Raw genomic sequence first — 72,089 nt, 5'->3', positions numbered from 1 at the left:
GGTCACGAAGCTTTGATCACTCTATGTAATCACTTATTTTTCTTAATAAATATATTATTCTCTTCTCAGACCAAAGTTATCTTTCAGAAACCCTTAAAAACAATCACTGATTATCACAATACGAGTTGGCGTAGATAATAATGTGACTTCCACGTAAGGTCTGGTAGGTAAGGTAGTCACATCATGGAAAATCTACAATTGTGGAATAGGTCTATTATCTCAGTAGCAAAGATAAATGCACTTAGTACCAACCTAAACAATAATCCTACATCGGTGAAACGGACCAAAGAAACACACCTTGTTATTAATTCCCCCAATCACTTTAATTTATCGATTGATTTTTACTTATATTAATCCGCTATTCCATTATTCTGCCGATAACTGCTCAAATTTGCCGTTTAATTGTAATATCGACTAGTATTCATTTCACAAGCACTCGATGTTTCACTGTTTCGATCCCTCGATTTAACAAGCGGTCCAAGTCTCTCCTGAGAGTGACTAAGTATTTCCGGCAGGTGACACAGACCTCAATCAAACTAATAAATTAAAAAAACTGAGGACTTACGAAAAGGGCATTTTTCTCTAAAAACCACCTATAATGATGGTGACGATGACAAACAGTTCGGGAAATACAGAAAATTGTTCCCGGAAACGCGTACTTGACGCCAATTCAAGTCTAAAAGGACGGCTCTCGCTGACGATGTTAGAAAATAGAATTCAATCGATGTAAGGCAATGAGAACTGTCTGAAAGCTGGAGGATAAGGAGCAGTTTCAGGCGAGGCTCGTGACAAATCAACAGAGGAACCTAAATGTCCTCTGTCGATTCTCTGAAGACTGTCAATTAACATGTAGCAATTAGCGTGATGGAGCAATAAAAAGAGTCTCATGTCAGCTAAATAGCTAAAAAGGCCTTGCATGGATACTTCAACATGGAAATCAACTAAACATGATGCCTTTAAATACACCCCGCCGCCCTTGAATAGATCGTGATAAGTACAACTCGACTAACTTTTAAGTTGGTTCTGCAAATCTCAGGAAAACTGGGAAGTTACACTCATTAATGAGTACAGTCTTTTTTGTTCAGTCTCAATACGGTTATCGATCCAAATGGTTCGATGCCACGCACACTATTTTGATGCTAGACCTTTCGAGAAGTTAGCCTATGCAGCAGAATTCAAATGACATTAAGGACTTGAGATACATAATAGTGGTCACTACTTACTGATCAACCAATTTAAATGCCTCATTACTATAGGGTCACTCGATACCAAATTACCTCTGTCTTAAGGACCGAAAGTATGAAACTGAGTGGTGAGGGTTTGAATCCAAAAAGGGTACATCACTCCTTTCATGATTTCAGGTACGCCAACTAACATGAAACATAATTTAAGGCTTACGTGCAGACTATCTTAAACCACTCGCCGTCAGGACAAAGGGACTGTAGACTGAGAAGGCATCTTATTGTGATAATATTAACTTCAACTGCATCGGGAAATCTACAAATACTTCATTTACTGCGTGACTTAACTATTTCCACTTTCAGAAAATTCCTGGCAAATCTCAAAAGATTACACCTTTTCAGCCTACTGCAGATACTCCACCGAAAATAGATATGGCACGGGTGACTTCGTCCTACACCGTTATTAAAGCTTCCGATATTCTGGAGGGATATAAGTTCGAAACCTCTAAAAGCCCTCAACTTCGCATGTATCTATTCTCGAACATCAGTTGTATGTTGCAACGCTACCTCCATAAAGTGCGCCAAGTGTGATATTGATATTGACATGTTTCTTATGAAATCCATTTACATTCATATCTTATGAAATATCAACCCAGCTGAGTAATTTTCAACAGTGAAAATTGTAACTTCTTTAACAATTTGATCTTGCCTGTAAACCGGCATGCCTCATGTAACAATCTGTTATTTGAGAATAAATTGTTACTATTATTATTATTATAATATCCTTTCCCCGATTGTCTGGAGAAAATATGTAGAGAAAATGAACAGACGCGGAGTGGTAGTGTTTCATTCATTGTTGTGGAAGATGTTGAAAAAATTAACGATTAACAATTTGAATTTTCCTATCTTTTCAGGTAGACTAGATACAGGAAAAACCTTGAAATCCAGGATTTGAACTAAAGAGATGTTTAGGACCAATTCCAGAGATGTGGTCTCTAGAAACCTAAACTGCATGCTGTATGAACGAATGCAGTCGTAAATGAACTTATGAGAGGACGAAGATCGAACTTAGTAGCTGCCGTGGGAACATGTTAAAACACGTATGAATTTCTTATTATTGGACTTTTGTTCACTCCTCGTCTATGCGATATTAAAAGGCTTTATGGTAGTTGTAGTACGTTTGTTACCAAGAGGGCGAACTCATGGAGAGCGAATGCTTTATTTTAAATGAAATTACCTTATAACACTCAGTATTGGATAATAAGGGATCTAGTGCTCACATAAAATAAGGAAGTAGATAAATAGTTTAACCATGATATTCTGATCCTAATACGAGGTTTTTCGCTTACTCTTATTCACCTAACTTGGGCTGTTATAACGTCACTTCTTATATGGTACTGTTGCATTAGCTCTGACACGGTTTTCAATGTACAAGGAGCAGATATAGCGTTATACATTGACGAAAACTTACGGTCGCAACCAAGTATGTCAAAGACAAGAGATAGTGAGATTAAAAAAAATCTACAAGAAATTGTGGTTATGACCTGGTAATCATCTTGGTAAAACGTAGTGGTTCAAGTTGTATTGAGGATAAATTCTCCGGGTCACACATATACGCGGATTAATGAAGATAATTATCTTATTGTCGAGGATCAAAATGTATCAAACATCAAATCGGTGGGACTACAACTTTAAGTTAATGTTATCACTAATATCCGGGATTAAGCTTACCCTATTCTACAGTATATTACATAATCAACACGTTTATCCCTATAAGACAGACTATTAGATTTGAACCTTATTTTTATCCATGACTGCGATAATGTTACTGAGTCTCAATTCTCACATTCGTTAGCAACTAGAGATCACATCTTTCGTGCTATTGGTCGCCAAAGTAGGTGATCTGTGTCGATGATTTGTGGCTTACTCAAGTTATACGGGAATAACGTGATCACTGCCAGTTTACTTTGAAAGCAAATCTCGCGGGAAGTGCCTCTTTCGTCGTATCCAGGTACTATGGCTACTTTGATGACTGTATAACTAAAACAAAATGTTACGGCAGAAATGCATTGGTGAGAATAGGTACAAGAAGGGGGTGTGACCACTGCTGCATGGGCTAGTTCATAGAGTTCAACTGATTGATGAATGTTGGATTTCCTTGGTCTTAACACGGACCAGTAAAATGGTCGACATTTAGAGACCTGAATGTGAGATGGTTTGGCTAGGGCCCAGTGACATTTCACTCATCTTACCGGTACTAGAAAATACATGACTCTGTGCTGGTCCTCTCTGGTCTACGAACCTACGTAATGCAGCTTGGGATAGTGGTAAGTTTGTAGGTGCGAGGTCCATGGATTTTAACAAATAGTTCAACAAGGTACTTAAAAACAAACTTTCTAAGTTTTGAATAAGAAGGACAACACATTATTGCATCAGAAGATTCATGTGCAGTAGAAGGAAGAGAATAAGAATAAAAGAGCCTCACTCGTAGTTGAAATTCATCAAAATGGTGCTCAACAAGATACCAACTTAGATTCCACACAATTCGTATTCATCTTTAACACAATGAAAAAGCTGTGTAGATTGTTACCATTTTTTACTTATAAGCCATGTAAATGTTTGAAATAAAATACGTGGTGAAATTGAAAGTCTAGGGCTCCAAGCCGAATTTGGAAAAATCTATTGAATGGTTCGAAAATCGGGGTCTGGAAATGACCCCTCTCACCAAAAACATACTATTACGTGGCGGAAATAGAAATATTTGAGAGTTCCTTATCCACAATACACCACTGACAAAAGTTATGGAACAAAAGCCAAATATGTTATGGAAAGTCATGATATAGAAAAAAACTGCATGCCATAAAGTTAAAGCTGCCAAAGTTTCATTTTTATGGCCACTTACTGAAGCCTTTAAATGTTGTGACTGTTAAGCTTTGCAACTTTTCATAAGCTACCAATATCACATCTAAGAGGCTAGTCTATTTCTAATTAATGTTTAGGTCCCGTCAAGATGAGCCAAAAACAGGCGCTAAGTTGTTAATGGGAATTTATAATCTGTTACATGAAATGGTGATTTGTATTTTACTTTTCAGATCATGGTATATCACCTAATATTAACCTAACACACATTCGATAACAATTTAAAAGTCAAGATTGTAGCGGGTTAAACTATCTACTTCCATTCCAAGATAGTCTTCATCTGAGCTTTGTGTTATTTCTAATTGTTGTCGATGGCTTTAAATGTTAAGTGAAAGTGCACTATATGCATTTGCTGGGTCGATGATAGACCGCTTTTTTTCTTTTTTGTTCAAGGCCTCCTCATCACGCTACTCTGTATCCCCCAGTAGTACAGAATGGTCAAAAAGTCATGCCATGCGTTCTTGCTCACATGTTACGAGTTGTTGAGGATTTTGGTTGTCGTCATTTATTAGCCATCAACAGCATTTTTTCCGCAACAAGTCAATTTTCGTAATCTTTGTGATCGTTACTTAGCGTTTATTCCAATCTATTCGTAGTTCGACATATTTGTTGCTCACAACCTGGGTGAGTATTTAGTAGGTCTAGTTTATTTATTTGTAACAATGCAAACTCAAGCAAGTGACATTCATCATTTATCAGGTCAAAAGTAGACCGAAATCAGAGTTTCAAGCAAAAATGAGCTCTGAAATCATTTTTATATAACTCACCTCTCTAATTATGGTCGTGATGACCATGGCTGTTGGTAGTTGTCCATAAAGTGTAGGTTGAGGCAGTTAGGCGTTAAACTTCGTGAATATTATATGACTTTATAATATACAGTCGTAAACGGTGCCATCCATTATAAGTATCATCGTTTTCAACTGATAATGAAGTTTAATAGTTTGTTTCACGATTGATTTGTTGTTTTTCAGAATTGCATGAAGCTGAGAAAGTCCTCATATGTTTTCTGATATGCCATCTATGGCTTCTGTCAACTAATTGAAAAGCTCAAACCTTTCTGATAATCAAGTCTGTGCCGATGAACAACCTGGCGAATTTCTGAATATGGAAGATTATGTGGAGAAACAATTTACAAGTTGACGATAACCGTGTTTTATATTGACTACTGCCACGTTTATTCATTCAATGAACTATCTAAATATAAATATAACAACTGTACAGCTTTTGCATTATAAATTTTGTTAGGATGTATAATTATAGTCTAGTTCAGTGCTAATACTGCTTTGATAATAGACCTAATCCGAGAACGGTAAATTGTCATGTGATTGTCTAATCTGTAAGATCCTACGTGGAAGTCGCATCGCTGTGTACACCGACTCATCATATCGTGACAATTAACAATGATATTTAGTACTTCTGAAGAACACGTTTGTGATGGGATAGAATAATAAAATATATTTTTAATTCAAGGCTGAGCCATGCCATCCGATTGAATGAATGTCTCCACTCCCACCACTGCCGACCTTTTCCAAGTGTTACATGTCGAATACACATATCTTCAGTCATCATATGCTTGACTTCGAAGACCATGCGGTTAGGAAACAATCCCACTACATGTATTATCCGAATATGCTGACACAGTGAAGAAACCTATTCATACAACGCAACATTCTAGCAAAACATCTAAACTGATGCAGTACTACAAGTCTTCGTAAAGAAACGGATATTTATAAAGCAAACACTTAGTAGTTCTTTTTGATTTTCACAAATGGTTACGTTATGATCATCGGTATATCTCCCCTTGAAACTATGAAAACAAAAATAAAGATTGGGGGAAAGTTTATTGATGTATCATTACTACTTATACAGAAACAGAAACATTTGATGCAGAAAAATCAGTTTACAAGTTGGATGTATAGTTAAGTTAAAAATACTACTACAAAGAACTTATAGTAAACAGTTCCTGTGCACGTCTCCACACTTTGTTGTATTCCGATCCACATTTTTTACCGTAAAGTATACTACACAAGGAAATGCGTTAGAGAAACTACAGTCTTACTTACTTATTGATGATTCTTAAGTAAAAATTGGCTTCGTCGAATCTGTGCATACCGTTTGCTTACTCAATGTAGTGAAATTGTTGTTATTATGAAAGGTGAACCATACAGTTTATATTTCGCATTTGGTCGAGCTTGCGTGTAAGAGTTCGTCTTCCTACGTGTGCCAGTAGCATATTCCTTTTTGCGCTATTTAAAAGAGACAGTGGTATTGTTTCTCGTTGAGTTAAATTTGCTGTTTTGATCAGAAATTACGCATCAAAACTACTAATTGCACTTTAATTGGATTTATTTCAGTTAAAGTGATATTGTATTTGTGTGTTTTGATCTTACTTTTGTGTATTTACTGTATCAAAGCATTCTTGGTCGACTTTGGTTTAATTTATTTGATCAAGGTTTGAGTTTTGTCTTATACATCCATTTTTTCTACCATTTTAGTTAATTTTTAAGATGGTCGGCCCTTCTCACAAGTGTGGACAGCCATATTGCTCATTCCCTGTAGAAGAAGGAATGCAATGTGATGAGTGTAAGAAGTGGTTCCATAAAACGTTCGTCCGTTTAAACCCCACTGCCTATAAAAGGTACTCAAAGCCTTGCTTTCATTTGTTCTGTATGTTTTGTTGTTCGAGCGAAACATTACTCATTCAAAAAGCAATTAGCCTTCTGGCATTAGCTAACAAAAAGTTTGACGAGGGCTGTGCCGGTAACATGGGTACTGATAAAGAAGAATGTGTCAATGTCGTAAGTGCTGTCATGGCACGAGCCAGGCACCCGACTGTGCAACACGAAATGGAGGTTTCAACCCCGAAACAATTATTGAGCAATCCGGACTCCCATTCTGCCTGTCAGATTACTCCGCTAAAGCCCGAAAGTAAAACAATATTTAGCCCTATCGTAGATGGGAAAAGTTTGGCCCCATCAAACATTGTTGTTAGTCATTCGCTTGACTCCCACAACACTGTTACAAGGAAAGCTGACGGTAAGATACCAGCAGTTAACAGGTAGGAACTGAAATCACGGTCGAAAGCCGTGAACACGACTTTTAAAGAAGTCAAACACATTCCCAGTTTAATTGTTCGGAATCTAGAAAGGTCGAAAGACAGTGACCCTGCTAAAAGACACCCACACGATCTGCAGTTAGTGGGATCTGTCATCAGGAATGTACTGCCTGAAGAGGTTTTAGGGGTACATACCACGACGTATTTCTCACAAAACACCTTAAATGTGTGCTACATAAATGCATGTAGTCTTCAAAATAAAATGTACGAGCTAAGTTTGATGGTAGATTAATTAATTCCCGACATAATTGTTGTCACAGAAACTTGGCTCACTGTAGATATAGACTGTTCTCGCATCATTGCAGGCCACATCTGTATCATAAATGATAGAGTTATAAGTCGCAAGGGGGAGACATAATGTTATATGTTTTGGATAACTTTCACACACAGCCGATCATATCGCATGTTAGTGGTACATGTGAGATAGCATGTTGTAAATTCGGTCTAGAAACGGGTTAGTGACTGTAGGAGTAATATATCGTAGTCCGTGTTGTCTTGCTGACGACTTCATCATAAGACACATCTGTTTTTGGAGTAAGGCAGAATGGTGTCTCGTCATTGGAGACTTCAACGCACCATATATTAACTGGATAGAGCTCACAAATTCAGATGGGGGTTTTGATAGCGACCTTATATCAACAATTATTCAGTGTGGACCTGTACAAAATATCGTTAAACCAACACATATTGACTCGAAACATGATCCATTATTAATAGACCTTGTCCTCACACACCGCTGTGAAGATCTCGTTGACATTCAACACCTTTCACAACTGGTGAATAGTGATCACGTCGTACTTTCCTTTAAGTTCCGGACACATGGTATAGAATTTGCATCTGCTCCACCCCGTCCCAATATCTGGGGAGCTAATATTCCGATAATCAGAGACTGTGCTATCTCGATTGACTGGTCGATCGATGCTGATGGACTGATCGAAGATAAATGGAATAAGTTTAAGCCTGCATTCGAGTCCGTAACACAACCATTTATCCCATGAGCAACACGCAAGCTATCACATTGCCTTCCATGGATTAATAAGGAAACCTGGAAGTTATCGAAGCGTAGGAAGCACTTCTAGGACTTATTCTTGTCAACAGGACAGGTATCAGTTAAGTGCAAGTATAAAAAATCTGGAATATATGTCACTTACGAACGACAGTTGGCATATGATAGCCGTACCTTCCCGAAGTTATTGTTTTCGTACGCTAAACGGCGAACAAAACGTAGTGATGGTATTCCCCCATTACTGTTACACGAAAATTCGGATTTAATAGCTGAATCACATCTGGCAAAAGCTGAGATTTTTCAAACTATTTTAGTAAAGTGTCTCCTAAGTGTAGTGTTACAAATACTTGTTCCAATCACAGCGAGATACCAACAATAAGATCTGTACTTGTGACTGTGGAGACTGTTCTTCCATTGATAACTAACCTCAAACCCTGTAAGATACCGAGCCTCGACGGGTTACATCCACGTTTGCTGTCATCGCTTGCTGATATTTTTTCAAGACCTCTTGCGACGCTCTTTAACATGTCCCTTTCACTCGCTCAACTTCCTGAATTTTGGAAAGACGCTATAGTCAGTCCTATATTCAAGGATGGTCAGATACGGATCGTATCCAACTACCGGCCTGTCACCCTAACCAGCACAGTCGTTAGGTTACTTGAAAAGATAATTCGGGTTTAGTTACTAAGTAACAGGTTCGTACAATCTGTTAACTCCCGAGCGACATGGGTTTCGTCGCGAGCGTTCATGCTTAACTAACTTACTTGTTGCGAGAGAGGATTGAACAGCAACCCTTGATAACAGCCTGTCTGTCGATGTGATATTGATAGATTTTACCAAAGCGTTTGACAAGGTTTTACACTTGGGTCTTATGCAGAAGCTCTCGAGCTTTGGAATAACAGGTGCTATACAGGAATGAATAAGAAACTTCTTATGCGAAAGCAGGCAGAGAATGAGGGTCAATGGAACGCTATCCGAATGGAGGCTGGTCAAAAGTGGTGTACCACAAGGCACCATCTTAGGCCCTCTACTTTTCCTTCTGTATGTTAATGAATTACCTATATTGCTTAAGTCATCGACATTATTGTTTGTGGACAATGTTGAAATCTGGAGAACAATAAGAAGCGAGGTTGATCGTTTTCATTTTCAAGCTGGCTTAGACGAATTAGTTAAACGGGCGCGTTGTCGGGGCTTGGAAGTTAATTCCAGGAAGAGCGTGATAATGCACATCGTACACGGTAATAGTTACCGTTTATCCATTGATGGTACATCTCTTCCACGCATTCTAAAACATAAAGACTTAGGAGTAATAACAAGTCACGACTTGAAAACAACTACGCACTGCAACGCAACTGCTTTCAAAGGTTACAGTGCGTTATGGTCACTTGGTCGAGTATTCAAATGTTTTGATGATATATTTTGGATTTTATATCCCACCTACGTAAGACCACATTTAGAGTACTGTACCCAAGCAGCCAGCCCATGTCTGATAAAGGATACTAACTCACTTGATTGTGTCCAGCGTGTGGGGACGAAATTAGTGAAGGGTTTTTCTAAACTCTCTTATGACTAGCGTTTAAAACGCCTAAACCTTTCCCCCTTGTCTTATCGTAGGACGCGAGTTGACCTTATACTGGCATTTCGTACCTTTAATTATGATCTAGGTGTCAATATGTCTTATCTTTTTTCTCTCTCCAGAACTGATAACCTTCGAGGTCATAGCAAGAAGTTCCACAAACCGCGATCTAATAAACTTAAAGTGGGGTCCCTTTTTTCTCATCGAGTGACCAATGGCTGGAACCCCTTATCCAAATCAGTGAGAATCTTTAGGAAGCTGGACCTTCACTGGAAGCAATCTGTGAGGATTAACACAGGTTCACCAACCTACCATCCTTATTACTACGGACTGATATGACGGCAAGGGCACAGGCACGTAACAATTTATCCACGATCCGTTTTAAATCTGCTCGTTATTATTTTTGCTTTCGGGACAACAGAACAGGACGCGCTCAACCAAAATTTACCCAGACCGGGCAAAATTTTTTCCCCAAATGAGGAGATTGGAAGTTACGAAGCAACAATCGGTCCAACGTGTTCACCATAAGACAGAGAAAGCTAAATCAAAGTTGTTCGCAATGATTTTGTGGTTTTGCTGCAGCAAAAGACCACTAACATATGAGAAAGTCTTATATTCGTGCAACTGAACAGACACCTTACAGATCATCAGCATTTAAAATACAGAATGACAGCCTCTTGTCAAGCTGTTGAAGGTCGTTGAACGGTACGGCGGGCAGCTTTGAAAGAATCTGTGTAGCGGAATAACCGCCTCGTGTCATTCCGTTCAAGGTCGCAAAAAGGAAACGGCGGGCAGGTTTGAAAACGCACTGACTTATTTACCTTGCCAGCGGAGTACACCCCGCGAGTTTAATTTTTCGACAATAAGAGACTCGTGCATTCCACTCCGTGTTCTCTCTTGGTGTGAAGTTCCTGATTAACATTGCGTGTTGTGGTTTCAGGTCTTCTCCGCCTTCTCATGACTGCTTATATCACGTGTTACATCTGACATTTTTACTGTTCCGTAGAATTGGTAGGTCATTATTAAAAATAGCACTATCGGTCACTGATGATAAATTTGCCTTATTTTACTATCTGCTAACCATGGATAGAGAAAATGAATGTAAATGGTGGTCAAATGTGGAAAAAACTATTTTTTTCTAAAAATAATGTGTAATATTGTCTTGATTAGAAGAGTTTTTTTGATAAAATAATTATTCATCACAATCGATCATAACTTACCGTCAATAGGGTGCTGCATTGCATCCCGAGCTCTCAACTTTGGGGAAGGTTTAACTATTTTTATGGAAATCTAACTTTAAATTTGGTGGAAGTTTTTGAACAAATGAAACAAGGTAATTGGGATTTCCTATCGTCTTCAGTAATGAAGAAAGTAGGTTCTCCGACCTGTTATAATTCTTACGGCTTTTCTTCTAGTGAGGATTCAGCTTGGAAGTATTTTTAATGGGTTTGATACCATCTGTTCGGGTAAGATGTTACTGTCATTGACCACTAAATGAGGAAAATGAAATCCCACTCGGAATTCATTTAATCTCAGTTTCTGAGCCTTCTTGCTATGACCTCGGAGATGATTAGTTCTGAAGATTTTCACTCAAAATTTACACTGCTTTTTTGGAAGTCACCCAAATATGCATTAAATGTCCATAAAAGCTAGGGAATTTCACTAAACTTCACAAATTAAACCTCAAAACTTCCATCCATTTCTCACAGAATCCATAACTCTACAAAATCCGGGAAAAATCGCTTATGTTTCATTTAGGATTCACTGCTTTGTTACGAGAATCTATATAATACCACCTTACACACTTGACATTATACATTCTGTGACATGAATAAATGGTTCTGAATAGATGATATAATGCCTCTGTATCAGAACCGATAATTAAAGTTCACTGTTGTTATCGGAATGGTTTACTTTTTAAAGACATGCGCTCAAGTTATTTATCACCGTATTCAGAAAACTGACGCGTTACAAATAAAAAATAGCAGATTCGTTTGAAAATATGAGGAACATGTTGCGTGAATCCTACTTTGTCTTTAAAGTTTGTAGTTAAATATGGAAATCTGACGATTCCCTAACTTTTGATCAGACTAGTATCTATAATGTTCTGAATAAAATACCGACAACAGTTTAAACGTTAACCGATGATATGAAATTGTTAATATGAGAAACATAAGTTACTATGATGGTATGCATTTAAAATGACTAACCAGGTAGGAAAAGAAGTAAAAAGAAAGATTAAAAGTACTACATAATTGACTGAAACTTCATCGAAATATTGGACTCAAGCTTTGTTGACGGAGTACGTGTATATAGCAAGAGTTGGTGTAAACGTATGAAATGAAATGAGCTACGAAATTTTGCATGGAATGAATAACTTAAAGTGATATTATTTAGTATTTATGAATCCATCTGATTAGTGAAAATACCCAGTGATAGGTGAATTGTACATAAACGTGCGAACTAACTTATGCCTAGATTTTCTTTTACTTCTGACTCACGCTTCTTTACTTTGTTTCTTGCACTGTGCAAGATGGCATGGCTCGCAGGGTCATTTGATGAACCAATTTGATATCTTTCTCAAACAAGGAAGCACTTTGAAATATGGAACACATCACATCTAATCACTAATGTTTGTTATAATTCTGACCTACTGCAAATCATTCTGTAAAATATGTGATTGATAATACTCAGCCCTCTTTTTGTTTCATCTAGAGTTAAAGTAATTGCAAGTTAGTCTGTCGTTATGTAAGCCCAAATTAACTTTGTCGACTTACGAAGATCACTCTCAATGATCGCTGATAATCTTGTATCCTTAATTAACAACAGTTGCAACTTAAATCGATCACGGAATTTTCGATCTCCCAATATAGCTTCCAATGTACCTGGTCCTACAGGTGTCTGAGGTTGAAACTGTAAAAGCCAGGAATCCACGTTTTATATGCTTTTTCCCTTAACTTTAATGGATGAGATTTTAACGTAAGCCGTCAGCTTATTTTTCCGATTAGATAAATCTTCAGTGGCTGGCATTGTTTTGTTAACATTTTGATTCAAGGCCTGAAACCTCCGACCATTAAAACGATACAACTTTCTTGTTTAATATGTCACATAACGTTAATAGTACAAGTGATGACAAAACTTCGGTTTTTGAAAAAACTGATTTGTATGAATCTATTAAATGAATACTTTGCGATTGTGACACGATGCCCAAAGATTAAACCTAATCTTTATGTCTTGATTGGTTGGGTAATGAGTGACCTACACCTCAGATATTTAATCATGTTTATTTTGTATTCGTATTCTGTATCTAAGCACATCATTTTATCACAAACAAAGTCTCGTGAGTAGCCACCACAAGGCCACATCATGTCATTGCATTCATCTATCAATCGAAATTCCATTTATTAATTTTAACAGCCGAAAATTTCGTCCTATCAAATCACCAAACACTTGCGTAATAGATTTATGTAAAGACCCGCCTAAATGTTAATTTATAGGAAGTCTACAAAAGAACATCGAACCTCCGACTCCTCGGAGGTGTACACATCAACATTGTGCTTCCGTTTTGCTTCTCCGACAAAAGTTTTTGTTGTATGCTATCATCATTGTACCTTATAGACTTTATTGAACGATACGACAGCATAACATCTTTGACATTTTAACCGAGGATAGTAGTAAATCCCGCACTTGAATCCACAGCTGACTGGAAGTCATATGAAAAGATATTTTATCACAACTAACCACAACAGTTTAAAACTTTGGATTTTTTTAGAAAGCAGTCAGCATTGGGATTGATCTGACCCGTGATTTCTCCTGACGTCTCATCCTCCTTGTATATAAATAATTGCTCGTTTAACAGTTAGTTGCTTGGCTTTTTGAGCACATCCTTCTTGTAGATGTCGTTGATAATAACATGAAATTTGGATTGATGCTGAAGGAAAATGCAATTGTGTTATAAAACTTAAAACCATTACATACGATAACTCGATAACTTCGTTGATAACTCTAACTTTTAAAAGTGCTGCCATGATCCAAAAGTGTGAACCAATGTGTAGACGTATTCGACTTAGAACTATTTCTAGCAGGAAACTTCTTGGAAAGTAATGCCACTGAATGAACACAAACGTATGTAAGAATGGTATGATAACCTCGTAGTATTACGTTGGCATTAAAATACAGTGTATATCTGTCGTATAAATCCACATTTGTGGTTAACTATTGAACATCTGAAGATACATATACTTCTGGTGATCGAAAACCAGATTTCAATGCGATTCTGATGGATGTTGTGAGTTACAAGCGATGCTGAAAATAGGTCTAAGTGTCTCAAAGTTTCAGATAAATCTTTGTGCTAAGTTGACGACAATAGTTTGTAATAATTGCTTGTTCAAGTATTAAGTTTGTCGTTGAACGTGATGTGGTAGCATGTTGTGACTAGTCTTTAGTTTTAAGTGAACTCCACTCCATCTGCCTCTGTTTGAATACTCGGTTAGTATCATTAGCTCTCACTTAGAGTGTATCTCAAACCTCCAAGTACCTGATGAGTGATTTAATTTAAAAGGTTTGTTTTAGACTCTCATCTCAGTACGCGCATAACGTTTGGAAATAGGAACTCACCATAATCATCGAAAATTTCAAGGAAACCTTCCAGACTAGTAGAAATGATGGTTTTTTTTGTTGCATTGCCCAGATTTTCTAATATAACTCATGCAAAGTTTCCATAAAGTTGGTCGAATCTTTCTCAAAGTTGGGACTTTAGGATAGTGAGATTTTTTCCTCAGATGTTTACCTCTAGAGGAAATATCAAACAATTTACATCTCTGGTTACTTTGAGTAGTCTACTTTTCTCTTAAAGTTTGCTCTCAATATTTCTCCTACTTTTAGATTTAGGCGAAATAGTTTAATTTTCGTACAAGCACTTCCATTGTTCCTCTCTTAGAATCCAACCAATGAGTCGGGAGAATGGTTCATGTATGAAAATTCATTTATTTAAACAAATTTTAATAATTTCAATCGTTGAGATCATGAGTTAATTGAGGCTAGACCACCATGGAAAACCTGGACGTCCGTTTCGTCCTATTCATCCTATTGTGGGACTCCTCAGCAGTGCGAGATTCGAGTCCCACAATAGGACGAAACGACCGTCCAGTGCTTCTAGGTTTTTCATGGTGGTCTAGCTTCAATTGACTGATGATCTCAACTATTGAAATTACTATAATATCCACAATTTTATTTATTTATTATTTATTTAAACACATAAATATTGGTAAAAGAAAGCACCAGATAAATATGCGCCTCACAAATCTCATTCGATTTGTGTGAGGGCTGTGATACTGCCCAGGTGCCCAGACTGAAGCAGGTGGTTTTCTTAGGGGGCCACACCCCGAGCCTTTGACCTGAATGTCTGATCCACAAGGCAGTGGAGCATCGTGAGGAGATGCAGTCCCATGGTAGCCGGTGATCAACGGTTGATTCGTACGCCATTTGTTCCCTCAGGATACTTGAGCCCATGTGCACCACTGGTTTGGAATCAGGGTTTTCCAACTCCCCTAGGTGGACCCTCCGTGTCCACCAACCCGGTTAAAGCGCCGGACATTCGCTTTTCGTCCTCTCACTTTCGTAAACAACACCCCCGCCACGAGAAGGCAGTGAGTAGGACTTCCCTGGTAGAGGCTATATATTCGCTGGCCATATGAGAGCATTTCGAGAGGGAGAGGTGACTCTCCCCACTCTCGGCCGTACCAGGGCATTTGGGGGCAAAACCTCTTCTGAAATTTTAATAAGTTTACAAAAATACTAGAAAAGATAAGGTACTAGTGACATTTCTATTTTGTAACTGAAAATCATAGTTATCGTCGACTGAAATCTAAAACCAAGTAACAGTTAGCCGTATAAAGGTGAACTATTTAACATAAATAGTGATTAAAAATATCTCATGTTTTATACGGACTACTAATGCATTTATACTTTTACCATTTATTCCTCGTTTGTGTGGATGCAACACATCCAATTGAATATGTTTAAGTATGTCTAAAAAGCATTTTATTTGGAAAATTTTAATGATAGTTTATAAAACGTTATAAACATAAACGTCTACATCACATATTGCCATTAAGGAGCATAATTTTCATCATTGAAATTCTGAAGTGAAATAATAACTGTTGGTTATTGAAGGAGGAAGGAATGTTTTTAAACTCTTGACTATAAATGTATAACATCATTTATTGAGACTTACAGTAACTAACAACAAAGTTGGTGCCTGTATCTAGGATACAGAAAGAAAAAGTTATCAGTGCAAGCTATTATTTTCATTTTTTTTTCCGTATGTCATGAAACTGGTTTGGTTTTGCCATGTCGAAAACTGTCTCAAGACCTTTTTTCGCTGACACTGATTGGTCAAAATCTTGATGTTTATCTGCCTAGTGAATAAAGAACCAGTCTTATTTCTTATGTTGTTGCAAAACCTATACCTATAATGGCCCCGTTTGGTAATAGTCCTAAACAAAATAAACTTACTTGCAAGTTCGGGTTTCATGGTGTTGGCGAAAATATTTCGAATGAATGTTTTCGGGGGATTATTTGTTAATAAGTTAACGATTGCCAGCTTAGGTGTTCAAGAATTACTCTAAAAAATTGTTGGTTGATAAATTCATTACTCTAGTCTTCCCATTGAAGGTATATGTCCGACTCTCAGCTCCTCTTCATTTGAGAGGGAATCGCAAATGCAATAATGCTGTATCCATTTTATTGAATATGCTACCAATTGGTAAAGCGTGACCGCGTAAAGTAAAATTAGTCAACATTAGGTAATTATTTAGTATTCATGTTCGTGAATGTTTAATCTACAATGTTAATCTAATTAATAAACATGTTTTATCTTTGTTTTCAGAAATCTAGATTTTGAATGGATCATAACCAGTTTAAATTTGATTTTCCCATAGAACAAGTTTTGGAAGAATGGAAAACATTAGATGAAAATGAAGACATACCTGCTGAAAATCAAGAGAACGATAACGATGAATTGAATATTCTTAGTCAAGAATCTTTTTTTGCTCCTCACTACAAAGATGGTATTGAATATTTTTCCATAAAAAATCCTGAAAAAGTAAAGCAAGAATGGATTGAAGCTAGAAAACTAATTATACCACATATTCAAAACGTTGTAAAGCATTTAGTTCGAGAGAAATTTCAAAAATGACTGAATATATAGGAAATTATCCTGTTACCGCCTTTTTATTTTACTATTCATTGTTAATTATATCGTTTGAGTGGGTTTTGGAAATAGATGCATAAGAAGAAAAGCCCTCTGGATACATTTTTGCTTTTAATCACTTAGTAGTGCTTCATGATTTGATTCCTGACTAGTCCTATTATATATACATTCCATGTTAGCTGTAGATTTTATGCCTATCGTTGTCATCTATAAAATAGTCATGTTTTTATCTCACCTTATAACTTGTTTATGTCCCGTTCAAACAGTCTTTAGTTGTCAAATGGCTTTTTTCTGTCTTGGTGGTTAACTGATTCGCTCTCCAATCAGTCGGTGGTTTATTTAGATTTCTTTCGAACTAATTTGGCTTTATCGACCTGGTTGTTTCATTAAATTTCACACAAAGTGTGCCTTTAAGAACAGTATAAAGACAAGTACCTAGTTTACTTTCCAGAAGTTGTTACTAAATGTGAAACCAAATGCGATTGTTGTGAGATCACTCATACTATTTCAGATCACCGTCGTCAAGTTTTGACATTTAAACAGATTAAACAACGGACAAGTGTTACTGACATTTCAGAAGGTTTCATTGTCGATGTCATGTGTTCTTCAAAGAATTGTGTTCAAAACTCCAACAAAGTACTTTTTAAGGTCCTCACTGTTATGTTCAACCATAATAAGGTCAGGTTTCTTAAAATCTTGGAACACCGTTGAGCAGTTCGGATGCGACCTACAAAAACTAATGAAATAGACTGTCAATCCCTTGCTCAGCCAAGTGGAATAAATGGTATTTCCATTGAATTAAGACATCGTCTCTCTCTTGAACTTGGTTCTACAAGCTGTACAGCTCAATTACTTGCGATTTTACCAGACATATCTCAGAATAATAACTATCAGAGATACTGTTGTATTTCTTGTGAATAGTAAAATGCAACTAAGAGAACTAAATTTATATTGATTAAGTTGTATCTACTGACATCTTCATTTGTTTATGTATCCTTTCTTCTATTTTTCACAAAATTGTTATCTAATTTTATGTAGTTCATACCTTATTGATTATGTCCGAATATTCTTCTGTTTTAAAATTAAAGTGGAATTTCTCGCCTTTATTTTTTTCATTTGAAAAGTTTACGTACGTATTCTATAAAAGTACAGTATAAATATGACCCAAATGAAAAAAAGTACTTTCATATTTATGCTTTAAACTAGTATGTGACATGCCTTACTAACAAACCTATAATGGTTCAAATATATTAGGGGTATAGTATTTGATTTGTAAACTAATGTGATTGGTTATGAAAGACACTGGTTTTAAAGATAGTCGTCAATGTCTGTATATACTAAATCTACAGTACGTTTAAGAGTTGTAGTGTCGGTTGATATGTTAAGCCCATATACCTTATTTTAACTTCTGGACAAGCCAATTTACCTATCCAACTTGAGTCTGTTTTCACCATGTTAATTACTCGCTTATTAACCCTGACTATTTTTCATATGAGCGTATGTGTGCACTTCTTATCCTATTCATCACATGTCTGTAACTTATTCTTCTCTGACTATAAATATTGATTAAAGCGAGTTGGCTTACCCGACATCTCCAATGCGTGTTATTCTTGCTTCGCTCGCTGATATTGCTCATGTGCTTATAACTTTCTAGCCTGCGTTATTTGACAATAAGCTGTAGCTGCCGCTTCTCTTTGCCTTCTGATTTTATGCACCGTTAAGATTTGTATTATAACGGTTATCGGGGTGAATGATTAACAAAGCACGGCAATACAGAGTCACCTTTGTTCAGTAGATAACAGTATTATCCTTAAGAGCATAACGTGGAACGCACAAAGGCAATAACAAAATAGAGTTCGGGTAATTATATTATTATACCAATGATCCGACGTTGGTGATCAAATCTAACTCGAAATACGTACTATCTGCAAATAATTGTTTGAGCTACTCAAAAGGATACATACTCATTTAGATGAATCAAATCGTCTGGATGCTTTAAGTTAACCGAAAAGTTCCTGGTAAGCGATTCATGTTCGCCCCTATCAGTATAGATATGTGGAAATTGAGTAAAATCGATAGTGGTATGTGGTTGTTATTTGTTACTTGCTCTCAGTTGAAACAGTAATTCGCCTTAAATTGTCTTAAGGCTTCATAAATTCGAGTAGACAAACCTAAATAACTTGAAAAAGTAAAACACACTTAACACTTTCACAAGCGTAAGATAAAAGCGTTCTGCTGTTTTACTGCATGCTATGTAACATAAAGTGGTTTTCTTGTCAGCACTTTTGGGGTTCAGATTATCTGTGTTAAATACTGTGAAAATTGCCGAAAACTCTAAGTTAAACACACTGCTGAACCTATTCACCTTGAGGTGTAAGTAGTTCCAATCTTTTCGTACTGGCTGTAATTCAGAGTAACCCTTCATACATATACTAACAGATTCCATCAACCAAAATGAACTGCCTTTGAAAGAACAAACCAAAAATTGACTTTTCGTCATAAACACCCATTTTATCATCTATGATTTCACTGCTTTAGATTTAAATCACTTTTCGTTTTGATGACAACCAAAATAGTCTACCGAGGTTCCGAAATATCCAATTCAGCATCTAGTATACAGTGTCATGAATGACACGGGGATATTACGATTAACATATTCTAGAGACTCATACCTATTCGATTCACTACTTAACGAAAACACTTCAAATGTTATGCATTTGTAGGAGCTGGTACAATGTCAAGCCCACATAGGTTATTCTAAACTCTGGACAGACTGATCTATTCATTCCCCTCAAGCCGCATTTTTACCTTGTCACTTATTTGCTTATTAATCCTGACTTTTTTGTATGATCGTATGTGTATTAATCACTTACCCTATTCATCATGTGTCTGTAATTTATTTTTGCTTGACTATAAACATCGAGTCTTGCTTGATTAAGTTGAGTTAGTTCACTCTCCTCTACTGCGCGTTGCTATATTTCATTTCGTCTTTCTTCGCTCCCTTTCTCTGATTGTCTGTTTAGATCAATAATTGTTTGAAATATACGTATACAAAATCCACTCTCATATTTGACTTATTTAATTCCATCATTCTCTAGCGCGAATTAAGTTGGTAATTTATATACGAGGGTAGCTAGCATGTATATTTCCATGACAATCATCATACGATATAACTGAAGTCAGATATTGCGCCACTAAAAAAATATAATTAACTCGATAGGCGCTATCAATAAATGCTACTATAAACGGACTTTGATCGGCTGTAGTTGAGTTCGTTTTGTTTGTTATTAGATTTGAAACTGACGTATGTAATTTATTCCGTAGAGGTACTAATAAATCTCATTGTTAATAATATTTAGGGGTGGTTTATTGGTTTTTAACTTGGATTTTATCAACTCCATGAATATTTTCGATAATGATAACTGTATTTTACAGAGTTTTCTTCATATCTATAGTTTGACATTCAATTGAAAAATGACTGAGAGAATTAGGTCCCACTTTAGGATTGTACTTCAGACTGTTAGTTGGAGATTCACAAATTCAGGATTTAGAACTTCATTCCTACTTAATAAAAAGTAAAGAGATACCTAGTTGTTTTTTGATGTGAAAGATAAATAGTTTACGTTTGATATGGTAAACAGTTATTGCAGTTTAGAAAGAGATCATGATATGATAGGTAGTATTTTGTATACACTGCACTAGTTCAACATAAATACGATTGCCTAAACTTCACTTTTCTCCTCAAATGAATTCTAAGAATTTGTGACTGCAAAGTATAGTTAAAATAATCAGACGTTTCTCCTGAGGTCTACCTGAAGTGGCAAATCAATAAAAGTGTAAACTGTCATCCCTAATCTTTCAATAAGTTAACGGATTAATCCAGATTCAGCATATAAATTATCAACCCTATTTATAACTGCATTCTAAATACAATGTTTTATCAGTGAATAAATAATTCAGTTATCGAAGTGATAAGTTACGGTCCAACCTCATTTAGATATCATTCTTATGCTTCTCCTGAATTATCGACATAATTAATACAGCTCTATTATAAATCTGTCAAACAGTAGTCATCTTATCATTCAATAAAGCCTACCAGAATTAATCAGCTCATAATTATCTTAATTCATATATATATTGTTTATCGTATAACTATTTATATTCGTGTCCCCCTTATTATAAGCTTTATTTTGACCTAGACTATTATTATACGATTTACCATTCTTGAGTTATCCCTAGTCTATTAATTGCTGCCTCCCACATTTGGCTGAATCTTGTACAAATATTATTTCCTATTTTATTGTTACGATGTGGTCAGTCTGTTTGGTATATAAACTCAGTATGTTTGAAATACAATGATTCATACCGCAGAGACTGTTATTAGTGTTCTGGACTCAACTGGCTGGGCTAGGCAGAAAGCAGGACCGATTAGCACTCTAGACTGCTCGTACGGTTTTCGTGTGTCACTGTTCCAATCGATAAATCGCTGCTCTCTGATTGGCGGTTTTATCACGTCATACATTAACTAGGCATCCACTCGGCCACAAGTTATAACAACAACATACTCATCGAATCCGATGCAAACAAAGAATCCAAATCACTACACATGAATATACTCACAAGTCCAATTATTAAAACTATGTACTGATTACTTTTATCCGTTAATTTTGTAAATCATTATTCATATTGTATTATCTGCAAAAGTCGTAAATTTACTATAAAGATCACAACAATCAAACTACTAAATCTTCGAATCATTATATTTATTTAACCAGTCACACTAGTCATTCATCCATTACATTGTTATTGGCGTCACGATATTCACAAATCACTAGACCATTTCTTTTTAGTGCACGGTCCCGCTTCTTTTCCCGTTTAAAGTGAGTTCGTCCCACTTTTTGTCATGTAATATCGATGTTATACTATACACGCACTTTTTTCTCTTTTCGATTTTATCTCTTAGTAACATGTTAGTGAATGTTTTTGATAAGTCGAGTCTTCATATTGTTCTGAATCGTCCATTGCAGCAATTACTGAGATCGATCATTTATTTTCGTGCCCATCATTATCTCATAATTTCTAAGTATTTATAAGGGTAAACAAATCCTTGAATATCTTCTTCGTCAGCAATCCTGAGCTAATTAATTTTACTAGATTTACCTCTAGCTGAAAGTGTTCGGTCAAACATCTGCACTGGACCACAGTTGAATACACCGTGCTCGCGTCTCTTACGATGGTTAATCAATTTAAATTTTATACACTACAGCACATAAACCTCTAAAAAAGCGTTCACATTTTCTTATTCTTGAACTCCAGATCTATTGGCTTTAGAATCACTGTGTAACAAAAGGTTGAACTCTACTGGTTACGGCTTCTCACTATCAGTCCGAAAATTTGTCAATAATCAGCACATGAGAAGCCGTAACCAGTGCAGTGCACAATATTGTGAACTGATTACAGTTGGAAACATAAATCATTATATCCCACCCTAGCAATCTAAAGATTAATCACCGGCTGCAAAACCTGAAGCTCCTGGGTCCGACAAATGATTGGGTCTTGGATGCACAATGGTGGGGAGTTCCATACTAGAGTGAAACAAATGTCCAGTCTTTTGTGATTTTTAATGATTATCTAACTAAGGACAATCCGTAATGTTAACTAAAAAATTTAACAAATTCTACAAACCCTCTACAGTAAAATAAATAGTCAACTACTTATTGAGTATAAACCATTCTGTATTATAAGTTGTTGGGAAAAATTACTAATACAACTAGTATGAAGAAAACTCCATTTACATACAGAGCATGGGAGATACAAAAAGGAGACAAATTAAAGGTAATGTACTAAGAAACGAAAACGACAATATGTTATAAAATATCTAGGTACATATATTAATAAGCCTAATCCAATCGTCTATAGATATATCACTACATATGTCCAGCATTGATAGAACAATAAGAACCCAATAATACAGTGATCATAACTACAGGTAGATGAAATAATGTTGCTCGAAATAAACGTCTTGCAGCAGCAGAACTTCCATCACCAACATTCGAATTGGATTTAGCAAATTTCCATGCATAATAAATTAAACCTATATTAGCTGGCAATGAGCCAATGCCTAATGCACAACCAGCCCATGGTCCTAAACTTATAGCACTGCAACCAGCACCAGCTAAACAAACTAAACTTGATGCTATTGAATAACGTAAAGCAACTCGTTTACATAAATCCGGATTGATTATAGACGTCATTGCGTAACCAGCTTTGGAATATTCACTACGCATATTCCAGCTGAGTGCCATAAAGTGTGGAAATTGCCATACATACAACAAACATGCTAGGATTATTGAACCTAAAAAAGATAGAAAAACGTGAAAAATATGAATCAATTATAGGATAGGGCAGAAACTACCATAGTTTGTTGTGAAAGGCGAAAGCACGTGCACATCATTATGAAAATACTTGAGGTTAAATAAGTAGGCTTCATATTGCTCGGTTAGTTATGAAAAAAAAATCAGTTTCGGAAGCAGTAAACACGGTGTTTTCATCATAATATCTCAGTTTTTTCCAAACAAATACACAATTTCTGAAACATACAAGGTGAACATGAGTATGTTCATGGTACCAAAGAAAGAAATGTAGGCCCTAAGAATTTTCCTTGTGGAAGATATTGCTTGATTGATCCAGTATACTTCTCTAACCTAAATGACAGTAAACTTCATCAAAAGTCCATATGATAGCACCACTAAACAAAAAGCATGTACAGTCACCATATTTTATTTATTTATATAAACACATAAATATTGGTACAAAGAAGCACCAGATATATATGCGCCGCACAAATCTCATTCGATTTGTGTCAGGGCTGTGATACTGTCCAAGTGCCCAAACTGAAGCAGGTGGTTTTCTTAGGGGACTACACCCGGAGCCTTTGACCTAAAGATGTGATCCACAAGGCAGTGGAGCATCGTGAGGAGATGCAGTCTCATGGTAGCCGGTGACCAACGATTGATTCATACGCCATTTGTTCCTTCAGAATACTGGATCCCATGTGCACCATTGGTTTAGAATGAGGGTTTTCCAACTGCCCTAGGTGGACTTTCCGTGTCCACCAACACGGTTAAAGCACCGGACATTCACCTTTCGTCCTCTCAATTTCGTAAACAACAGTAATGCCACGAGAAGGCAGTGAGTAGGACTTCCCTATCAGAGGCTATATACGCGTAGCCATGTGAGAGCATTTGGAGAGAGAGAGAGAGCGGACTCTCCCCACTCTCGGCTGTACCAGGGCATTTGGGGACACTCACCATATTAAATATCATTTTTATAAAAGTGGTTTGTGTTTGTTTGCACAACTTAAAAGTGGTTTCAACCACCGACTGACTTTGGTTGGGAAATTAGTGAAAACAAGTGGCATTTAGAAAGTTTCGTAGCAGTTCAGAATTCCATACTAAAATGAAATAATTACCCAGTGATGACATCGAATAATAGTATGATGCAGTGGTGGGAACTGAACAAAGTTAGATTATTATTTATTGATTTATTCATTTAAATATATAAACGTTGGTACAGAGGGGGACCAAATATATGTGCCACAAAAAGTATCAACTCTATGTGGGTTGGGATATTGCTCAGGTTCCCAAACCAAAGCAGGTGGTTTTTTTAGGGGACCATTCATCGAGCTTTTCACCTAGAAGTCTAGTCCACAAGGAAGTAGGACAACGTTAGATGCAGTTCCATGGTGCCTAGTGACCAAGAATGGGTTTATGCACCATTCGTTTGGAATCAGGGTTTTTTGACTCCCCTAGGTGGATCCTTCGTACCCACCAACACAATTTAATCTCTGGAAATTCAATCTTCCTTCTCTCAATTTCGTAAACAATAACCCTGCCGCGAAAGAGCATTGAGTAGAACTTCCGCGGTATTATGAATTAAATAATATATTTGTAATATCCCAGACCTGTTTTTTGTTTAATCGCATATAATATTCTTGTGATGTTCCTTTGCACTATTTAAACTTGGGTTAATTTTGATTTGGTTATTTATTCTCTGAAGAAGTGGCTCACACTGAGTCACGAAACTTCAGAAAATCTCATTTTTATACTCATTGGGATATTACAAATATATTAATTTATTTATAACAATCTACCTAATGCTCAGTTCATTTAAAATTATCAAATCAAACCTTGGTAATGTTCCCTGGCATTGGCTATATATGTGTGACCATACGAGCATTTTGAGGAGGATAGCGGACTTTCCTCACTCTCGTCTGTATCAGGGTATTTGAAAGCAACTGACTAGACGAAACAGATTTTTAGAACTCTCTATGTTTCAGTAGCTTTCTAGGTGACATTAATCCGTGGAAAATCCAATAACTAGGTTCTTTCTATACTAGAAACAGTATTAACACTGCGTTTTATCCGTCAAACATTTTCATAACCTACTAACGTTAAGCGAAGCGATGGCTGTGTATTTGAGCCATTCGACTTTTAGCTACTAAGTTTCATGTTGGAATACCAGTAAATCTATTTTCAGCTTGAGAAGTCTCACAGTACCACTAGCACCCCGAAGTCAAGTAGACGAATCTGTAACTGGTAGACAAGTTAATAATTAAGAAAACGTTAACTTGATTGTTATATCTTTTTCACGGTCATTATCAGTGCAGAAAAATAACCTCAGTATGTTCAGTAGTGCAACAGACGACAAGGACTATACAAATGACAGCTATATATATATATATATATATATATATAGAGAGAGAGAGAGAGAGAGAGAGATAACCTCACCACACTGTAATTGTCCAGTAGCTGCAGCCCAACCCATCAATGGAGGTATAGCACCAACCCAAGCTCCAACCCATGTATTAACCTGACTAATCTGTTTCAATGGTGTATATATACATGTATACAATAACATATTTACAGCAGCCAATGAAGTAACAAGAGGATTTACACCGAAATAAAGCAGTGATAGTCCAGAACCAGTACAAGCCATTGCAAAAAGAGCTGCTCTGCCGGGTCTAAAAGTTTTGAGAAGAATTCAGGAACAAAAAGTTGTAGAAAATTTTAAATTGCATTCATGTTGTTTACTAAGATGACCTAGTAAAGTATGGTACTTATTATAAGGACTGAAACTGATTGGTTTTTATTGAGGTATGGGCATCCTGAGCGTATTTCCACTTAACCATAAGCTTTTATGAAAGTTGGATAGCGTCTAGTAGTGGGATCTAGGACTGGAAAATGCAATCCCTTACAAATAAAATGCAAGTTAGTGACCATCTGGACTCAGTGAGTAACACATTGAGTGTCCGAAGCGAAAGGTACTGGGTTTCAATAACGGTATGAACATCAAAAATGGGATGCAGGCACATTCAGCTGACGAGCCCTGAATGGGAGCAAGCGTACGTTCTAGATTCGTTTGATGGCCAGAGTCCATCTACTCTACAAAACATGTGACGAAATGTAACGTCGAGCCAGGACGTACATATGCGAATACAAACTCTTACAGATAAATGTCCTAACTAAGAAATTGCTTGGTTTCCCAACAATTAAACATCAAAACATAATGTAATAGTGGGTCATTTAGAATGCTGCTCTTATTGTAACTTGATTGATAAAACACAGTTAACATCAAAAGGCTAAACAAATATGACACCTGGTTACTAAAAAGCGGTTAATCAGTGTAAATATCTCACCATTATCGTTTAGTCACAACTGGAACAGCCTCATGGTAACTTCTCTGATGGTGATAGTGGGTAAAGAAATTTTGGATTCAGTAGGGGGGCACATCGTTTCCTTAAAAACAGTAGGCATATCCTTTTACCAAGTGATAACTAACAAAAAATCTAGATCAAACAGGGGCTCCTAAAGATTGCCTGCGATCACTTACTAATCTGATTTGTCCACGGTCATCACAAAAGCCCTTTGGATAAACCTGGCTGAGCAATGGAGATCAGTATGCTAGAATGATACCTTCTATCCCTATAACTCAGTTAGTATTTCGGTTAAATTAATATATAATTTCTGATCACCATCCCTCACGTATTTTGGAATCGTGCCACTATGTTCCATTAAATTCTCTTATCTTAAGCTTTGTACAGTCTTTACCACTTAGTTAAGATTTAAAAGAATAGTCTCCGCGACCTACTTAGATTATAGGTAAATAATGAACAACGGAAACAGGATTGCGGACTAAATTAGCTTTTTTAGGTATTGATTTCGACGTAGCACATGTCTGTTCTGATATGCAATCTATTAAGCAGTCATCTGCAGTAACAACCATACTATCTATAGGTGTAAATGACGGGTGATCAACTAACATCTTTATGTCTATAGTTAGCGTAGGACTGGCAATGAATGAGGTTGTCAGTACGAAATAATAACTGATTGCCATTATCGACCGATTACCACAGGATTATGAGGATATAACCTCGAGATGTTTTTATTCTTTTACTATTTATGGACCAAAGTTTTTCATATAATACGATTATATTTGTATGTGTTCTATCTATTAGAAAAAAGTATATACCTTTTAACAGTTATATGTACTAATGGTGTTGAGGAGGAAATCCATTTTAAACATTGAAAGGCATTTATCAAACGACATGTGATACAGTTTGGAAAAATATGGAGAAATCAACTCACGTAGTTAAACCACGAACGAGTACACGGTTTCGTGTACGAGTCATTTGGCTGTCGTAAGGAATTTCGATAATCTGGGGGACGAGAAATGGATCCAATTGAAAAACGTATTTTAATTATTAAAAAAAACAGCAGTATTTACCGATAAATCCCAAAATTATCACTGAGTGGTCTAATACGATTATATGATTGTGTGTGTCATAGTTTTTACCAAGAACCCTAGATCTACTACCCACTATGAAACTGGACGACACAGATTCAAATCTCATGGGAGCATTAGATCCCTCACTAATACAGGTATACCTTCCCAATGAGTGTCAACTAACACGAATCTTAGGTGTGTCAGGGTTTCCTTCCGACCACATCCAACCACCTGACAACTCGATGGTTATCAGCACTGCTAACTGACAATTGAGAGGTGTCAAGATTATTTAATCCTATTTTGAGAGAAAACATCAACCGACTCTATCTGGAAACTGGGAAATTTCCACCGACTGTAAAGGTAAAAATTTGTCTTCTATGACTAACTCTGTAACTAATAGTAGACAAAATGAAAAGTAACGCGAATGAATCAACTAGTGAACCGATACATATGTGGTGTGCGTTACGTATGTCGACAGTCATAAGTAGTATGTAACACTGGTCAGAAGTGGAATGACTGTCAAAACATTGAGAAGGATGAAGTGAAGAAAACAGAAAGGAGTTGAGAATTGGAAGATTGGTAAATGAAGCATTTGATGTACGGTCTTCACATTTTACCAAAAAACTCTGTAATCTTCCATTAAACAATAAATTGGTTGTCCTTATCTGAGTATTCTCACTCACTTCAAATATACCTGAATGAAATCCAGTCACTGTTGTAGAGATAGAATTTAGGTAGGACCGGCTTTGAGGGAACTGGTTAGATTTGTAGGTTGTAATCGTTGCAGGTTGGCCTCAGTTAGGCTACTATTGAAAACTACAAAGTACTAGAGAGCAGTTTCGCTCCAATATGTGTACACTCCCCACCTAATCAGCGGTCGGATCAAAGGCCATGAGATCTCATACAAAGGCTTAACCACGTTGATTGGCTTAGTTAAGAACTAATTTGATGATTTTTGCTATGTTTTACAGTGTCCGATTTTGATACTGATATACAATCTTCTTATACACGAGCCAAACCGACTACTCGAGTGAAAAGAGTGAAAGAGGAAAAGGAAGTTTACTGAATAACCGAATCGATATGTATACCCATTCATGCATGTTTCTCCTTTAGAAAACCAACGCACTGATGGTGTACCTCTCATTTCTTAGAAATGGAAACCATTTCTTGGCTAATCACGTGCACTTATTATTTGGATGATTTTTGATTGGCTCAATGTATCTTCTTTCCCTTCAGAAAATAGATTTGGTTCCCAGGATTTAGCTGATGTTGGGTAAGGCGATGCTTTCTTGACGATCTTTTCACGACCTGATTGCTGTTTCTGCTGTTCCGAATTTGTTGGTTCTGACTAGCTGTAACAATAAGGTAACCCAATAATAGGTTGGGTACGTGTGGCTCCTTAATTGATGTATGCTCTGCAGGTCGTACGTGGTTCATGTGTCAGACATTTCCTTTGGACATTAGCTTCACAAATAACGTCACCAACCATTCTTCATACGACACTAGCTACCCAGACAGATCCCACAGTCGAAAGTTTCTTGAATATACTGGTGACCTGTTTGGCAGTTCATGCTTAGTGCTCTTAGCCTTAGGTTTACCATCCCACTCTACTTTCTGTGGGTACATGGAACTTAATTGTCACTTTGGGATGATTCGATACTAGTGCGTCCATTTTTTAGATACCTTTCCGATGAAGTTAAGAGGATAATTACTTCGATTTCCCTTGTTTCTCTAATTCCATCATGTAAAAATCTGAATCGATTTGCTCGAACGGGGCAAACTTGACATCAGTGTATCTTACAAATTTAATACTAAGATTCAAGCACTTAAAAACATAAAACAAAATTTTGATCTTTTACTAAGAACGCAAAAGAATTTAACTAAATAAATCTTACTTGATTGATTGTATTTGCAGCAGAACTGGTTAGTGTAGTTCCAAGAGCTAAACAAATTACAGTCGAATAACAATTTTCCAGGAATTCAGGTGATACCATACTAGTAGATGCTGCTAAGCCACAACCGACTAAAGCAGTTGAAACAACTAAACCTGTAAGACGAGCCTTTGAAAGACCTGCAGCAATTGATGCGTAATGTTTGAAAAGTAGGACAGCAGGTGGTTGAGTTAAAACCAGATCTATTGTAGTTGGACATGATGTTGATGACGATGTTACTAGAGGATTAGGAGCCCATTTATTAACTGAAGTACTTCCAAATAAGTGGGATTTTTCAGATGTGTAAGAGTGATTTTCACATTCTATATCAACAGCACTTGTATCTGCCGGTAAACAAATATACATTACCAAAAACATTGGTGTTTCTTTTAATATAAAACAAACCTTGAACAATTATAATTTTGATTAGACACACAAATCATCAGCCAATACTAATACTACTAATAATACCACTATTTATGTGTTTAAATAAATAAATAAATACTAAGATTGAGCTCCAGGAAAGACAGACACAATATAAAACATGGTATAATAGTGTGTGCTGAACCAATCTAAAATACTTCGACTTTGGGGGAGTTACTGTGGGAGACAACAGATGAAATTGCCCCCAAATGCCCTGGTACGACCGAGAGTGGGGAGAGTCCGCTCTCCCTCTCCAAATGCTCTCACATGGCTACGCGTATATAGCCTCTGATAGGGAAGTCCTACTCACTGCCTTCTCGTGGCATTACTGTTGTTTACGAAATTGAGAGGACGAAAGGTGAATGTCCGGTGCTTTAACCGTGTTGGTGGACACGGAAAGTCCACCTAGGGCAGTTGGAAAACCCTCATTCTAAACCAATGGTGCACATGGGCTTCAGCATCCTGATGGAACAAATGGCGTGTGAATCAATTGTCAGTCACCGGCTACCATGGGAGTGTGTCTCCTCACGATGCCCACTGCCCTGTGGATCAGACCTTTCGGTTGAAGGCTCCGGGTGTGGCCCCCTAAGAAAACCACCTGCTTCGGTGTGAGCACCCGGCCAGTATCACAGTCCTCACACAAATCAAATGAGATTTGTATGGCGCATATATATCTGGTGCCCCTTTGTACCAACATTTGTGTTTAAATTAATAAATATTTAACTTCGACATTGCAGGTATAGAGGTACCAAAAAACAGGAAAGAAATTGCATAAATACCAATAGTATTTATGGCAGTAAGCAAAAGTTGAGGTGAAAATGGGAAACAGACAGATACAGAATGAGAAACAGCTTACAATGCTATTGTAAATGTATTTGAAACAATCATGTTTAATTAGATTTAAAAATTATCAATGTCTGAACGAACGCCAAGATTGTAAGAAGCTAGTTGTTTCAGCAGATAAATTATGACTATATATGTTGTATAGTCTTATATAATCTAGAAAGTCTGCATTTTCTGTTTTACGCTCAGGGAGTGTTGGAACGAGTCATATCAGAGGGCGCAGATCTGTTGGTTAGGGTTCACGAGATAGTTGTAAGGTTTTTTGCATTATTTCATGTTATTCGCTAGCATATTTTATCAGTTTCTCTTAAACGTTTAATTCTTTTTTACTTTTACTGATAGTACTATTCTTTCAACTTATTTGATTTACCTTGATGTAATAATGTGTAGTACGACTTTAAATGACAGACGCTACGGGTTCAATCTCCGATTCACCTTGATGTGTTAAGCTGAATATCACAAGGTACCACATGAATCGTGGTCGAAGCGGAGGATGTAGGCCTGTAATTGACACATGAGTTATATTTCTCCTAGATCCTACGCCTTGACTAGTTTCGTTATAAGCGAGGAACATAATAAAATCGACGATCACTAAAATTTCCTTGATATGTAATCCGTTAAACGTCATTAAGTGATCGATGGAGTGCTAAAATAGACATGAATTAAGCGGATTTAAAATTTTCAAATCGTATTCTTTCGGTACCACTTACTTTGGTCGGCTGATGAACCAGGTAACTGATATGGCGGTGGTTCAGACTGTGAATTCAGATCGAGTTTATCACTCTAGAATAATGGAGATACATGAAAGCATAGTGGTAATTAATAATTTAAAAGCAAACTGATGACATAAGAACTAGGAAGATTTGTTCAGTAGTTATGTGACATTCACAAACTATGCTTAGTGTAAAACAAGATGCTTTATGGTTATAAAAATCACAAGATTTCCAGCATATTATTGATTTAATAAATGGTATTTCAACACTATAATAGACATACTATAGTATACATATTGATGTACCTCAATCATTATCAACGTGGGAATTGTGGCATGAATACATGTAGGTTCGATTTGCCACACCACATAAAAAAGCTAGCGATTGAAAGCAAAAGAGAGTTAATCCCAATATGAACGGTCGAAGAATGACACTAAATTCTGAATTTCGAGGAAGACACATAATAAATGCAACTGAGGCCTTGTTCAGACTACGTTATCCAACATCATTGGCCACGAGTATTGTAGAGGCCCTAAACAAGGATTTTGCACCTAATGATATATCTCAAACCAGTAGTCAATGGTTCTATGGGTTGATTTTATGTCGTAATCTGATTACCTCTAGATTTCTTTCAACCTACTTCTATCCCAGAAAACATCGAGAGTATAGGTAGATGGTAGTTGTGTATACGTTACACACTTTTCTCAGCCACTTAAATCAATAAAGATTTACAGCCTTACTAATCGATTTATCATCTTTACTTAATATCCTACTTCCAACCTCAGCATTGTTCACTCCATTTTTTTGCGATAGGTAAAAAATATTTCACGGACAACTATGACAAAATACTTGCCGTATACGTTTGTCTTCTTCTAAAAACCACTTTTCGTGGCTGTAGATTAGTACATAGAAAACCGCTGTGCAATATACTCATCCCTTAGTTGATAGACAGACATCTCATTAATGCTGGATCAACTTCGTTTTTCTCTTCAAACTATTCAAATATACATTGAAATTCTTTTGAATAATTAGTATAGATAAAAATACTGGGAACAAAACGTAATGTTAGGCTGAACAAAGTTTAAAAGTTGTTATAGTTATCAGTGCAAATCATGTGATTATTGATGTTAGGATTGATCTATATTGGTAACGATCTCCTGACAGATTCCTTATAATTTCCGAGACAGCTCTGCTAACTGTCGATGAATGGATCATAATAGTGTGGAACGTAAAATTAATTTCTGTATGTTATCATCGCATTTTCAAACACATAGAAGAAGAAATCCAAACTTAATCCATTAACTACATGAGGTCGAGTGAACGGTCAAATTTAGATTTTGTGTGAGTGTTTTAGAAACAAGATATACATTTATGGAACAGAATTCTGACTAGTGAGACCTGTTGTTTAACTTGATCTGTGGTTGGAACACTGAAGGATTGAACAGCCAGTTAGGAACAGGTTAAGAAAACCAAAGAATTTCACATAATTCTGATAAACTTCGTCTTCTTATTGCATTATCAAAATTTATCAAAGGGACTAATTGTTTTAAAAACCAAAGAAACCATTTTTGAGAGCTCCATTTGTAAACAACAGCTTCATAAGGGGGGAGATGGTCCCAGAAAAAAGAAGTCGATAACACAAAACATGGGATATGACTAGAATTCATAGTGAGAGAAATAGGCACAAGTCCTGATGAAAGTACATGAGCAATCGACGCTTTTCCATTGCCGATACTCTGAAAGGTTGTTTCTTTTTAAGAAAACCTGAAATGAATTAGAATTAGTATTAAAAACTTTGACTTGAGAACCTAACAACAGAGCCTAACGGGTACTTGCTCAAAGCCAACCACAAAATGAATTACAATGAGCAAGTTCCCACTTCAGTAATGTAGTAGCTACGGACGGGACTCGTCATTTATTTGAAGAGGAATTACTCCCAACGTTCACATCCAGTAGGTTGTAGTTAGCCAATAAGTCAAACTTTACCAGGTGATATTTTTAATTTTAAACGATTTATAATACAGTCTGATACCACCTTGAACATTGTATGCTATTACCAGTACAAAACAGCTTGAGAAGCGATTATTCGGGAGAACGAATGAGATCTCCCATTGTCTATTTTCGAGATTTTTTCTGAAGCATAGGGTCACAATCAGTGTTTTTTCAAGATAACCCAAAAGATTAGGTGTAGACATCGATTCTTGAAAAAACTCATCCACCTTACAAACTAAACTCTGATAAAACTTCGAACTTTCGACTACACATCATTGTAATAATAGCTTAATTTTCTGAAAGTCGATGAAGCCAAAGTTATTGAGATATACTTAAAATAAGACAGCGTTGCAGCTATTGAGTGAAACTCAGTCAAGATTCAATGCCCAATATCTGGGTTTTAGATCACATATCCTAAAGATTAATAAGTATGAAAAACCTGATTGAATTTGATATTTTAAAAAGTTACCATCAGATACATGTAAAACAAGATAACTTTAACTGATATATATATATATATATATATATATATATATATATATATGTTACTGACTAAAGTTACCTTAGGTTGAGAACAAGTCGATAGTAATTTCTCATTTGAATTCCTCTTGCGGATTTCTGGTAAAACAGCTAAGGGCAGCTGACAATAAGAATGCACTAAAAATGTTGTAGGTGAACATAGAGATAGGGATTGATGAGAATTAAGAAATAATGTGATTTGTGAGCATCGAAATTTCTTTAAGAAGAACATTTGGATGAAACGTTTTCGTGAGAAAAACTGCAATTACAACAGTCTTCCAGTAGTATTTGGGATAAAATCGGAATACGAGGATCAATGTCTGTCTGCCGATTACGTGACTCACAATACTGACGGGCTATTTGGATTATAGCAGGAAATCTCGAACCCAAAGAAATGAAATCTTCTGAATTCGGACAACGAGTAAACAAGTGTACGATAATAGTCAGTGAATGTACAACAACTGTGGAGTCTGGAGATGTAGCACAAGCCACAATACACGGTAAGTGTATGTGATTGAGAATTTCTTGACGACTTAGAGGCGATGAAGCTGAAAGATTAGATAAACCTCCAAGGGCAAATTCAGCTAGACGAGCTTCGCCTACATCAACTTTCAAATTTGATCCGGATTGAAAGGCTGAAATACAAAAATATGGCAGTATAAATAAAACGAATTCTATTTGAATTATTTGAATGCTACTGTTCCTTCAAAATGAGAATACTCAAGTTCTAGAGTAATGTATGTTTATTACTAGTGAATGTTAGCTAAATGATAAGAACCATCTGACGTTCACATGTGCAAAGATTACTACAATACATTTCTAGTAATACAGATTATTTCTCCTATTCAGTTGAACACTATGGACCTACTGAATGGATAGTCCTTTATGGAAAGTTGGTCAGTCATAAGCAACATTTTTATTTTTATTATTAAAACACATACATATTGGTACAAAAGGGCACCAGATGCATATGCGCCACACAAAATAATGAAGATAGGAAGAGAAAGGATGAAAAGATAAGGGGACTGAAATGTACAACCGGAAGACTCTTTCAGTTAAGAAAGTTAGAACCACTCTTTATGAAGAAAGTAAAAGAAGGTTACAGCAGGATCGCCACTGGCTTCTATTCTGAGCCATATTTAATAACGTCTTTAGCCACTGTGTTGCACCATCTTCAGGACCCCAACCAGGAAGTCGTGAAGGACCAACAGAAGCCAGTCTTGTACAGCTTTCATACCACGACACCATGTCATACACTGACCACCTCTCCGCTTTTTCCAACCAGTCCCAGAGTCGGCAAATAATGCACGACGAGGAGTTCCCTGGGACGACATTCGTAGAACATGTCCAAGCCACCGAAGTCGGTGTTTTAAGATGGTGACACCAATTGAATTATCGTCTCTGCGCCCGAACACACGATGCCGAACCTCTGCATTACTAACATGGTAATGCCACTGTATGTCAGCAATCCTTCGAAGACAGCGATGATCGAACACAGAGAGACATCTAACATCCTCAACTCGGAGAGGCCAGGTTTCACAAGCATAGAGAAAACTGCTCTCACCGACGCGTTGTAGATCCGACCTTTTACGGCCAGACTAACATCACGAAGGCACCAAAGATGGCCCAGATTGGCATAAGCCGTTCCGGCTTTCATTATACGTGCATCGATCTCATCACTCACGCCACCACCAGCACTTATATAGCTACCTAGATACACGAACTTCTCAACTACTTCAATCTTCTCACCACCCAAGGAATAGAATCCTGTCAGTCTTGTAAGAGGACTTCTCACTTTGAAGGTGCAAAGCATATACCGTACTTGCGGACACTGATTGCCAACTGTTTTGGTTCGGCCGCCCCCAACTTCCTTCCAACCATCCCTAACACTAGTCATCATTGGGCGTCGTGGTAATTGGTGTTCAAGCATATGTAACACGTCTCCCAACCATTTCACAGTCGATGAAGATTTACAACCTCATCAACTGGTTTACCATCATTCCCTAATATCCTGCGTCTAACCTCACTATTACTTACCCAGTGATCTTAGTAGATGTGAGCAATATTTCTATGACAGCTGGGATCAAATACTGGTAACTTACGAGTATCTTCTACTCTTAATGGCCATGTTTCACAGCCGTAGAGTAGAACAGAACGAACTACTGCACAGTATACCCATCCTTTTATTTATATATGGATATCTCGCCTTTGCTATAGGTGACGTAAGGTGGCAAAAGCCAAACGAGCTTTCTGAATCCGTGCTGAGATTTCGTCAGACACCGACCCATTAGGACTGATCAGACTTCCAAGATAAGTGAAGTTGTCAATGCGTTCGACTACTTCACTCCCTATCCTTAGTTCAGGTGTTGATGCAGGCCAGTCCTGGAGCAACAACCTGTATTTAGAGGGGAAGAAATGCATCTCAAACATCCTAGTATTGTTGCTCAGTGCTACCAAAACACTGCATTTTATCAGCGTCATTTGACCTCCCTGAAGGAGATCGATTCCTGAATATCCAGTCAACAATAACGTCATTTCCAGCACTAGGTCTATAATGAAATTAAACAGAAATGAAGATAGTGGTCAGCCTTGTTGGACACCACCTAAAGGTTTCAGAATCAGATGACAATTTGCCATAAGCTCTGACTCGACTGATAGTATTCGAGTAGACAGCCTTTACAAGGTTTATGTACTTCCGAGGTACACCTTTCAATGACAGACACTGCCACAGAACCTCTCGGTCTACAGAGTCCAATACCACTTTTAAGTCAAGAGAAACTATCATTGTGGGACGCAGATAAGCATGCCTGTGTTCTAAAACCTGACAAATGGTGGATATGTGGTCGATGCAGCCACGACCAGGCCTGAAGCCAGCCTATTTTTCTTGTGTTCGTAGTTCACGAGTCTTTGTTATACGTCCGATAGTTATTGAGGCTAGTATTTTAGACGCTATATTGGTCAAACTAATCCCTCTATGGTTACCACAAGGTAATTTTGATCGTTTTGGCTTTTTCGTCACTGAGTTCAGTTATAGTGGGTCTACTTAATGTGGTTTTTCTGCATCCAGTGAGACGCAAGCAAATGCGTGCTCGTATTAGAGCATGATCAGAGTCTAAACATGTACTCCAGAATGAGCGGCGGTCTTCTATCCAGCCTCTCCAACGATGACTGATAGGAATATGCTCTATTTGAGTGTATCGTTGGTTTGGTCCAGGGGATCTCCATGTTAGACGATGTCTCTCCTTATGCTTAAAATTAGTGCTTGCTGAAAATAAACGATTGTCTGAACGCAGTTGCAGCAGACGATCACCATTATGTGTTCGCTGAGTTGGAATACTAAAATACCCACCTAAATGTCTTTTTGTTTGATTTAAGCTACCTACTTGGGCATTAAAGTCACCTGTACTATGTCTGAGCGTTTAACTATGTGAAGTTCAGAAAGCTTTCTGTAAAAGTCATCTACTTTATCCGGGTCGCGTTCAGTGGAAGTGTAGGCAGAAATGACGAAAAGACGACGACGTGTGTCCCTATTCTTCCGAGTTCTTACGGACCCGTTTAGCCGAACAGCATATAGGCGACTGTCAACAGGTATCCATTCTAATAGTTATTGTTTTGCCCTCGTACTTAGTGCTATACCTACACCCTCCAGTCCACAAGAACTAGCCATCGGGTCGCTATATACACGGAGGGTATATCTTTTCGGCTCTCCGTTTTAGCGAGGTAAGGTCAAGTGAACGACCAAACTAAGATATTGTATGTGTGTTTCGGAGATGTAGCATACATCAATGATACGAAATTCTAGGGTTTTAGTCATGGAGGCCTGCTGGCCGACTGACATAGGGTGCAAACGTTGAAGGCTCCAATGTGTAGTTTGGAGAGAGGTTTCAGTAGACTAGAATCGTTGGCTATGGTGACACGAGGAAGAAGCCAAAAGAGGAAGTTTAGGGTTTAAAGCTGAGGTATGAGGAATAATAGAAATTGAAGAGGGAGATTGATTATGAATACAGTGATCTTGAGTGCTGTTAGAGGTATAAGGGTGGCTACCATTTCCTGGTTGCCCACACCGTGGAAGGTTTCGTCTAGAGGTACCCGAAAAGGAAATTGAGTTAAAGGTGGTCTTAGTGACCTGAGAGCGTGACTACAGTGCCCAAGGGACAAGTGCTTGAGGTCGGTCACACACGACCATTTTTGTGAGTTTTCGTGTTAGCTCGGAACTTGTTGGAACCTTACCGCCAGAGACGGGAATCCGTGGGATAAGGTGAGGTGTGCATTCTCAGGGTCGACCTTTTCTATCCTCACCCTTCCTTGTGGGAAGGCGGTATCGCTGTTATTCTGGTTGCCTGAAGGAAACATCTTAATGCCGTCACACCTCTGTACAGTCAGCAGTACGACTTCGCCCTCAGACCTTAGGTTTGCTGCTTTTAGTCTTACGGCTCTTCAATCAACCTGTCTGGCACGGCAGAACATTGAGGAACGACTGTTCCGGCCAGTATAGCTCGATTGGTTCATTACGATAGGCCAATAGCTAATGACTTTGCAGACTGATGCTGTGCTAGGTTTAAACGCTCCAAGCTTTTACCCAACCTACCCCTACGCCAACAAACATTCCGGGTCGAGATAGACGGTGGTTGGGCATACGTAACAGATGTCCAAATAGCCACATTCAGCGAAGATTTACAATCTTAAAAACCGGTTTGTCATACATACCTAGCATCCTGCATCTAACCTTAACATGGCTAACTTCATGGTCCCACTATATGCAATACAACGCTCTAAGAACTTTCATGAAGAAAATACCAGTAGTTTATAAATGTCTTCTATTTTCAAAAGCTGTTACAGAGCAACATAATAATAATAGTGGACTGCTGAGCTGTGTGTCCAACTTTTGGCTGTTAGACGCACATTTTATTTATGCTACGAATGATATAGGTTCCCGGGGCCAAATAAGCTTTCTGAATTGGTGCTGATATTTCACCAAGCATTAATTCATTAGGGCTAGTGAGTATTCTCAGGTAAGTAGACGATGCGGTCAATTGCCTCCTAACATTTGTTTAACATTGACCCGGACCAACCCAAAATACGAGCTTTCTGAATCTGTATAGAGATTTCATCAGAAAAAGTTGGGCGCTTTTTCACCAATATATGCCACTTTAAAGTGGAATATTCCTTCAATTTGGCTTATATTAAGACATTTGATATATCACATTTTAAAGCAGCAAGTCCATGATAAGTCGAAAGACGGAATAGGAGGGCTAAAAATGATGCAAGGAGTAACAAGTGTTTTGAACATGATATTGCAATTCACGCTAGCTAACAGGTATGACCAGAATAGGCAATAGCGATAAAAGGAAAAGTCACATTGTCAGAAATTTGAACAGGACTTTTGTGACAAATTAGTCAAACGTGAATGTGTAGGAAGATGAGAATTAATTTCAAAATGTAGCGCTAAAGACTGCATACAAAAATAGTGATGCGACCGAATGTGTGTTTTATAAGGCCATTGGCATATTTTTGTTATGAAATATATGATAACAAAAATAGAACCATACCCTGGCTACCTCATCTTGGGTTGACACGAAGTAGTACTTGACTATGTAATTAACAAATAAAAATACACATATGCTTGGTTTAGCTTATCCTGCATACCTTTGTTCATCCATAATATTAGTAACATCAACAAAAACACGGCAAGACTGTAATTCATAGATGAACCAAGAAGATAAGATAACATGTGTTGATTTTGGCGTGCAATCCATCCATTTATTTGGCCAAATAGCGTTTTGGAACTTTAGCTGATGTCAGTTCATCATGAAAACCCTAAATCCAGCTGCTCATTGATTAATAACCATTATTTAGTCCTAGATAGTAAGTGTACATGCTTAAAGTCACTTACGCGTCGTTCAAAGGTCGTAAATTATAGTCTCAACGGAAACACTAAAAGACCCGAGTTACTACCAGAAAAATAAAGGTAAAGAATGGATTGGGTAAAAATAATGTAAAGGCGAACCCAGAAAAAGGATGTATACCATTAAAGGCCTATATATATATATATATATATATATTTAATTCAACCTACCAGCTTTGAACCACGCACTTGATGGTTCTAAGATGCAGTCAAAAAAGAGATCAATGATACGCAGTTGACGAAGCTGTGGGCCGTTTCGAGAGTCGTAGCAGAAATTAGCGAGATTGGCTAAAATCTGAGCAATAAAAACGAACAGGTACAAACCTGTTCCTTGTGTTCGGCTACTGAAGTTTGCTGATATTCGCCAATCAAATTCTGTAAGTACTGAAGACGGCCGAAGCTCCCAGGAAGAGATCGATTAGTACTTTTACGTTGATTTATGCTCGATAATTTATTGTTTTTCCTGAAAACCATGTGACCTTAAGACGTGTGGCGGGTCTCTCATACATGGCGCTTATGGTAACACATTAACCTACAGTCGAACAGAATAACTAATAATTTTAATGTATCCTTAGGATTTATATGATTTAGATCATAACCAACGCCATTAGGAATATACCTAAGGAATCTTCCACAACGTTCTCTCGCGGAAGAAATATCGCTGTGCGAAGCGTCTCAGAAAACATGGACCCTGATTATTCGGAATATGATATTCTAGAGTGGAAATTCGTAAAGTCATCGTTGGAGCTTATTAGCGTAGTGACTGGATAAGTGATTCAATTAGCCGAAAACGACGGGGATCCTAGACCCCGGCTAGTGAAAATATCTTTACTAGCATCCACATGGCGGCTGCCATCCTCGAAGCATCTAGACAGGCCTCTTGATTTTACATGAAACAGTCAGACGCCGTCACGCTTAGGTTTCACATTCACGTAGTAGCCCATGCATTTATTGACAAGATGCTGAACGTCTCAACTACTAAGGGGACTGTTCCAGATAATTTGAAAAGGTTGTCTCCCAAGATACATATTTGTGAGCTAACACTCACTCAGATGAACTATGTATCCAATCTGAACTCTACGAAGACTATCGAGTGTATGATTTCGAAGCTCCCACCAAACTTACAAAGAGAATGGGTTAAAGTGGCATGTATAATCCTCAAGACGTGTAGAAAGCCTTCACTTAATGACCTTTACGAATTTGTGAAGAAGCAATCAGACATTGCTAATAACAGATATGGGTTAATTGTCAGTGGAGATCCTTCTAATCGCAATCAAAACAGTCGATTGTTGTTCCTAAAGGACACCTTAATCCGGACTATAAGGCAAGAGTGTTGTTCACCAGCATGAGTGAGCGCGATGCCCCTTCAAACGTAAGACCAAGGACTTTTGGGTTGTCATGTTTATAATGTACCGAAAACCATCCCTTAGACCAATGTGGAAGGTTTAGAGATAAGGATATGAATACAAAGATAGAGTTTGTATTAAAGAAGTTGTGTAATGTTTGTCTCAAGGCGAACCATAAGGCGAGAAATTGTCTAGCACCGAGGTCACGTACCGTCTTAGGATGTGGCTGGAGACATAACACCTTTTTACATAGGAAGCGGGAAGAGCAGAGAGACAGTACTAGTAATACCTACATCAATACCCAACTATCCACTGAGGAAAGTGCTGAGCATGTACAGAGAAAAGTATCAGAAAATAAAACTGTCCACTCTAAACCCAAGTTTGCTTAGCCAAAAACTGTAACACCATCTGATAATGATCCCAAATCAAATCTAAGAAAGATTTGGAAAATGAAGGTCATCAAACCGAAAAAACCAAAGGCCTCTGTAACTAAGAAGCCGTAGAAACAGGCAGCACATATTCACCGTAGTATCGTACATAGTGTTGAGAAAGGTGCATTTGTACGAGTCGGGAATAAGAGTAAGGGTGCATCTGGCAGCTTTAAAGATGTTAATGATGGTCTTAGACAGATAATGTGCAGTTGGGACCAGAATAAGATAGCAAATTCCCTTTTAGAGAGAGGTTGTGAATGGCACTTTAACCTTCCTAGAGCTAGTCATCGAGGCAGTGTATGGGGACGCATCATAAAGTCAGTAAGAAGAATTCTACAATCTCTACTGCTTCAGAAGGTACTGACGGATCAGTCTTTGGAGACATTTTAAAAAGAGGTTGAAGGAATACTAAACAATCAACCACTCGTAAAGCTAGTCAATGACCGTGATAATCTGGATTTACTTACGCCAAATAAGGTATTGTCAATTCATATCATTCGATGAAGCACAGATGAATAAAGCGTGCTTATATAACAGGAGATGGAAGGAAGCACAACAACTACCTAACCTACTCTGAAACAGATGACTGCGGGGGTACCTATCAAACCTTCAGGCGAGATCCAAGTGGTTAGACACGGGAAGAAATTTACAACCGGGAGATTTAATGTTAGTAGACAATGCTGGCTCACTGAGAAATCTGTGGCCAAAAGCTATAGTTAGACAGGTCAATCATGGTCCAGATGGACGAATCTGCACAGTTCGACTGAAAACAGCAACCGAAGAGACTAGCCGGGGTATATGGAACCTGTGACAATTGGAGATCAGTTATTTGGGCGCGACAGTAGAGAAGCCTGGATATGGTGCTCGCATGGGAGGGAATGTTAGTTATGTCTATAAATAACCAATCAAACCGTTGTTAAAGCGCACATCACATCAATCTGGTCTGGTGTGTCTGTAAACTATCCCTGTTGCATGTGACCTACCAATTGAAGGACATTGTTATCCTATTATATCATTTTGATTCATAATTTTTGTTCATTTCAATAAGACACACAATACTGGTCTGTATGTTTGTGCGTTTCACTTAACGATTGTAATTATTGTAAATATTGTACTAATATAACTTTTTATGTTTGGAAGCAGATAAATTTCAGAGGCATATTGTCCTTGTTATGACTATAACTTTCACATAGACTCTGGGATCGTCAGTGTCGCGTTTACAGTTCTAGTGTTATATCTGTAAGACAAATTAAATCCTACACTATCACATGTGCTACAAAACAGTCTGTCATAAGTTCGGTCTCCAAATATTACAAGCAACGTACAGTTATCACGAATCACAATCTTCAAATGCCAAGACGCAGAAGGCACTACTGAGTGGAACATAAACGAACTAGTACCAATAGCACATACAGGTAGGTCAGAAAAGTAAGGAGCCAATGCACAAAGGCAATAAGAGATGACAGGCTTCAGTACTAGATAAAGTAAAACCGCTCAATGTAATGTTCTCACATTCGCTAAGCCGAGGTACGGTTACAGAGAATCGGGAGCTTACTCACCCTACACCAATAATCAGTGGAGACCGACGCAATGTAATTATAAGCTACCGGCCGGTAACACTTCCTTCAATACCGTCTTAAAATATGAAGTCCTTGACTTACGGCGATCTACATGACTGCTTATTATCCGTAAACTTCTTTTCACCCCAACATCAGGGTTTCAGGAATGGTCATCCTCGTATAACCAGACCTCTGACCACGGTGGTCAGATGGACAACCAACCTTGATCGCAAGGGAAAGGTTGACTAGTCAAAAACTTTTGATAGGGTCACTCATATATTTCTTATCAATAAGACCAAACAGATAGGTATCAAGTCACCGTTAATTGGTTGGCTTGCCTCCTATCTAAACAATCAACTTTTTAAAGTTAGGGTAGACTTCACTTTTTCTCAGGCTCCAGAACGTCTTAGTAAGGTTCTTCAGGGCTCAGTACTAACCCCTCTTCTGTTCTTGATTTATATAAACGATCTTCCTCAAGAGGTATCTTCAAATTTTTCACTTTCCGCTGATGATGTGAAACTCTGAAGAGAAGCGCGCAACCAACATGATAGATTGCCACTTTAGGAGGATCTGACTGATCTTCAAAGTTGGGGGGAAAACAACGGATTTGCCTTTAGCACTGCAAATTGTACGGTAGTTAATTTGAGACTTGTTATAGATTACGAATGCAACTTAGGTAGCTCCCCTATAGAGGTATCCGAAGTTGAGAAAGACCTGGGAGTGTTGGTAAACTACTAACTAAAGTCCTACGTTAACTACTCCGTGGAAGTATTCAAACGCTATCGTTCTCTGTTGGCTGAACTAGTCCAAGTGACTTCCTGGGAGTCCTCCAAGAGAAAATTCGACAAATTCTTGTGAGCTAAGGGCAGTATCTTACTATAATTTACCAAAACTTTTCCCCTTTTGATCGTTAAATATACCTAGGTTCTTACCAGGAGGGATATTACTTACGTACTTACGCCTGTTACCCCCAATGGAGCATAGTTTGGTAAAAGCGGTGTTCATCGGTTGGGGATCGAACCCGAACCTCCCAAAATGGCAGGTGTGCATTATTTCATTGAACAACCGACGCCCTACCTGGAGGCATCGGTGATCCACTATTTCTAGATACGGGAACCCGTTAAGCAGAAGCTCATTCTATTCCATCCATAGCCATTTGCAACCAATTGAGACTAGCTGAGTCTCTTTCATGTCTGGTAATTCACCACGTTTATTATTGCTGCACACCAGGACTAGTGTCTATCTCTCCTATCATCTCTATTCTCATATTTTAATTTCATCTCACATATTGTCGCTTAGATAAGTAATTTATTTATTCTTGAAACCATCGTCTTCTATTAGCACTCGAATTATTACTTTATTGCTTTTAAATTACACCCAACCAGCCTCCTGCCTGATTATGATAGTTACTGATGTCTGGAATCCCTAATGCCCTGAGACAAACATACTCATATTACACGATATACAAATCTACAAATCACAACCTACCAGTCGAGTAGCTGGACTATCACTTATCGAACTGTAAAAAACACCAGGAACCGTACCAAAACAACAAGAGGGGAGAGCAAACAAATCAATTTGTTTATATAAGCTACTGACAATGGGATTGGATATCGAGCATTTTGAAGGAGGGTAGTTAAACGAATCTTTAATCACCTGGTTTATGTTGCTTAAGTCCACTGAAGTTCCGTAGTCTTCAAAATGGGGGATGAATCTATTGAATGCCTGTCTAACGACTCGGGAGATTCATGGGATATCCTGAGTAATTCTGAGTCTGAGATGGAGCACGATCCTTCAAGTCAACCACAATCAAACCGTCTCATCGTCTGTGCTAGTTGTGGCGATTTATTGTCTGATGAGTTCCTTCAGTGCTTGTAAGTTGGTTCATATAAATCGTCGTTTATTCTGATAGGTTATGCAAGAGTTGCTACGTTTGTATCAAGTGTAAATCGAAATCTCCTTTGGCTACAAAGTGCACAGAAGTTGGGGAACATTCGTTTATACCAGCACTCAGGTTGTTATCATCTAAAGATGTGTCTAATTTAGAAGTAAGCCAGTATTTCACTTCTGATGTAGTTTTAGCAAAGAATTTCGGTATCGATAGCGTTTTTACATCTATTCACTTCACAATAATTTGTCATAGTTCATCTACCATTAATAAGTATGTTTTTTGTGTGATGCTCCTAGTAGTTGCCCATACAACACAGATTGTCAGGCATATAATAAACTTCAGTTATTTTCCATATGCTGAATTGTTGTTAAGAATTGTACTAGGTAGTCATTTGAAAAAAAAGTTGTATAAACTGAAGAATATACTGTCTCTTGTTGTTTCATTAGCAATTATAACCTTCATCAACTACTGGCTAAACTCAAAGACAAGTTCAAAAGTACAGAGGTGATAAAAATGACTTTGTATCGACAGTATCATTGTTTAGTCACCTTTGGCAAGAAAACTGAAGTATCCTTACACTTTTCTGAGGGATTTCCAGGTCGCTTTTTTCTGAGCTCTAGTAAATAAGGTCGCTCAACTCGAAAATTCCTAAATGTTCTACTTCGTGAAAAAATGTAATATAGATTTGAAAAAGGTCGTTTAGTAACATCTTTTAAAAGGTTGATTAATGTATGTGATTAAATGAATAATACATGTATTGTGAAATAAGTTCCAAGAATACACATACGTTTGTTTGCATTTGGTTCTTGGTTTATCTTCAATGCAGAAATGATGATTGCTAATGAAAATTGTAAGGATTATATCTCTTGGCTATATAATGCATAGATTTGTCATAGATATTGATATAGTTGACCAAAGATTATGGCAAGTCATCTTTTTATTTGACATTTCCCGGAAGGAAAAACTAATATTACTTGCAAGGTAGGCAATGATTTATCACATTTCAGTTTTTTTTATGTTCAATCCTGCGTATATGTAGTAGCCCACACAATATGAAAAGTAGGAACTCATTCTGCTGTTTACTTAACGTTAGTTTCGACCATTTGGCACATTTAATATAAAATGTCTCTGCAGCTAGTGTAACAATGATGGTTTGTTTTTATAGTGACCAGTCAAAAAGATTAGAAATGTGAGAGTTAATGTAGTGAGAAATATCCATATTGGTTTAAAGTCTCTTGGTGCATCATAATTCTGTAAGTGGAGTCTCAACAGTTATGAAGCTGCCATCCGGGATGCTTCTAGTTGTTTCAAGTGCAACCTTTATAAAACTATGCTTGGAGAATGAGTATATTCCCAAAGGAAGTGTTGCACAGTATAAAATTTCAAGATAATCAGTTGAGTTTACAGATAAGTGTCTAAAAACCTGGTATCTTAGAGATATATGTATGTATACAATTATTTATAAACATTTATATGACGATATATGAAGGTTCATATGCTTAGACTTTTTTTCCTTGCTATTGTTCATTGATCGTGTCACACATTGTGAACTTATGTGTTACAATCATCGACTACTAGTTTTTAGTTGGTATAATGTGTTAATTGTTCCAGTTTTGAAGGTCTATAATGTTGATTATGTTAATGACTGATTGATACCACTAAAGGTATATTATTTAATCTAGGCACTTGAATTATTGATCCCATTTTAAGTATAAATACTCTTCATTTATATTCCTGTTTGTAGGTTGCAATTATTTTTCCATACACTTCAGTATTAACTACTGCGTACATGGTTTTTGAGTAGCAGTACTTATCAAGTATTAGTATAAATCTGCTGCATTGTTTCTACAATCGCTATTTTCCACTTATTTATTTATTTATTTGAACACATAAATATTAGTACAAGGGGGCACTAGATACATTCCGCCACACAATAATGGTGAGAATGGGGAGAGGTAAATGGTGTAAGGTGCGTACAAAACAAAAAAGAACAATAACGACCACAAGTTAGTGTATGGTAGTGAAAAAATAATCGTAATGGGGGAAATAGAAAGATACGATCAGAAAGAATTCTTTCAGTCAAAGAAGTTACGGGCACTTTTATGAGGAAAGTAAAAGAAGGTTACAGCAGGATCGCCACTGGCTTCTATTCTGAGCCATATTTAATAACGTCTTTAGCCACTGTGTTGCACCATCTTCAGGACCCCAACCAGGAAGTCGTGAAGGACCAACAGAAGCCAGTCTTGTACAGCTTTCATACCACGACACCATGTCATACACTGACCACCTCTCCGCTTTTTCCAACCAGTCCCAGAGTCGGCAAATAATGCACGACGAGGAGTTCCCTGGGACGACATTCGTAGAACATGTCCAAGCCACCGAAGTCGGTGTTTTAAGATGGTGACACCAATTGAATTATCGTCTCTGCGCCCGAACACACGATGCCGAACCTCTGCATTACTAACATGGTAATGCCACTGTATGTCAGCAATCCTTCGAAGACAGCGATGATCGAACACAGAGAGACATCTAACATCCTCAACTCGGAGAGGCCAGGTTTCACAAGCATAGAGAAAACTGCTCTCACCGACGCGTTGTAGATCCGACCTTTTACGGCCAGACTAACATCACGAAGGCACCAAAGATGGCCCAGATTGGCATAAGCCGTTCCGGCTTTCATTATACGTGCATCGATCTCATCACTCACGCCACCACCAGCACTTATATAGCTACCTAGATACACGAACTTCTCAACTACTTCAATCTTCTCACCACCCAAGGAATAGAATCCTGTCAGTCTTGTAAGAGGACTTCTCACTTTGAAGGTGCAAAGCATATACCGTACTTGCGGACACTGATTGCTAACTGATTAAGTGCGGATTGCATGGCTTGGGCACAGTAAGGCAATATCATCCGCATGCTCAAGGTCGAGAAGTCTTTCTCCAGGCAACAAATCCACACTGCCATTACTTACATCTATCAGAGCTGTTTCCAGAATGCCATCGATGGCAAAGTTGAAGAGGAATGGTGATATTGGGAAACGTTGTCTAACCCCACTGCCTGAATGGAATAGTGGAGAGAGGTGGTTGCATGCCCTCACACTGCCTGAGGTGTTTGTATATAGGGCTTTTAGGATGTTAATAAACTTCTCAGGCACACCCTTCTTCAATAGATAATCCTAAAGAGCAGTCCTGTTCAACGTATCGATGGCAGCCCTGATGTCAAGAAACTACGATTGTTGGTCTGTGATAAGTATCACGGTGTTCTAACGTTTGGCGGGGCAGAATATTTGATCAATACATCCTCGATCAGGACGAAATCCAGCCTGCTCCTTGCAAGTCAATCTTTCTCGGGTTTTGAACAACCTACGAAGTATGATAGGAGCCAATAGTTTGAACGTAATCCACTTGTATAGTGATGAGATAATACGACTAATGGCTTATCTTAAAATTAAGAATGAAACTAGTTTTCATATAAATTACTATAGTGTAACTCATATACTACATGCAAGTGTATATACTCTGCTTTAAACTACTCTTTTGTATTAGGAATAATAGTATTAGCTGGTTAGTCAGGGCAAATAAAGCAGAACCAGGTCCGAACTTCTTGTCAATTAGTTGAATATTGAGTGCTTAATTCATTAGGTTATCTGTTTAAAATGTCATACAGGCCGCTTAAACATGTGTTTAAATAGTATCGAATTTTCACATCACTTATTTCGTTGCGATTTAATGACCTAAATAGTTGCATTTTATCTTTATTTAGAACTGTGAATCAGATATTCTTAGTTTACCGGAAACTGATAGCACTCCATCAGTTCATGAAGATTTCACTGATATAGACAACTGGATGAAAAGCAGTTCAAATACACATTCGCTTACATTATCAGATTTCAGTTCCAATAAAGGTGAGGTTTAACAAATATATTTCGTCGCTTCTGAATATAATGTAATCTCATGTATTTGCACTATGTTCAAAACACTTATAAATAAATTGGGTTGTCGACATATTATTGGTTGGTTAAACCAACCTTTTTGACATCCATAACTATTGGATATTATGTTTTCGTCCCTGTTTCAATGATATAGCGAGTTAAACTATATGTTTCAAAAAAACTTGTTTGGCTTTTGCCACCTTACGTCACCTATGGCAAAGGCGAGATATCCATATATAGATAAAAGGATGGGTATACTGTGCAGTAGTTCGTTCTGTTCTATTTTACGGCTGTGAAACATGGCCATTAAGAGTAGAAGATACTCGTAAGTTACCAGTATTTGATCCCAGCTGTCATAGAAATATTGCTTACATCTACTAAGATCACTGGGTAAGTAATAGTGAGGTTAGATGCAGAGTATTAGGGAATGATGGTAAATCAGTTGATGAGGTTGTAAATCTTCATCGACTGTGATATGGTCGGGAGACGTGTTACATATGCTTGAACACCAATTACCACGACGCGCAATGTTGACTAGTGTTAGGGATGGTTGGAAAGAAGTTAGTGGCGGCCAAACCAAAACATGGCATCAGCGCTTGAAGTCACTAACTTCTAGCCTTAGCCATGTTGGTAGATGCAGACTACTTGTTTGGGGTCCGCGTGACTATCGTAACCAATGGTTGGAGACTTGAGTGACATGGTTCAGAATCGATCACAATGGCGTCGGTGTATACACTCTTTGTCTTTCCTTAAACCATGAGATTAAGGTTACTTTATACCTTTCTTCCTACGAACTGATTCTTTCTCCCTGTATTATATCCTTATGCACAATCTTTCTATTACATATTACTGCCATTGAAGTAACTACTTCTATGAATTTGGTATTCATCTTGTTGTGCTAATGAGATGTGGCAGCTTGGGCTGATGCATATATGTGCCTGGTCATACGTTGTAGCTGAATGGCTGAGACTATATGTTGTTATTGTTTTTTGTTAACATAGTTATACATTATATCCGAGTTACTTTTCGTCCTTTTCCCATTGCAATCGGCTATTTGGGATTTCCGGTCTATTCGTTCTAGAATGGTTAGTTAATATACACCTTATTCTTTTTTGCCATAGATATTTGTATAAAGTCTTCAGTTAACTGACTGATTAAAACACATAAGGACGGATCTGTAATAATGGCATATTAATTCAAGTTTTTTTTCACTTCAACGAGCTACAATGTGTAATAAAAAGTCAGTAGACGGTTAACATTCATAAATATAAACGTTATCAATAAACCATGAAGAAACAGTCTTTAAATACGATATCAAAAGGTTTAGTTTCGCTAGTTTCAATTAATTTGACAAAACAATAGTACATATATCAAAAGTTGTTATTATACGAAAGGATAAGAAAAAAGGTAAATGACATTCGTGAATGCCTATTGGAAAAGGTTCTACTGTAAGACTTTCTAGCTGTCATACTAGTATTGCTGTTGTTTTTTTACATATAATTATAAAGGTAACTATACACTAGTTTGTATCGCATCTTATATTTACGCAATCGGTTGTTATTATTTTAATGCCAAAATGTCTCCTATAATTTTGTTCTTCTAATAAAAACTATGTAATTTCCTAATCACAGTTTATTCTTTTCTGTCCTGTTACAATATGTTCTACATTGTACCTTGCTTACTTTGTCGTTTTTAGGTAATTTAAAGGACATTAGTTTATGTTTATCTATTGAAGTCCTTCAGTACTTTGACACACACACATTATTATTCTCTTCTGGAACATTACTTTTTGGAACTAAAACTAACTAAAAAAAGCATGTGCTACGATATGAAGTCTTCTGGGTTTGCTAGCACTTAGTAATACACTGTCATTATTTGATTGAACTGTTCGAGAGATCGTTAGGTTGAATATCTTGTTTTATTAATCGTAGTTATATAACTTACTAATCGTGGTAATGTGGTATATGCTACTTGAGCTGACAGATATAAGTAGTATGTAGTAGCAGGTGACATGCCTGCCAGCATGAGATTGAATTAAAGAGAACAGAAAGGGAAACAGAGAGAAATTGGAGTAACAACAGAATTGAAAGAATCACATATTGTCTTGTGAGTCATATGTGGAAAAATCTGAATACTTGATTTCCATCTGGAGTTTATGCTGATGTTCGGAAGAACAGTTAAAGCTCCACTACCGAACCATCCAGCTCAGAGAACAAAACTCCACTTAAAGCACTAAACTTTCAACCACTAGGTCACAGGTTAAAGTTCCACCTCATCTACTTCGGTTTGGTAGCCGAGTACTACCACTAGCCCTTACACATATGTGTGGCTCAAAGTTGAGCATATGAGTTCATACTTAGTGAGTTACGTCATATATATATATATATAATAGCAACCCGATAAGTGGTAGATCTTTAAATTGTGGAAATCGTCGATCAGAAAACCTAGGTAACCACTCAAAACTCACCATATAATTGATGAAACTGGATATTTTTTATTTCCGTCTCCTTGTTAGCTTATATTTTAAAATCGTCTATCTTATTGACTTAATTTATGTCGTTGTGTTGTTTGAGCATTTTATCCACTAAACCTTCGCGCAAGATTTTATGCTGATATGTTTTCTTGTCTTTTCGACTCAGTCAGTGTTTATTAGCTAACCGATCAGTGATAACATAATTTCGTCAAGGAGCCTGTTGTGTTTACTTACTGATTTCAGCTTTGTTGTAATGCCAAACTTTACCGTATTCATCTGACGAAGACTATTGAATATCCAGCCTTTTGAGTTTTAATGTATTCTGTTGAAAAAACTATTCAACCTTCACCTATAATAGTTATAGCATCCAGGAACATCCCAGGTTGTTCATTAAATCAATGTAAAGTGGTTGTCTACGTGTCGATCTAGGGCGTTTAGTAGTTTTCATAAACTTTACAACACTTTTTTCTGCTCAACATAATTATTGATGCGTGTTGCATGATTTGTTCATATACATCTTGGATGAATGTGAAAAGAGCTAATGGAACTTGACATTCAATCTGTTAAATAAGTTGATGGCTACCTTGAATTGATAGCTCAACGGATAGTCCATTGAGACTTGAAGCGAAAAGTATTAATTTAAATATTTGTGTAAACATCAACACTTGGGATGAAGGTACATTCAATTAGCTGACAAGTCCTAGATAAGGTGAAACGTGTTTTCCTAACATCACTTCTAACTACTATCCAATTATGATAAAAGTTCATATTAAAACCTCGCTTAAGTTTCAAGTGATCTGTTTCTAAAATCATGTGTTTAACACAAAATGAAGATTCAAAGTCAAATGGTTCCTTCTTTTTCTATTATTTCAAACAGTTTAAAGTATCGATTGTTCTTTGTTTATTGAGTTGTAATAAAACTCCATACATTTCCGTAAACTAGTTCTATTTGTTTATTGTTTATGTTAAACTTTAATTGGTCGATTTCTCATATTGAACAATTGAAAATCGAATCATTCCAATTGATTGCTTCCAACAAGAAACACATTATATTATGTTATAACTGTATGAATCTATATAGTGATAGTAGTAGTAGTGGTAGTAGTATTAGTATTAGTATTATTATTATTAGTAGTAGTAGTAGTCAGTCATATAGAGTATTGTTTTAGCTAGTTGTTAATGTATTTTAAAATAATAATATCCTTGTATTCTCGGTACACCAGTATCATAGTTAATATGCCAGGTTAAACAAATAGTGCTTGAAGACTGTCGTTTACACCATGGTTAATTATGTGACATTTGAGTTTATCAAATATTAGTTAGTAATTGTAAGCAAAGATGGATAGTGGCTAGCAGTGGAATGGAGGACGCGCGTTTCGTTCTATTTGGGACTCACCAGCTGGATGTACTCGCATCTCAGAGTTGATGTTCACTCTGGGACTCGAACCCAGTACCTTTCGCTTCAAATGCCATCGCGTTATCCACTCGGCCACTGACCGATTGCGGTCCTAACACATCGATGAGAAGATCCAAACAAACAATACTAAATGAATTTATTAGTTAGTAATTATTTGTTCATTTTGTTTCAAATTGATTTTAAATTAAATAGTTGACGTTCATCATTACAAGACTTCTTCAATTTTGCTCGGGCTATGGATTAGTGTTTAAAAGACCTAACTTTCAATCAATAGTTTTTATGTTGGAATCTCACTTTATCTGAACCGGTTTGAGCAGCTTGGCAGCGCAGTTAGCCGTCATATAAGTAGGGTGTATCTCAAATCAAAGTATATAAGCCTATGCTTGAGACGAGTTAAATTTGAGTCTAATTAACAAATATGATCACTCTTGTCGACGGGTATACATCATGCTTTGGTCACTTGGTGTATATTTCCTATCCAAAATCTCAAATCTAATACTGGCACATTGTTGTAGAAATCCCAAATATCTATAGTTTTTTAATCTCAACCATTTATTAGATCTACTGATTATAGCAAGGTGGTTATCTTTTTATCTTGATCCATATCTCTGATTCCACATGGAAAATAGTTTTAAAATACGACTGACTACAGTAACATGGCATAATATTTCATGTACAAAATTTATTAGCCTTCTTATGTATAGTTTATATTAATTCACTTTGGTCATTAAAAGTTTTATAAATCTCAAGTCTTTCTTATTTTTTGTAAGAAGCTAAATACCTATAATTCATTCGTTTAAACACTCAATTATTAACTATCAGATCATTGTAATGCTTCACTAGGGGTTAGTATCGTTAAATTCTGAAATAGGGTTGTGCTTTACAGGTCATCACATTCACATTCAAGCAGAACAACTGAATCTTACATTAAACTATAAATTAAACTTGTTGTATTCGGTTTATCAGCATATGTGACAAAGGTTATAAAATTGAACTCTAAAACTGTAGCCTTGAGGTTGAAATGTGAGTTTTTATTTTGAGATATTAAATGGTTGGAGGTAGTTGACAAGAAACTCTTGATATAGGTTTCGCGCTATTTTTTAATCGTCACTAAGGTGTGCTTATAAACTTGAGGGATGTGGTGCTCCCTGGCGGATTCTATCTCATGTCACCTTGTTACGCAATCAGATATTACCACTTCTAGATTTGTGCCATGACTGACGTATTCTAGAAATAAGATATTTACAAGTGATTGATCACTGCTATACTTGTGTAGTCTTTTAGCATTGATTAAATTCCATTGACCTAATATCGCAATACAGTGCACATGATGTCGAGTCATTTAGACTAGTGGCCATATTACAACTCAATAAGTAGAATCTGATCATTGCTAAAAGGACTAGGCAAACATGGCATTCGTCATTGCTCAGTGATTAACCAGCTTTAATTTCCAGACCACTGAGTCAATCATACCCATACAAGCAATTACTAATAGTGTATTTCTATTCTATTATTTTAGAATATGTCGAAGTTGAGGCTATTCCATCTAATCCTACTACTGATGAACATCAAGATAAGAAATGTACAAATCAATTATCACAAGGTGACAGCTCAATTCTACATGTTTTATTACAATTTTTACGAAATAACAATCAATCGACAATAGAACCAAGTTTATTCGACTCAAAATTGTTACTGGCATCAAATTTAGAGGTGAGCAATTCATTTTCTTATGATTATTTCGATGGAATTAAATTGTCTGGAGGACCTTGATTTTGTTCATCATTTATTGGTTGTTTGAATCTTCACATTAATATATTAAGGACTGCAATTGATCAGTCTCTTGTTGGCGTATTTGCATAATGTGCGGAGAAATTCGAACTCTTCACTTTTACATGGAGTTTGTGCTGATGATGTCGTTCAGAATAACGATGATAGCTCCACGACCAAACCATCCAGCTCAGAGAACAAAACTCCATCAAAAAGGATTGTCTCGATATTGCCATTGAGTTTCAAACATTATAAGCGGAGATGGATGGTGGCTAACAGTCCTTAACAACTGTGTGGAGATCCAAACAGACAATACAAATGAATCAAAATTCACCCCATAGCATAAGCCAGGGGCTGTCTGGATGCACAAGTTAAGGGAATAACGCAAGCAGTATTGGGTTCGAGTCTTGGAGTGAACATTAACTCTGGGTACAACTAGCTGACGAGTCCCTAATATGATGAAATGCGCGACCTGGATTCAAATGTTAGCATGATAAATTAGCAAGAGCAATTAATAGAACGTTTTATACAGCCAACCTTGCGTGGGCGTTTTCTAGTAGAAAAGAGTTTTCCTCCTTAATTCGCATCTTAAAATTCAGCTGCTCCCGTGGCGATAGCTATATTAGTTGTACTCCCAGGCAACTTGACCAGAAAATGAGTGTGCATCTCCCAGCTTGGTTTGGAAAGGTTCAGACAAAGACAATACATATCTCTGTCTTGGCACGCCTGATGCATATTGGGTATATGGTAGACAGAATTGGATCATTTAGTGTGATCTATCGTATACCTTCGTCATTTCCCAATGGGTTTCAATCCCGTCTCCTACATATTGCAGAAGCTGTATCAATTCGAACCTAAAACCCTAGTTTATGGATTCAGAAGAAGTTTGTGCCACCCCTTCCCTTGCTTAGCCGGATATGACTTAATAAATGATCTTATTAATTTTTTTTCCGCATCCTGTATTTGTTTGCCATTTTTCACATCTTTTCTTTTATATTCTATAATAATATTTATACACTTATTACGTATTTTTAACAATGTTTCGTGATTATTAAAGTCTTTTTAATCCCACTTTAACCTACTACACCTATGCTGAACTAGTGACTAGAACTTGGGTTATTTTCTTATTCTTATCACTACTACTAGTAAGCCTGTCTTCCTACCATCAATTTGTACTTTTTACCTATTATGTGCAGTTATGCAATCTACTACATTGTGGTCATCAACTCACAAATTGCATCGATGAGTTTGAAAATTTTTTAGACAAATGAGTAATCATGTATATTGAAGTGGAGACTGATTGTTAAGTTATTTATTATTATAGGCTTTACTCACTATTATATTTTTGGTACAATATATGATTCTCAGCACAAAGTATTTCAACAAGTTTCCGTTTCTTACTTCTTGGTCGATCCTGACGATGAATATTGAGTGGTCGCCATTTAGAAGTCAGTAGTCTAGGCATCGACGTCTGAATAATGTACATTCTTTTCGCTGCACATTGCCGGCAACCACGATTTCTCTGATTGGAATTTCTTGTAATTTATACAGCAAAAGCTTGTAAGCTTTTCATGAATCCATCAGAATAGGTTGTGCGATTAATAGACATAATAATGTGTCAAAACAAACAAAACCAGATAACTTTTTGAAATATCTAGATGACAGGAACAGGTAGCCCATATGTTCAAGTAGGCTGCAAATATTGCTCGCTTATATTTATGTTGTTCTAATTTTCACAATGGGAATCTTGGGTATTTTAAAGTTCTAAACACTACGTTATCTTTTTGTCATAAGCTTCAAATATTGTCGGGGCATTTCTCACTTAATAAGATATAAAATAGAGCACTAACTTGAAGAGTTATGCGAGTACCGTATGATCTAATGGTATACAGCTAGGAGTAGTATGTCAACTGTTATGTCTTTATGGCCTGTTAATATGTCACTTGATTAAATCGCCAATTAGAAACACCGACTTATATGACCAAACCAATGACTCATCAGCCAATACGAGCAGCCCAGAATCAACTCTGAGTTCCTGTTGATCCTCTGAGATAGTAGTTTTTAGCCTAACCCAGCCGGTTCAGTCTAGGACACCAATATCAGCCTCCGCTATATGAATCCTGTATTTCAGACATACGCGGTTTATATACAAGCAAACCAGACCGCATTATACCATAAAATAGAAAATAAAAATTATGCAAGATTAGGCCAAAAGTGGCTGTGATTGTGAGAGACTGTAACTAATAAATTGGAAATGACTTAAGAATAGTAAATCGTATAATTCTTCGTCCGGATATGACAAACCGTTCTTATTCGTTCGTAACATCCAGATTTAAAAAAATGAAGCACCTAGTTCAACCACTTATTTTTGTATCTATCAATTCAACTATTTATGTAGAGCGATTTACATTTACCGATATTCCAATAACTTAAATTTTTTTGTGAATATCTTCCGGCATGGCTAAGAAAACCCATAGATGGGACGATCAACCATTCAACCTGGGTCATACGCCCAACAGTAGTCTATTACTTTAGTAATTATCTGCCAAAATCTATCAAATTCGAAGTCTTTCAAACGGTAGAAATAATGACTATACAGGATTTAAAAAAAGGAGTTTTACTTTTATTTACTTCTCTTATCATAAACATTGATCTGAATATTTTTTCGTTATCACGTCATGTAAATTATTTTCGTCTAATAATCCTCTTATCATGTGTTCATCTCTTTTGTTCATCATTACTACTTTAGAATCAGGTGATTCACATTGTTAGCTAATCATCATATGATTAGAATATTACATCGCTGTCTGTTTTATATTAGTTTATGATTGTCTAATTGTCGTATTTATATATTGCTGACTATGACCTTGTACACTGTATTTTCATTGGTCGCTTTATTCATGGCCAATGTATCTAGGTTACCAAAAACTTTGACTAGGTTATTTTGTCAGAAGGGGTTTTTATGGATATTATAGTAATTTTAACAGTTGAGATCATGAGTTAATTGAAACTAGACTACCATGGAAAACCTGGAAGCACTGGACTGCCGTTTCTTCCTATTGTGAAACTCCTTATCAGTGTGCATCCACGACCCCGCACTCGCAAGATTGAAACCCATGACCTATCGGTTTCGGTTATTTTAATTAATAAAACAAAAAGGAAATTTTGGTCTCGATTTGATAAATATAGACAATAACAATTCGATGCTGATATTTTTGTTTTCCTGTCGTATGAATCCAGACTATTATTGTACAAAATTTCAATAAAACGTAAAGTAATGTGATACTTGTCGGTTAGGCTCAAAGACGAAATGTACGTTCTCGTGTTTTGGTTTTTCATTTAGTGCTGGTTACAAGTGTTTTATCAGACTACCAGTCAACGTCTAGGACAACCTAGTACAGATGTTTATTGCCTTAAGTTGACACACCGTACGTTATCAGTACAGCAAGAGTGTGAATTAACAAGATAAGAAAAAGCGATAGTCATATCTTACGGGATGGAAACTTAAACTTGAGATGTTGAAGTATAGGAGCATATATTGGTACTAAACTCAGTACTTTAGAGGAAGATAAAGCATAAATGCGATTATGCTACTGTAACTAATTTTCGACTTTTATCCAGTGTCTTCAACTGTAGTTATTGCAATTAAAACAACTTTTGGATGCATTCAACTCTTTCCAAAACTCGAGGGATTCGTTACCATAGTATTTAAATAATGACAATAACATTGTCATTCATTCGTTACCCCAGGTACAAATTCATGTTCTTAGGTTTAAACCACACTTTAAGTGTAAAGGCTAACGATACTACCTGGTTACCCAGACCAAAGTAGGTGAAACTGGGTTCAAACCTGTGATTTCGTGACTGAAAGTCAAATACCTTAACAACTGGACCATTGCTACACTTCCCAAATAATTACCAATCAGTGTATTTTATAAGAACTCCTTTTCAGTTTTAAGCGAGCAGTTTCACAGCATCTAAAAAACGGTGATAATAAAACTAATAGTCGGAAGTTAAAATGTTATAGAATCCAGTCATATTAAATTTTAGAAGGAGTTTTGTGGATATTATAGTAATTTTAATAGTCTTGTAATAGTATTCCGACACGAGGCAATGGATTTTAAACGTTCTTTATGCCCTAACGCCTCAGGCTGAGCTATTTCGTTTACTACTCTACATATGTGATATATGCGGTATAAGCTATATTGCCATGTAGAGCTGAAGGTCTCACATGAGACTGGAAGTTCGTTATTGACATTGTGGATAGTTCGGCATTACTTTGGTAAGGTTTGCTGACTGTTCATGCGCAAAATCGGTTTGCTGGTTAACCGATTTCATTCATACTGGTGGTTGCTTTTCAGTGTTCTCAAGGGCCATTGTCATTGGAACATTGTAAGGCATGTCACTAATGCTAACAGTAATGAGTTTGACTGTAGTGTAAGCGGAATGGGTCAACTTTGGCCTGTTCATGCTGTGCATAATTGATTTACGTGATCATTGATCAGAATAAGTAACCATGTGATATGAATGTGTATATGAATGGTGCGAATGGTCCACCAGGGTGCTTGGTACCTGTGTGGTTGCGCTACAGGATTGAGCTGTAGGGTTGAAGCCTATTTAGTATCTGGTTCTCATGGTTTCAACTATTAAAATATTCAATTTCAACTAATCCCCATCAATAGAGAAACCCACGTTATAATATCGATCAAAGTATCGAGGGTTGTTTTTGCAAAAATAATTTTTTGTTTCAAGGCTACAATATTTTGTTTATCATTTAAAGTATACTTTCAATTTACGTGTAGTTTGTAATATAAAGTCATACGACTATACCATCTTATTTTATCTAATCTTTCTTTATGATAAGAATTTCGTGAATAGTTATGTTATGAAAGTCACCCTTACAAACGTATAATGAATTCTTTTATTCCAAAGAATATGATACTTTTTTTGCCAACAACATATTTAAAGGAATCCGTCCACTAGTACTTGTACTACATAGATTATTGGAAATAAAGTAATGATGAATAGCTATTGTCTGACTACTAAACGTAGATATGTACATCTTTCTTATTCCATTTTACCGATGAATATATTATTTAGTGATTAAAATCAGCTAGTTAAAGATGGTTTCATTTTATTACAGGTTCTTGTTATTGTTGTCTTTAAGCTAAATTTTTGTAGTCTTAAGATGTTTCGGTATTCGAACTTGAATTAGGTCATGTTTGGAACTACCCAGCTACCCGAACCTTAGTAGATAGGTTATGATTTGAGCTGGCACGTCATTGATTGAAAGCTGAATACTTTTATTAATACGCTACCACCCTCCCATGAAATAAAACTCACCGAGCGTATTCGGTTTGTAGTTACACTTCTTGTGTACCGCAGTTTTGTGCCCGGTCAGCTTCTTCGGCAATCGAGGGTTCGAGTCCTACTACCAGATGCCATGGCGTTTAACTTTCAACCACTTAAGTCTCATGGTCCAACTACACTCTACCTACTTTGTTTTGGACCCTAACGCTTAGGGTGTCCTGAAGCTAAGCAAATGAATGTATACCTGGTGAACGAGTGAAGTATCACAAGTTTATTGGGACTTTCAATTAGAATATATATATATTAGTTTTGGTGTTTTTTAAGCTTCATTCTTATAAAATCACAGACGTCAATTGATTGCATTCTAAATAGTTTAATTATTAAGTTTCTAATGGGAATGCTATTAGCTGTTGTTTTTCTCTCCTGTTCATTACCAGTCACCTTTTCCAAAAACATTTCATCCACACCATACAACTGTTCAGAATGTTTTACTAAATATGGATGATAGTTCAGCTTTTCAATCATGGTTCAATTTGGGTAGTTCTTTGGGGAATACACGTCGTAAACAAGAAAGTTTATCTTCTAATTCTTCATCATCGTCATTATCGTCTGAATCTAGTCCTGAAAATGTATCACAACATTATGATTCCTTTCCGTTAATAACAACATCACTTGCTGGTATAACAAGTGGTCGCTTCACAATTTCATCATCATCACCACCATTAACAGCAACAACAACAACGGCGTTGAAAAGAGAATCACTCGTTGGATCATCTGGTGGTAATAGCCCAAATCGATCAAGTTCCACTTCAGATTTCTCACCTCAATCGTCAGTCTGTTCCCCTTCATCTTCACCATTAGGAGCTGCTACTCAATTCTTGAAATCGGTTGTTAAGTGAGTTATTTAAAGTTTTAAATTGACTATCTTATCTGTTGATAGAAGTTTTTTCTTTATAAATAAATTATTACAAATAACCTCATATTTGTTAAGCAAGTTAGGGGTTATTTGGATGACAGGTTTTAGCGTGTAAAGTGACAGGTACATATTGGGTTTGATTGTCAATATGAATATTAACACCGGGGTACAGATACGTCAAACCATCTGACTAGTCCTTAATAAGAAGGAACGCACATCCTAAATCCTATTTCCAATTATTATTTAGCCGTTCTAGGGAATTATAAATAATGTCATTGGACTACATCATCTCATTCATTGTGCAACTGATATTACTGTTTATAAGCTGTTGTCATATTATTATTAATAGTTTTAGTAATTTACTCTGATTAAATCTTCATAATTATCATTTTGATGTTTCATTAGTCCGCCTGTGGTTTTTTCACTTTGGTCTGTGTGGTCATCTTTGAGAAAAGATGTTATCAGGCTGCTTGTTAGTTTGTAATAGTCAAGCTGTGATTCTCTGATGATTATTCTATCTATTAACCACCAGATATTGATTTCATTTGTATATGGTACTTTTGCGAGCTCTCTTTTAATATAGGATACTCTAATACAATAGCCTATCAGTCAGTGAGTTAGTCTCATCAACAGCATAGGATCTAGTGCATATATGTTTCGACTAAGGTTACCACACCGCTTAAAAAAGTGCAACAAAGCTTTTTATCTACCCATAGACTAAGGAAACACAAAAAGTGATTGCATCTGAGTCACATCACCCAAAGTCTCTAACCATAGATTACGATGATTTTGCTCTAGTCATATCTTCACCCCTCCACCTATACGGCTCTCTCAATCGAACAGCCAATGGATTCACGGGCTTACAGTATGTCCTGCTTTGACCACTCCTAGCTTTTTTTTTAAACCTACTACATCAGTAAATATCGCTCATCAAGGTAGGTGGTTGTTAGGCTTACGTAATCTATATTATAACTACCTCAATCGTTAAAGAATCACTATCTCATCAACTAGCTTGCCACATTTACTTAGTACCGCTCATTTAACCTTAACATTCTTCCTTATTCTCATATTTTGTCAACAACATAGGTATATATTCATTAATGGACCAGTTAAAATAATGTACCGGTTAAAATAATTACTTTAAGAAAAAAATCAATGGTCAAACACAACATAGATGACCAAAAGAACCGATGTTCATTTATAATTTCCTTTTAATTGGTGTGTGTGTGTGTAATTGTCTTCAATTCAGTCAACCAATTACAATTAATTCATGTTTGTGTATCCGGTTATTTATCCGTGTCAGTTTATAAATTTACTATTTTGGGTTTCGTCTTCTGATGATCAACAAATTTATATTTTATTTCTCCATTATTTTAAGGGATAAAAAAGGACTTACTTATCTAAATGGTCTAATTTAAACCGAAATATTCATTTCACAGTAAGCAGAGATGGATAGTGGCTAGTAGTGGAATCTAGGACGCGCGTCAAATCCTACTTGGGACTCGTCATCTGGATGTACCTGCATCTCAGAGTTGATGTTCACTCTGGGACTCGAACCCAGTACCTTTCTCTTCAAATGCCATCGTGTTATCCACTCGGCCACTACTGAGTTCTGATAGCCACTTGCTTGTGCGATAGGGTGAAGTTTAAATTCATTTAGTATTGTTTGTTTGAATCTTCCCATCGATGTGTTAGGACTGCAACTGGTCAGCACTGGGTTCGAGTTCTAGAGTGAACATCAACTCTGAAATGCAGGTACATCCAGCTGACGAGTTCCAAATAGGACTTGACGTGCGTCCTCCATTCCACTGCTAGCCACTATCCATCTTTGCTTACCATGCTTGTGAATTTAGGCTATATCGAGGCAATACGCACAGTATGCACATATGCCAATTAGAGACTGACCAGTTGCAGTCTTAACACATCAATGGTAAGATTCAAACAAACAATACTAAATGTATTCATTTCATAGCTCAGATTGTAAACAAATCTTAGCTAGATAACCATTGTAAATCAGAAAACATTGAAAAAAAAAACTTTTCGTTCTAGTGTGAAACTCATCGATAGTGGGATCTACGACCCTGTTGTGGGCTATTGGAACCAGGATCTATGAACCACTGGACCAGGGTTTAGTGTTGTACATGTGTAACTTTAATGAATTTGAAATATTATGCAACCATTTTCTATTGCTTGTGGTGGTTAACTATCTTACATTCGACATGGTTTAACTCCAGTAATGACGACTTACTCTTATACACTGACTTACTTACGCTTATTACCCTCATAGAGCATCATAGGCCGCCCATCATCATTCTCCATCGAACTCTGTCCTGGGTTGTCTTTTCCAGTTGCTATTCATCTTTTTGATGTCTGCTTTCAATTCCCTACGTAGTGTGTTCATTGACCTTCATCTTTTCCATTTCCCTTCAGGATTCCAAGTTAGCATATGCTTTGCGATGCAGTTTGATGATTTCCACAATGTATGTCCTATCCACTTCCAATGTCTTTTCCTAATTTCCTCTTCAGCTGGAAGACTCTTATACACATTACATGTAAATGTTTATAATCGAATTACGGATAATCAATTAGTTTTTTGTAAACTCATTTTCAGATACTGGGTATATGTAATGGATAAGATTAGCTGTTCAAATGAATACTTTTAGTGATGTTATGTTCTTTGACTTAAAGGATAGTTTGATTATTGGAACTTTCATTGTTGTTCTGGGCCCTATTATCACCTACTTCTTATTGAAGTGCGCTGTTTTTAGTGATTCCATCACTCCTTTCTGATTTCCTTAATACGAAGCTTGTTGAATAACTGAATAGCTCACCTCTACGTAAAGCAAGCTTTAATGATGTCCAGAATAACAATGAAAGCTCCCCAGTCAAAGTATCTAGCTCAGAAAACACAACGCCACCAACCGATGTGTGCGGCTTTCTTTGAGCTACAGTGATACTACCTAATTCCCAAACAGAAGTAGTGTGGAGCGTTGTTCGAACCTGTTATATAATAACCAAAAGTTGAACGTCCTAATCACTAAGCAACCGCTCGGCTACATAATTAATAGAATTCTGTCATGCTGATTATTGTTATAGCTACATGAGATGTTTATTAAATCCTGTCATTATAGAAGCATGAGTAACTTCGATTATTTGTTTATGTGTTATATACCGTAACTTTATCGGTTGCTGAGATCGAACTATCAAATGTGAAAGCAATTCTCATTGAATTTGCGTTGAAATGGAGTTTGTTTATTCGTCTCTTGCTTCTAATTATTATATTCGTAAAAGTAATATCTAACCGCATATATAATGATCTTCTCCAAGTCTATGTGTTAGAAATGTTTTTCTTAGGTGGAGATCACCGAATTTATCGGTTTATATGGTCAGCTTTTAGCTATATTGTTTGCGTAAATGAGAGTTAGAGATGCTTCATGTCTGTTTAAATCGAAGTAGTTGAATCAGATTTTAAGCATGTGGTCTATTGTTTTCAATAGCTCAACAGTTATTGATTCTGTTCCTGCTAAATGGTTATCTCTTTATGATTAAAGGTTTGTAGAGATTGTGGAATTATATAGTATACATCATGGATTGACTTTAACTAGATAACCATTGAAAACGGAGAAGCATTGGACAAATATTTCATTCTAGTATGGAAATACTCAGTAGTGCACCTCCGCAATCCCGTCGAGACTCAACCTGAGGACTTTCCAGGACTCTTAGTGAGGCCTTAAACGTTAGATTACAGAGTCAATATGTGGCGATTTCGCTCAACCATCTTCCAATCTGATTGGTATTCAATTGCCTCATGGTTTCTTAGTAGAAATGCGCCAGAAATCTACTGACTAATGAGCCTCATGATTGTGATTATCAATTGGATTCTATGTAATTCAAATATAATTAGTTTGTCTTGCTTTTGATACGATAGTTAGAAAGACTAGATTTAACAGTCTCAGGTATTAATTAGTTTTCATAGTTCAAATCATGAGTCAATTGAAGCTAGACCACCATGGAAAACCTGGAAACATTGGACGGCCGTTTCGTCCTACTATGAGACTCCTCAGCAGTGCGCATCCATGGTTGAATTTAGACATTAACACCGTTGGATGCCGGCCGGCTCAGTGGTCTATCGGTTAAGCGCTCTAGCGCGAGGCTGATAGGTCCTAGGTTCGAATCTCGCGAGGCGCGATCGTGGATGCGTACTACTGAGGAGTCCCACAATAGGACGAAACGGCCGTCCAGTGCTTCCAGGTTTTTCATGGTGGTCTAGCTTCAATTGACTCATGATTTCAACTATGAAAATACTGAAATCTCCACAAAACCCCTTCTGATCTATTAATTATTTATCGAATAATCGACCTATAAGCTAATTTTCACTAATTCCCTACAACATTTTATGATGTTTATTTTGTGTTGTTGTTAGATATTCTGCTGCCGCGTTGAACAATTTCGATTTATTGTCATTAGATCAAACAGATGATGTACCTACGGATAATTGGTCTAAACCTTTTGCTTCTACTACTACTACCAATAATAATAATGCTAAACAAAATATCCAATGTAATAATTCATCAAGTAAACAAACTTCCTCATTATCACCATCATCGCCAGTATCATCAACATTTGGATCATTAACACCAAGTTATTTTCCGAAATCTGTTAGTACCAATAATAATACTAATAATTGTAATATTAATCGTACTATTGGTATTAATACTGTTGTCAACTGCACAGATAATCATAATAATAATAAACGAACTATTTGGGATAATGAATGTTTACGTGAAGTTATTAATCCTAAACCATTACCACCTACTATAACTGAAACATTTGCGTATAATTTACGTTAAATTTGTTCTTATGAAAGAGGAAAAACAACAACAACAACAACAACGGAATGATCATTTGTTTATTTCCTCTTTTCTGTTTATTATTTTAAACGAAAATATTCATTTACACATACATATATACATATATCTATGCTTATATATATATATATATATATATATATATATATATGCTTATTTACACCTGTTTCCTCCTTTGTGGAGGAGCATAGGCCACCACCCATCAGCATTCTCCATCCAACTGGTGAACATTGATAGGCTTGTTTTTTTTGTTTTTTGCATCAAATATACTATACAATTTAAACTTTAATACACATTTAAACAATCATAGATACATATGTATTTAGGGTGTTACATGTTATCTATATGGGTTAGGTTTATTTCTTGTAATATTCAACTAATCATTATATTGATTTATAAGTAATATCCATACATATATCCATTTATGAAATTCAGCTGTTTGTTACATCATGTTCATCATCCTCATGAGGAGGAGGATATGTTTATGGGACATTCATAAATGCTATTCCTATGTACATTTATTATGAAATGGATTGTTTCCGTTTATTGATCATATAACAACATTTCGTTTATGGTTATCATGAAAAGAATCAAATAGGAAAATGAGATTATTGTCAATATTGATATTGGATTTTCGATAGAGGGGGGAGTTATTATTTTATCCATCAATATCTTTCTTATCCATTCATTTTTGTATTATAAAACTAACTATTGACATGATGGAGATCTTTGTTATTTACTCTTTATAATATATTATGTAATCATATTCATGAGTATTGTCCAAGATTTTTTTGTTTTTGTTTTCAAAAAAGGCCTTTGTACATTATTATTCCTTCATGTTGACTTGGTTGAGTCTGGAATTGTTGCTTTCCTTTTTTTTGTGATAAATTATAATTAATTTATTAAAATATTTTATATTGTTATGTTCTTAATCTGTTTACTTGATAATATGTAAGAGAGAACTTGTCTCGATTAAGATGAAGGTATTGGCACGATAGGCTAACTCGTTCAACCTTGAGTTGAGACTAACGACCTTAAGCGGAGAAACGAAAACTATTTTGTCATCTGATTGGTTGATTGGCGAGACAGAGAGAGAAGACAAGTCGACTGGAATACTACTCGATTTATTCTTGATTCCCGATTCAGATTAGTGTACAAAGATAGCTGAATAAAGAGATGACTAGCACAACCACAACTCACAAACAATTAGGAAAGTAAAAGTATGTCCAAACTAACCATTACGGTAGAAAATTTCTGCAGTACAAGACATTACGTTTAAATTACAATAATTTTAGAATAGGAAAGGGTATGGCAGTGAATCATGCATCAACTTAAACTTGTGGTTTGTAGAATCACCACTTCCTTACGCCTGTTACTCCCAATGGAGCGTAGACCGCCGACCAGCATTCTCCAACCCACCCTATCCTGTGCTTTTCTTTCTAGTCCTATCCAGTTGTTCATTCTTCTCATGCCTGTCTCCATTTCTCGGCGTAATATGTTCTTTGGTCTTTCTCTTTTCCTTTGGCCTTCAGGATTCCATGTGAGGGTTTGCCTTGTGACGCAGTTGGGTGGTTTCCTCAATGTAAGTCCTATCCGCTTCCAGCGCTTCTTCCTCCTCTGAAATCTGTTTTATTCTGTCCCACAATAAGTTGTTGCTGATAGTGTCTGACCAATGGATCCAAAGTATTTTGCGTAGACAACCGTTAATAAACACCTGTATCTTCTGAATGATGGCTTTTGTAGTTCTCCAAGTTCCCGCCCCATACATATAGAATCACGACGGACTAATCTAAATGTTGGTATTCTATTAACTTAGAATTAGGTGAAATAATATCCCTAAAAATAGCTTCCGTTGTTCACCATCACTTCTTTATTTCTCTATTCACATCAAATATGTTTCCGTTATAAAATATTCGAATACGTGGGAAAAATCTAAAAAGCTGTGTTCATTTGTATGTTGTTTGTTAGATTCATCTAAAAAATGAAGTTGGTCATATATTACCACTAAATATGTACGAAATATTATAATTTCTAGAATTCAGTTGTATCTAGAAAGTTAACAAAAGCCTAAATAAAGTTTGGAAACGTCTTTGTCTACTTATTATTGGTAGATTTGTAAAAAACTAACATCCTGTATGTTCAGGTCCAAACAAATTAACACTTTGTCTAGTGGATCAAGTTAGCTGTGAAATAGATAGACATGGTTAGTTCATCATGTTATTTCTAATTGATCCTTCGTTTGAAATCGTAGCAATCGATGGTATCGAATGAAGATTATCCAATTTAGTGTTCTTACAACATATGACTGATTATTTAGCCGCATGGGTTATTGGATATCATTTATATCTTTGTAAATGTATAGTTTAAAAGATCATTAAATACCTGACATTTGACTGGAATCATAGTTTTCCACGGGTTTTAGAAAGTAAACTGTGAACGTTTTACGTATAGATCTGATCACTTGTTCATTTTTAAAGCTAAGAATATTTGAACAAACGATTTTATCGTCAAGCTCTACAATTATTACTAAACTTCAATACTATTATTTGTACATAGATAACTATGTTAAATGTGCTAGAGAATAATGCTAATAAACAAGAGCTATTGAACAGTTTCAATAACATACTTCCTGCTATTAGATTCACCTTCGAAGAGGAATAAGAAAACAACAGCTTTCATGGTTGTCCTCTACTTAAGAAGGATGGACGAAAATATAGCAAAAATCTCTTTAAAAGAAATAGGTAGATTAGTCACTAGATCCACTTTTATAGCTTTACATCTCTTCAGTACAAAATAAATTTAGTTAAATATGTTTCGAGGATAGTGTCGATGAAGAAAGGGATAAATTAAAAATTACTCTACTAAATAACGTTTGTCCAGATAATTTCATTAGGAAGTATTTGTTCAAATCGAAAAATGGGGTAATGGCTAACTATGTAAGAAAACCATATTCTAAGACTTGATTTCAAAAGGGGTACTTACAAGATCTGTTGGAAGGACGTTTAACTCTGGTAATTTGAGTGTTACCTAGATGTATGTATACCGGTCTAACTACTATGGAGCTAGTAACACCATACTCAAAGGGTCCAATTCTTATGTGCTCGTGAAAATGTACTGGGAAAATTGAGAAAAGGGATAACGAAATCTATTAATAGTATTAATAGGTATGGTTTTCCATTCATTGTTTTCAGTTAAAGGGGAATTATATGTAGTTAGAGTCCGAGTTCGAGTGTAGGATTAATTATTCCACATTCATAGTTGCGTCTAAAAATTCATGATTTTTGAAGATAAATATAGTAACTAATAGACACTAAGCAAAGATGGATAGTGGCTAGCAGTGCAATCCAGGACGCGCATCAAGTCCTATTTGGGACTCGTCAGCTAGATGTACCTGCATCTCGGAGTTGATGTTCACTCTGGGACTCGAACCCAGTACCTTTCGTTTCAAGCTCCATCACGTTATTCACTCGGCCACTGAGTCCTGATAGCCACTTGCTTGAGCAATGGGGTGGATAACGCAATGGCGTTTGATTGGGTTCGAGTCCCAGAATGAACACCAACTCTGAGATGTAGGTACATCTAGCTGACGAGTCCCAAATAGGACGAAACGCGCGTCCTAGATTCCACTGCTAGCCACTATCCATCATTGCTTACAATGCTTGTGAATTAAGGCTATATCGAGGCAATACGCACAGTATGCACATATGTCAACAAGAGACTGACCAGCTTCAGTCCTAATCATCAATGGGAAGATTCAAGCAAACAATACTAAGTGAATTTTATAGACATTAAGTTAAGTAAGTTATCTTGTAAAAGTTCCTTAAAATATGATCAGTATATGAAATGAACCCTTGTTTATCTCTAGATAATCAAATCATTACTAAAAATGATTAAAGAATTGACCAACGTCTATGAATAATGAACTATTGGAACTTTGAAAAGATGAAAAAAATTTCATCCGAATTGAGCTGGTTTATTCATACAGAATATCATCATTGTGTCTATGACTTCAATGATTAGTTGAATGCTCTACTCATCAACTAATATAATCATAATCAAATCATAAGATTTTCTTGTTTTTCGTATCGTCTACAAACAACAGAGAATTCAACTGGAATGATTAACTTCGAAATAATCAACCGAAATAGTGAGAACATTTATTCATATAGGAATCAATTGAGTAATTAAACATTATAGGTGACGAACAAACAAAATTGTTTGATAGCATGAGGTGAAGGTTATGTAAGTTGAGCATGAGAAGGTTATCTTGGAAATCTTTATAAATTAGCATATATGTATATATATATATAACCTTACGTAAAATCTTTATAAGAAATTAACTTTTATGACTAGTGATCGATAAGGAGTTTATCCTTACAGTTATAATATGTTTTAGGATAGTATTTATGATAATATGAACCCTTCTGCACGTATTACGGTTTCAGCAACCAGTTACTATCACTAATCTTCAAACAAAATGTGACTAAAAGTTATTATTTTAAAGACATATTTCTTATATTCATTAATAGAGTTACCTGATTAAGTATCATCTGATGTATTTCAGGTTAATGAATGAAAAAAAATTTCTTGTATACATAGAAGCAGTTTCATCATAGATGGTTCACAAATGAACAAATATCACGATTTAATTGGATGTTTCATACGACTTAAACAGACTTCAACAATACGGTTTCATAATCTAGAGTAAGATTAAATGATGAACCTTTTGTTCATCTATTTAACCACTAAATATTAGAATTAATGAGTTGGTTTTAGTATAAAAAAACATATTCAGTCGTAGTTAGGTCATTATACTGAATGATCTTATATAAAGGAGCCCAGATTGTATCTGTTATTGATCTGTGTGTACTGTAAACATTTGTAGTAATATCTCCTTCCTGATTTCGGAAGTAGTGTAGTGAACAAGAAGATGAGTGGGGACAATAGAATATATTAAGGCCAAAATTACACACTGTCTCACTAAAATCTTATAACCATGCAATAAACAGTTACTTTGCAAAATAACAATCAATGGTTTCAATCTTCACTGTTCCTTCTGCAAATATCAGTTCGTCTTCTCTGATTTCATTGTTCATGCATTTTCCTACCAAATGCGCTTCATTTCAGTTCTTTCCTTATCGATCTTCTGCCAAAATACATTCTATGTCTGACCATCACCGTATACTACTTATATAACCCACACTACAGTAGTATCCTCAATTTACTTCTAGTTAAATAACTGATGAATTAAAATCTAGTCAGTTGAGAATGAACTTTTGGCGAGACTAAACTATACTGCCGAGCCAATCAGAAGCTTTCGCGGGTTTTCAGGGTCACGGCGCTAAGTTCGGTACCTGATGCTTACGTACGATCGGTTTACAGCGGATTTTAGAGAAGACGTGATAATTCAGCGTCTACAAGAGGAGTGATCATAAGATTTTGGCGCGAAATTCAATTATCCATTTGGAGAAATAGAGTTTTGGCATTATAGCTGATGTCAGTTCGTGATGAAAACCCTAAGTATAATTCCTAGCCTTAACCATGAAATGTGAATTATAATTTGAATTCTTCACACAGGTTTATAACCCTCATTTGGTCTTAGTTATTATGTTGACACTCTCAGGGTCACTCTAGCGTCGCTCAAAGGTCGTCCATAAATTATAGTCTTACCCTTAACCCTAAACCGTAAACCATACCGATATACCAACAACATTGAAGCTATGTGGTCGAGGCTAAAAGAATTTTTGAGACCTTATCATGGTTTCGGAGGTCGACTACTATGGAGCCATATGGATGTGTTCCTGTACCGTATGCACTATGATTTTAGAACTTCTGAACCTATATCTGACCTTGAGAAGTTTTTGAGTCATGTAAAAGAACAGTATCCCCTTTATTTTTTGAGTTTTGTAAAATATATTTTTACTGTATACTGTCTTATGATTGGCTAATATTTCTCAAGGTCATTTAAGATTCGTTCAAAGGTCGGCAGTATAGTTTAGTCTCGCCTGAACTTTTTGATAACCATAAAAGTATTAATATCATTATAAATATGA

The 72,089-nt window shown here is 36.5% G+C and overlaps 3 protein-coding genes and 1 non-coding gene across 4 annotated transcripts; 2 read left to right on the top strand and 2 right to left on the bottom strand.

Moving 5' to 3' along the window:
- The first annotated feature begins 10,624 nt into the window (after nucleotides 1-10,624).
- On the top strand, nucleotides 10,625-17,334 carry Smp_153300 (hypothetical protein). Its single transcript, XM_018797604.1, has 3 exons — nucleotides 10,625-10,808; nucleotides 14,682-14,768; nucleotides 16,687-17,334. The coding sequence occupies exon 3, from the start codon at nucleotides 16,702-16,704 to the stop codon at nucleotides 16,993-16,995; it is 294 nt and encodes a 97-aa protein (XP_018652629.1). The 5' UTR covers nucleotides 10,625-10,808; nucleotides 14,682-14,768; nucleotides 16,687-16,701; the 3' UTR covers nucleotides 16,996-17,334.
- Nucleotides 17,335-22,726: 5,392 nt separating this feature from the next.
- Smp_057930 (putative protoheme IX farnesyltransferase) lies at nucleotides 22,727-40,595 on the bottom strand (the record flags this gene model as incomplete). Its single annotated transcript, XM_018797603.1, has 9 exons — nucleotides 22,727-23,365; nucleotides 25,800-26,032; nucleotides 27,657-27,727; nucleotides 29,691-30,070; nucleotides 31,703-31,775; nucleotides 34,260-34,354; nucleotides 34,561-34,851; nucleotides 40,293-40,416; nucleotides 40,446-40,595. 9 exons carry the CDS (start codon nucleotides 40,593-40,595, stop codon nucleotides 22,938-22,940), a joined length of 1,845 nt encoding a protein of 614 aa, XP_018652628.1. The 3' UTR covers nucleotides 22,727-22,937.
- A 4,461-nt stretch (nucleotides 40,596-45,056) lies between these two features.
- Nucleotides 45,057-63,786, top strand: Smp_153290 (putative cement precursor protein 3B variant 3). Its single transcript, XM_018797602.1, has 6 exons — nucleotides 45,057-45,331; nucleotides 45,370-45,505; nucleotides 49,114-49,255; nucleotides 54,692-54,885; nucleotides 60,690-61,147; nucleotides 63,599-63,786. The coding sequence occupies exons 1-6, from the start codon at nucleotides 45,159-45,161 to the stop codon at nucleotides 63,609-63,611; spliced, it is 1,116 nt and encodes a 371-aa protein (XP_018652627.1). The 5' UTR covers nucleotides 45,057-45,158; the 3' UTR covers nucleotides 63,612-63,786.
- Nucleotides 53,182-53,252, bottom strand: Smp_tRNA_00616_Pseudo_TTG.1.1. The gene has a single exon. It is a non-coding gene (tRNA).
- Nucleotides 63,787-72,089: the final 8,303 nt, after the last annotated feature.

The sequence above is a fragment of the Schistosoma mansoni genome, chromosome 5, assembly GCF_000237925.1.
Source record: "Schistosoma mansoni strain Puerto Rico chromosome 5, complete genome".
NCBI lineage: Eukaryota > Metazoa > Platyhelminthes > Trematoda > Strigeidida > Schistosomatidae > Schistosoma > Schistosoma mansoni.
Note: the sequence above shows the minus strand (reverse complement) of the source record. Positions and strands in the feature narration are given on the sequence as shown.

What these genes read in the sequence shown, in the direction of transcription:
- Smp_153290 (XM_018797602.1), top strand. Translation starts at nt 45,159, where the DNA reads ATGGGGGATGAATCTATTGAATGCCTGTCTAACGACTCGGGAGATTCA. An exon ending in AGATTTCAGTTCCAATAAAG is followed by an intron (nt 49,256 to 54,691) that starts GTGAGGTTTAAC and finishes CTATTATTTTAG; the next exon opens with AATATGTCGAAGTTGAGGCT. An exon ending in TACTGGCATCAAATTTAGAG is followed by an intron (nt 54,886 to 60,689) that starts GTGAGCAATTCA and finishes GTTCATTACCAG; the next exon opens with TCACCTTTTCCAAAAACATT.
- Smp_153300 (XM_018797604.1), top strand. Translation starts at nt 16,702, where the DNA reads ATGGATCATAACCAGTTTAAATTTGATTTTCCCATAGAACAAGTTTTG.